The 72,089-nt window shown below is 29.0% G+C and overlaps 1 protein-coding gene and 1 long non-coding RNA gene across 2 annotated transcripts; one reads left to right on the top strand and one right to left on the bottom strand.

The window, feature by feature from the left end:
* Positions 1-33,755: 33,755 nt before the first annotated feature.
* LOC129958049 (uncharacterized) lies at positions 33,756-40,421 on the bottom strand. Its single transcript, XR_008783117.1, has 2 exons — positions 40,283-40,421; positions 33,756-35,252 (listed from the first exon to the last, which is right to left on the bottom strand). It is a non-coding gene; the product is annotated as an uncharacterized LOC129958049 (long non-coding RNA).
* Positions 40,422-45,122: 4,701 nt separating this feature from the next.
* LOC129959385 (uncharacterized) lies at positions 45,123-47,898 on the top strand. Its single transcript, XM_056072205.1, has 3 exons — positions 45,123-45,237; positions 46,334-46,442; positions 47,175-47,898. The coding sequence occupies exons 1-3, from the start codon at positions 45,123-45,125 to the stop codon at positions 47,896-47,898; spliced, it is 948 nt and encodes a 315-aa protein (XP_055928180.1).
* The last annotated feature ends 24,191 nt before the right edge of the window (positions 47,899-72,089 follow it).

The following is a 72,089-nucleotide window of genomic DNA, read 5'->3' as shown; positions in this document are numbered from 1 at the left end:
TTGAAAATAATTGACATTTTAATTTATTCCTAAATAAAAAAAGAAATATCAATACATATGTTAAGTCTTTTAAATTTTAAATGCAAGTCATACAGTTTTAATGAGAACCTGGTGCTTGAATACATTTTGAAAGATCTTCAAACCTCGGTTGAATGCTTGTCAAGGAGCACCTTATATCTATTTCAGGATTTAACTTGTTCCGGTAATTGTTTTTGATTACACACAGAGCCGAAAACCCGGCCTCACACATATATGTTGTTGAAAAGGTCAATAATACTTTTAGGGCTTCTTTAACAATTATTGGCTTTTCGGTTTTTAATTTTAACCAGAAAGCACATAAAGATTCAGTGTTTTTGTAGAAATTGTATCGAAGTGCTTGGTAACTTTGTATTTCTATTAATTGTTCTTGAAATTGATTAATATTAACAAATTCATTTGATAATGGTATCTTTTGTAATTTCTTTGAACTTTAATCTCCGCACATGATACGCGCAATGTCAATGGCAGCAGGTTTTATAAGTTTTTCAGCAATATTATGGGTTTAATTTGTCCTGCAATACGCCAAGCCACATGAAAAGAAGCAAGTGTAGCTTGTTTGGCAGAATTTATAAAACCACTACTACTTGGTGCATCCAAACGCTGTCTTTTTAAATGGGCTTCTTTTCTTTCGAAAAAAGTACGATCTTTTCCCTCAAAGGAAAAATTTTTATGTTTTGCATCAAAATGTCTTTTAAGTTTGTTCGGTTTCATCAATTCATTACTTAATTATGATAACTAATATTTTTTGATCTTGTTAATCACATTCATTTTCGATTGTTGATATTTATTCAAGTCGTCATTTCTAAAATGTCTGAAATTTGGTGTATTACTAACTTTTTTGGTTCGACTCAGCGCGACCCAAGAAATATGCTTCGCGACCCAATTTTGTGTCGCGACCCATAGGTTAAGAACCGCTGGTTTAGAGGTAATGCCATCACACTTGCCTTCTATTTCTGAGAGATCTTATATAAATAATATACGATCACATTGTTGTTTCTATCTATCTACTCGTCGTTAAACTCGAGTTTGAAATGAAACCGCCATTGAATATTTTTTGACCAGATAATTTTAATATGAAGTGTAATTAATTAAGTGCAATTAACTAAATAGAAATACTGTACAATGGAATTTATTTTATTAATTTTTTAATGAAATACAAATATCAATCTGTTATAGTTTAAATATTTTAGATTTAGGTTAAGAGTTTCAAGTAATGGCAAAGAACAATGCTATATTTATAAATGTAAGTCAATAGTTAGTTTTAATTTTTTTTTTTTTTAATATTTGGATATTTTTTATCATTGCAATCAAAAGAATGCTGATTTACGTTTATTTGATACTTTTTTTTTTTCGGAATTACAACTTTTTCTGTTCTTTAAAGATGGTTTGATGATTAAGCTTGTACAACATTTCATTCAACCAGGGCTTTCTTTATTATTTTGGCATAGATTTAGGTGAACAATTAATTAGGCAGATGTTTTTAGATGAATTTCATCCCAAATTTGATTCAAATTAATAATTTTGATATAAAGATCACATTACAAATTTCATCCTTCGAAATCGTTTCATTTTTGAATTAGCGTGCTCGGAGATAGGCAAGTGTAATTTCAAATATTCTTTTTTAGGACTTAGAAGGGTCTGAAATGTGAAGATTTGGTTAAAATATAGTGGTCCATTTACTTGAAGACCTCAGTTCGCATACGAACAAGTAAAAAGTGTATATTCCAAATATTGTTTCATCACCATTAATATTATTCTCATGCAGTTCTTTAGCCAGAAAAGTTAAATTTCATGTACCTAATTAACTTTCAGTCTCATAATATGTTAATAATTTAAAATTTTATTATGATGTTATTGGAAATCTTTTTCAAAAATATTTAACATTTGCTTAAAACATAAAACAATCAAAATATTTTTGAACTGTATATAAAAATCACATGTAAAATATTTTTATTATAAGAAAATAATTCTTAAACATAAAATCTTTTAAAAACTTAATAATTAAAATTAAGATGACTGTTAATTTCTTAGGTCGGAATTAGGGATTGCAATACCGGACCAAAATTTCAATACCGGTATTCGGTATTTTTAAAATCTTAATACCGGTATTAGAAATTTTGGGAAAAGAAAGAAAACACAGGTGTTTTTTTTTTATTTGCCAGTTTTGTTAGAGAGTGTAAATATCACAAAAAATAATTTGTAACTTATAAATTATAACTGTATATAAAAAAGTAAAGAAGCATTTTATTTATTTAAATCACAAAAAAAAAGTGTAAATATCACTATTCAGTTTGTGGTACTATTACAAATTTTTGAAATGCGATCTAAAAAAACATAATGCAACAATTGTACTATCATTAAGCCTGAAAAGTAATTTTGTGTAAAAATGACCAGCTATCGAAAACGCCCTTTCGGCATCTACGCTAGTTGGTAGTACTGTTAGCAATGCGCGATATACTTTTTCCAAGTATTTACCTCTAAATCCCTCATCTTCAAATAAATCGTTTTCTCGTCGGATGGTTTTGGATATAGCTGATTTCTGTATTGTATTTTGGTTCGTTGAAATCTTTTTATTTATCGCTAATTCTAATTTTTGTTCAAGAGACAATTCCTTTTCACTATCGACAGTAGTGACATCATAATCTTCGATAATTGAACCGAATTCTGAATGTGGATAGGTTTTTGGGAAAAAATTTTAAGAAACTTTACTCTAACTTAATCATATTTGAATTGGTTCTTTTCTTTTCTTCTTTTCATTTTTAAAATCATTAGAATTATGCAAATACCATAAGACATTTCCTATTTCGGTATGCCTTTCTTTTATGCGATTTTTGAATGTAATATATAATTCTTCAGATACTAATGTGTGCTGTTCTTTCAGTGGCTGCAACATGAAATTTATTGTTGCATTAGCTGTTAATAAATAGAATTTCTCTGACATAATGCCTCAATAGTCAGTTTTATTGGAAGTAGAGCTGATATAGTTCTGGATATTAAGTCGAATTCACTATCTGAAAAATTGATTTACAAGTTTAAGTCGATTATTGCTTTTTGGATTGGATTTCTCAGTTTCAAAAATCGTTCCATCATTAGGAGTAAACTGTTCCAACTTGTTTTAGAATCTAATATTAACATATATTCTGTTTTATTTTCAGTTTGTATATATTTTAGTAATATATCCTTTTTATAGGGGAACGTTTAAATATTTTAACAATTTTTCGAACTTCATAAATTATAGGAAGCAATTCTTGATAGGTTAATATTTCATCCTCATTAGCAATATCTTCTTCAACAATTACATTGTCATTATCTTCATTGTCAATATCAATCTCACTCCTACTCTTTTCAAAGTTGGAATCCGTAGTTTCTATATCCTCAGTATTTGGATTCTTTTGTTCTTTATATTTTTGGTATAATACATCTATTACTCCTAATTGAATTCCATGTGCATACCACAACTGCTGATTTGCACCAATCAACTTTCCAACTTTTTTCATAATTGTTGCTCCATCAGTCATTATGGATACAATATTTTCTTTCAGGGATAATCCATGTTTCGCTAATTTAGATTTAAGTAATTAATTAAGCCATTCATTAGCTAATTAATTTCGCCCGTTAGGGAGACATAAAAACAAATCGTATACTATATTGCTATGCTCGCGATACCTGAACATATAGTGGAGACCATTTTAAAAATTTCTAGTAAATACCGAAAAACCGGTATTTAAACTTGCGAATACCGGTATTACAAAATTGTACAAATGGCTCAAAATACCGGTATTCGGTATCCCGGTATTCCGGTATTGCAATCCCTAGTCGGAATCAACAGAAAAGGCTGAATTATGAATTGTTTTGAAATGAAAATGCCTCAATATTAAAGAAAAATAGTAAAATATTTATAATTTGAAAATTGATATGCGTATTAAGGTATAATCTGAGTCATGTTCTTTCGAAATTTCTGCGATTAAGGACGAAAGAAAAGTCTTTTAAAAAAACACCCATTAACAAGCGAAAACGTTTTTAATAAAAGGTCCTCAATGGATTAGCTCTGCTAGGGTGGAGTTTTCATTAAAGAAAATTAATTATGTCTTCAGAACTTTTTAGAATTTCGGAACAAAATTTGGGACATATACATATAAAAGTGTTTGCTGGATCGAATTATTGAAAAATCTCAGTTTCCGTAATGGAAAAATGTCGAGATGGTAGGTAAGTGACTACATTAATTAACTCAGTTAATCAACTTACTGGTTGGAAGAAACTTGTTCCTTCGAATCTTTTTCATCTACACTAATATTGTAAGAATGTAAAAAAAAAAAAAAAAAAAAAAAAAATAGAATTTTTTTTTTTTTTTTTTTTTTTTTAATTGAAGACTGTGCCATTAAAAAGCCCATGCCCATCATTCATGTTGCTTTAAGTGTGATTAGTAGTAGTAACATCATTGCAATTCTAATTCAAACTCATCGCATATTATTATACGAAGCAACTAAAATAAAATTTAAAAATTGTGATTGTGTTATTATAGTTCGATTTTCTCCTATTTAGACATTTTGACTTAGAAAAAAAAAAAAAAAAAAGCTTTTAGTCTTTCAAAAAATTTTCATTTTTAAAAAATATGTGATATTTTAAATATATTTCTAGGTTCTGTTTTTTAAAATTTTGTTTCTTTTTCAGGTTATTGCTTGCCAAGAAACAAAAGTATTGAACTATTCATCCCATCCATATGTGCCAATTGCATTCCATGCATAGATATGGCAACTTTTTCACTTGTTAATTTTTGCTGCTAAAGTAAGCCATGCGTTAACATTTAGTTCAAAATATTTAATATTAAAATACCTTATTCCGGAAGCTGGTTAAGATAAATTCCTTTTCGCTTAAATGTTAAGTTATATTGAATTCAGATTTTTCAATTTTGTCCTGCAACAAAAGTGATTAATGGTGAAATTAATTAATCAAACAGAAATTATAATTTAACAGTCAGAAAGCAAGTGTCATCCTGTGAACACCTCACATCACTTCTGTCCACATCTACGATGCAGTTGCTGGTTAACGGTACGCATACCATTTGGCTAGCAAGTATATACACGCCTTGAAATGAGAGATACGCCGAAAACTAGAAGAAATAAAATCCGACATTTAAACGAGTAACATTTCTTTGAATACGAAGCATACCAAAAAAGATAAATAATACATTTGTATACCAAAAAAGATAAATTATTATGCTTTATATGTTTCATTTCAGTTCCCTATTGAAACTTTTGTGAAAGTTGTGCATTCAGTTAATAAAAATGCATAAAATTTTGAATTGGTGTTAAATGATGATATTGGCTCAATTTATATACTATGCTGGCTAAACGAATAACCAAGTTGCTGAGCTATTGTTTGTGATGTTTAGAAGAAATTGAATTTTCTCACCTTAAAAAGATTTGCTTCTTTACTGAAAGGAAAGCCAATGATTCTAGGGCACAAAGAAATGTGAAACTTCCAACTTTCAAATAATATTTGTTTCATTTATTTTATTTATCTGAAAGAACCAAAAGTAATTTGATTGTATATTTGCGAATAACTCTGAAGCTACTTTAATTCCTTATTAAATACTAATGTGCATAAATATTTCAATGAAATTATCAGTTTTATTTATGTTAAAAACAATATATACATTTTTATCAATTAAATGCTATATTATGAATGTGTTAAATCTATCAAACTGGACGGTACTGAAATGACTTTACTGTGCTCGAAAGTTGTTTAGTAGTCAAGACAATATGTAGTAAAAATAATAAATGAATGGACATGCTTTAAAATTTTAAAATTATTGTCCGTTGTGATCAAGGTCATATTTTCTTTAAGATTTTGAAACCATTGCTTTTCCTTGAAATTGAAATGCGCTTTAGACTGTGAAAAAAATGTTTTTAATATCCGTATATATAATATGCTTATATATAGGCCAAAAATATGTATATGAATACAGAGTAGTAAATATAAAAAAATATATATAAAATGTATTCGTTTACGAAAATTTAAAAATAAATTATCCATATAAATTTTATAAACAAAAGTATGCGATTAATTTCTAATTTCAAGTAACAGGCTACATTCTTCTTATAAAACTATTAATTTTAAAGAAAATAGAAAAATGAATCTATCATTTAAAGTCCAAAATTTCTTCAACTATAAATGAAAACTTTAAGAAGGGTATAGCATATAAGTATTATCCGAGATTAGAAATTCAATTCAGATTGTGAATTTCATTTCTATAAGCATGAATGAATGTTAGACATTTATCTTTACAGCTTTTCAAAAAAAAATTTTTTTTTTTTTCAGTTTACTGTATGCCTTATCCATTAAATATATTTTGCTTATTCGCACATATGTATGAAGTATTTGATGCGACATTTTCATTGATAATTGTGTTTGAACATATTTTATTATCTTATATCCCTAGTTACTCAAGAACACCTTTAAGTTAAGGTTGTTTGTGTTTAATCTAGGGTAAATAAAACTGTCTCTAATTATCCATAACATTTCTTTAGTTTTGAAATTTTATGATGGTGATGACATACACATGAAACTCACTGTATATATATAAATGAGATGCATAAATGAGCATTGTCAATAGACTGACCTTCCCGATATGCAAAATATTGCATCGACAATTTTCGGTACTTTTTTTTTTTTTTTTTTTTTTTTTGCTGAATTCATTCCCTTATACTTTCCACAAACTACATATGTAATTTAGTTTCATTCCGTTTATTAATTTTAGTTCCAAATAGGGCCTTTAAAGGCATAATAACCGTATGTCTACCTCTAAAGATTTAGAAATTAGGTAATGGGTCAGGAATGCGGTGAGCACCTTGTATAAGTAACATAGACATTTTTGGAATTTAATTATCTAAAATCAGGGAGGGGCAGCAGAATCCAATAAGAGTTGTAAAAGAGATGCTGTCCATTAAACAGCAGATATATGATACTGCCTGCTTCCGGAAACGCGAGAAGGAAGAGGAATAAAAAAAGGGAAGGGGAAAAGAGGTAGCAAGAGCTCCAGCAAAGTAATCGAACAATGGATTGCGAATTTATCCCACACATTTTCTATCACTTCTATTGATAAGCGTGCTTAAAATATTGAAAACATTCTTTTTAATACCTCAAATCAAAAATTTGAATTTATGTATTTTAAATTTCTTAATAAATTAAACTTAGATTTAATCAGCCAATCTACTAATTGATCGTATTTGGCAGCTATTTTCAAATATACTATTGCTATTGGATTGCAATTTTTAACAAATCCTTTATATTTTATTATCATTCTATCTTAGATTTTATGATCAATGACTAGATGTTCATGTAATCCTATTTATGTAATTTTAAGCGTTAATTCTGTAGTTTAAATTTTGTCTATTTCATTTGACATTAGGATTCCATCGTATTTGAGATTTAAAGATAGTAATGGATTTCTACTTTTCATATTGAAAAGCATTATTTATTGAAAAATGCAAAAGAATGATATTTAATATTCATTTAAGATATTTTATTAGTTGGAATTAATATCTTATCTGTACTTCATATCTGATTTTACATTTTTCTGGAAGTAGACAAATTAAGATAGCGGAACTCAAAGAAATTAAATCATTGAATTTAAATTAAATAATGATCAACCAAGTGCCACAAAGATTGAAGTAAATAAAATTTATCTTCACTTTTTCTGTCGCAACAATAAGAGACTGCACTTTGGACTGAACCACATCTATAAATTGTTTCATTTTAGAAATTTCCAATTCAGATGCCAAAAGTGATGTCCATCAAAGCCGGTATTGAATAACGGGTTTTATGACAATTTTCCTTTTTGACGCGAATGCTTAGATTTTCAGAGCTTCACACATGAGGAATTTGTGGGTTCGTAGCATAGTAAAGAAAAGCAGTACTTATGTGTTATCAACTATATGCTATTTGGTGAACAATAATTATGAAACATTCTGTTAACACGCAGTCTTCGTCGATTAATCGCTAGGATACGGTTTAAACACGAGTACACAAAACGGGTGTATTTTGGATGCCTTTTTTCCGGCCGAATGAAATCAAAATTTGATATAGATCTAAAATTGTAATCACAAAATGACATACCGAATTTTAGTTATTACATTTTTGAATTATTGTGTTAAATGCATGAGAATGTACAATCAATCCCTTGATGGTTCTGATTTCAAATCTGACAGAGATCTATACTTTAGATGCTAGATTTCCATTTTAATCTATTAGTTCTCCATTTAGTTCTTTTCTTTGTTGTAAGTGATATTTCACTTATTTGTAAGTGACAACCGGACAGACAGATTTCCTTTGTATGGATTTCGTTTAAAATTTGGCAGAACTTTACAAAATTGGCTTAAAGACCTTATATCAACTTTCATCCGTCTAGCTCAAAATGTTTTTGATTTATCGTGTTCTTAGACAGACAGATTTGATTCCAAAATGTGTATTTTGAACTTGGAGAGGTCTGAAACATGGAATTACGTTAAATTCCGAAGTTCAAAATTTCTTGGCTATAATTCGACTTCGGATACTTCTCATATGAGAAGGTAAAAAAAAAAAAAAAAAGTGTGAGGGGGGGGAGGATATTTAAAAATACAGAAAACTTAAAGGTATTATAGTTAATAATTTTGCTGCATTTCATTCTCTTGCTATATTCCGCATATGAATAAGTAAAAATATGCTGTTAAGGGTTATGCCGCACTAATATATATATAAATCGCAGTTCTTTAATTCATCCCTGTTAATTGAAATCATATAAGACACATTAATCATGTTTTTTCTCATTTGTTATTCGACAGTTTAACTAAATTCATTTTGAATATTAATGTTATTCTTTATTTTTGCTTCAGTTCGATACTTTTATTTGTAGTGTCGTTGCTAGGTTGCATCAAGCATGCTCAATGAATTTTTGCTCACTAAAGAATCGCATTGTATTTACACTCTTAAAAATGTTAAATAATTCATCAGAATATATAGTTGATTTTGTTTGTTTGTTTTTTGTAAATAATGTTTGTAAAATGTTGTCCTTAAAACGAAAAAGTCTGATTGAATATATTGCTTACAAATCAATGACTCCCAGAAGATTCAGTAATTAATAATTGGTGATTTTACAATAAGATCAAAACTTCTAACTATCACAACAGAACATTTAAGCAAAATTCTTTGCATTACAAAGGCTGATTGTACTATTTTTTTTTTTTTTTTAGATTTTGTCCTAGCATTAGTTGCAAAAAAAGAAAAAAAGTACATTTTTTTTTTCACGTCGAAATTTTACATTTTCTTTCAAAAGTATAGTAAAAGGGTATTCGTGTTTTCAGGCTTGATGTACTGGGTGGAGTTAGTCCCTTTCCATAGGCAGGACTTGTTTTCGAAGGCGTGTCGAAAGCTGTCCATTTGGTGTTTCGCGCACGCTCAGTAATGAGAGGGGCCGGGAGTTAGATGCGAAAGTTATAAGAAGGAAAATAAGTTACTCGGACGATCAATAATCCTATTGCATAAATCAAGTTTCAAAAATTTGGGATTTTTTTTATTCTATTAAACATTTTTTAGCAAAATCGTAGCGAATCGTGAATTGGATATTTTAAGAATAAAATTAATTTATTTAAGTTGTTAATATAAATATGTTTATAAGTAGATTCCTTGTATGAAGACTAACTGGCTAATGTAATGACACGATTTCGGAAAAATTTCCAAAACCAACCTTCGTTCAAAAGTTTGAGTGCTCGAGCGCCCACACGCACGCACAAACACACACATACACATGCGTATAAAGCTTTCCCCATTTATTTTGTTAACAAAATAACTAGAGCAATTTTGTTTGGATTTAAAACGGCTAGGACTACAACTGTAGTTCCGTATCAAATTTTGATGTTAATCGGTCTGCAAAAAGGCGTCCAAAACGCATGTTATCAAGGTATATTCAGTAAAAATGCTAGATTCACACCAAAGATGTGTATTTCGAAACTATGCAACGTATTAGCCATGCAAAGTATTCGCGACCTTATCCATGATCCACTATTTTATGGAGGGAGATGGGGGGATCGATAACAAACTATGCGAAAAAGTTTTGGGTAGACCCTTCCCGCTGGTTTTTGTCGAAGGATTGAAAGGAATTTGAAAACAGTAACATAGATGTACCTTTGCCTTTCAGTAGATTCATGAGAGGAATTTTTTTAACTGATCAAATTTTTCTTCTAGATTTTCAGTTTTCGATATAAATTGGCTTTGATTTAAAACAGCAAATTGCATATTGACAGCATATTGATAAAACAGCTTATTGACGTTGTTTGCAGCTTACGTATTCATATTTTAAAATCAGAGACATTGAAATATATTTGCTTGTTTATTATCTATATCCCATTGTAAGGTAGTTGTAACCAGTACACTTATATCAATTGTAAGGTTGTTGGTACAAGTACTAGGGGCGGTGTTCTGTATCATAATGACCATGAGACATGAAATGGAAAATTCAGAGATACTGTCGGAGTATCTTTGAACGTCGCCTTAGTGAATTGAGTATTTATTACTGCATCTTCGCAGAACTGGTGTCGATAAAAATGACTTGAGGTGACATGTTTATGCAATCGAGTTAATTAACAGCATGTAACATTAAAGTATCGAAAATGTTAAAGGACTTGAAACTTCTGTTAGTATTTTCGAATATATATTGTAAAAATTTTAAATAAGTCTTATATTTAAAATTGCTTTATAAAATGTGTTTGTAAATAGGCTAGTTAAAAGCTTATGGTCCTAATAGTAGGCATGTTCTTTCATATACGATTATCTGCCCGTGAAACAAGAGAAATAAAATTATCATTAAATCCTGTCAAATTTCTTACGCGAAAAGTTGCCGATGATGACTCTTTTATTTTTAAATTTAAATGAAGATTTTATATTTTGCTATTGCTTCTCATCTATTTTTTTTTAAAGAAAAAGCTAGCGTATTCTATCAGGAAGCTGAAATGTGATATTAGAATTTATGTAAAATAGAGTTTTGATTTGGTTTTATGGCGCAAGAGCCATCTTTGGCCATACTGCGCCATATGTAAAATAGAGATATGACTCGGAATGCTTTTATCTGTATTTTCCAAATCTTGTCTTGGTGAGTGTTGGCGCATGCGCGCTCCCAACCGGTCATGTGATCACGAGTGTAAACAAGGGGAAACCCGGGGAGACGCCGACAGGATTTCGGCAATAACGGACGTGGGTAATCACTGTGCTAAAGTATGAATCGAAACCCACAATAACAAAATTTACTGTCATTTATATTAATGTTTTGTGTTGTCTTGTGTGATGTCAATAAATAATTTAGAAAAAGGCAACACTGGTCCGTCGTTATTTTATCAAATGGAATCTGGATTTTAAGCCAGACCATTTTCTGGTCCGTCGAGCCGGAGACGAACCATGGATACTATAATTAAATTAAACAAAGCAAAAACTTCCCTAAAAGGAAGTATTTCAAGAATTGAAAACTTTGCGGATAAAGTGTCAGAAGACACAAGCTTAATGGACTTAGAAGTGAAACTGAAAAAAATCGACCAGCTGCAGCAAAATGTCATCAGTATAAGAAGAAATTCATTTGAACTGGATGATGCGGATGCAACTGAATTAACAGATCTTGAAGAAGAATTGGAGCAATGTGATGTCCGCCTCGAGGATTTGGAGGTAAGAATTAAAACCTTAATTAATTCTTGTAAACCTCCTTCTGTGACTTCAAATTCCAAAAACGAAACTGAAACTTTTAATATACCGACAAAGATCCCACCGATAATACTTCCCACATTTTCGGGAAATTATGAATAGTTCAGTAATTTTAGAAATCAATTCGATGATTTAATTACGTCAAATGAACAACTAACGCAGTCGCAGAAACTGTACTATTTGAATTCTTGTCTCTCTAATGAAGTTAAAGAATTTGCATCTTCATTTGACACTTTTACCTCTTTGTATAAAGCCCTAGAATCTCGATATGACAATAAAAGATTAATAATTGACATTCATGTACAGTCAATATTAGATTTTAAGAAGATAGAGCATGAGAATCCAAAAGAAATACGCGAAATGATCGATTGTATTCAAAAAAAAATCTGCGAGCGTTAAAATTGCTAAAATATGAACAAAATGATTTATTTGATATTTTCTTAATTAACATAATGTTGAAAAAATTAGATAGAGAAACTCGAAAGAATTTTGAACTAAACCAAGATCATAAAAATGTTCCTACATTTGAACAATTCATTGCATTTTTAGAAAAAAGAGAAGCCGTACTTTTATCTGTAATTAGAAATTGTGCTGTTGAAACAAACCCATTCACCAAAAAACCTCTCAATTTTTCGACTAAAACTAAAACTCTACTTGTTAAACAAAATATTGAAAATAAAAGCTGCATAATTTGTTGTGAAAAAAATCCACATCCAATATATCTATGCCCTAAATTCCTAGAATTAACCCCAGATAAAAGATTTAATTTAGTAAGAATGCATAAACTGTGTGAACTATGTCTCCGTAAAAACCATAAGAAAAATGAATGCAATTCGAAATATCTATGCACCTGCGGTCTGAAGCATTCTAAAACGATCTGTTTCCGACAGACAAGCCAGAGACGAAAGCCATATGTTTCGGAAAGTGTAAACAACCCCACCCCTTCTTGGGGTAAGTCGGAAATAAAAAATAAAGAAACAGAACTCCTGGGGGAGAACAAAATTCCTTCTGCGCTCTGTAGTACGGTGTTAAATAGCTTGCCTCGTCAGAAAAAGAAAAGTGTTCTATTAGCTACTGGAAATATTTTCTTGCAGAATAGAGAGGGTACATTAATAAAATGTACCTGCATTTTTGATTCCGCGTCAAACATTAATATTTTGAGTAAGAAAATGAGCGAAATTCTTGGAATTAAACTAGAAAAAATCCAAACTTCAGTTTCGGGGCTTAATTCAACGAAACAAAATTTAAAAGGAAGGTTGAACACTCTAATTTCAAATAAAAATGGAAATTTTATGGAAAATGTCGAATTTCTTGTAACAGAAAAAATAACAGGACTTACTCCTAACGTTACTTTAGATATTTCAAAAATGAAAATTCCTAAATTTATGGAATTATCTGATCCTCAGTTTTTTGAGGCAAAGGAGATTCACGCTTTATTGAATGCGGATGTTTTCTTCAGAATAATGAAAGATAATGTTTACAGGGTGAATGAGGAGTTATTATTTAGAGAAACAGAAGTTGGTTGGATTGCTAGTGGACGACTAGAAGAGGCGAAAACTAACGATGTCTTAGGATCGTGTTTTCTTCTCAATGAAAATTCTAAAGAAGACACATTAAAACTATTTGTAAAGAATAGAGTTCAGGAAATCACGGGGTTGACAAATCCTAATATTTGGTTTCACTGTCCAGGAAAGGACAACCCTTCAGACTTCTTGTCTAGAGGACTCAGTGCTAAATCTCTCGTTTGTGCAAATAAGTGGTGGAATGGTCCATCATTTCTACTATCTGATGAACTTCCTGAAACTATTTGTGAGTGTCCAGAACCAGATGAAAAAGATTACTTACCTGAACTTAAATCTGAGAACTCTAATATTGCTTTGACTTTAAATTCTAACAAAACCTTTTTTGATTATCTTATAAACCGTAGCAATAGATTTCTAACTATAGTTCGCATATTAAGTTATCTTTTCAGAATTGCAGAAACCAAGAGAAGAAAAAGGGTCCACTGACATCAGAGGAACTGTCAGAAGCAGAAAATTACTTATTGAAACAGTGTCAATTGGAAGAATTCTCTGCAGAAGTGATATCATTAATGTCTCATAATGAAATTTCCAATAAGAGTAAGATTTTAAATTTATCTCCCTTTCTAGATGATAAAGGTATATTGAGGGTAGGAGGAAGATTGGAAAATTCCCAATTGCCATATTCAGGGAAACATCCCATAATATTACCCTCAAAGGGTAGATTAACTGAAATTATTGTAAGATATTATCATGAAAAATATTTTCATCTAGGACCCCAGCATTTACTTTTTCAGGTAAGACAAAAATATTGGCCTATTCATGGGAGAAATGTATGTAGAAGAATTGTGCATAATTGTGTTATTTGCTTTAAAAATAATCCTAAAGAGTATTCCCAAAAAATGAGCAATTTGCCAAAGGAAAGAATAACTCCAGATAAAGTTTTTAATTCAACGGGAATAGATTTGTGTGGTCCGTTTTTTATCAAAAATAAATATCAAAGGAAGGGCCCTGAAATTAAAGTGTATGTTTGTATATTTATTTGTTTAGTGACAAAGGCTATACACCTTGAGATAATCAGTGATCTAACATCTGAAGCTCTAATAGCTACGTTAAAAAGATTTATTTCCAGAAGGGGTAAATGTCGTAAGATTTTTTCTGATAATGGGTCTAACATGGTAGGGGCTAACAGAGCATTAAAATCTTTATATAAATTAGTTAAAGACAAAAATGAGTCTTTATATGCCTTTTTTGCAGAAGAAGATATTGAGTGGTCCTTTATTCCTCCTAGAAGTCCAAATTGGGGAGGACTGTGGGAGGCAAATATTAAAGCCTTTAAGTACCATTTCAAGCGCGTAGCAGGAAACTCAAAATTTACTTACGAAGAACTGCTAACGATGACTACCCAAATAGAGGCGATTCTAAATTCCCGCCCTATTACGCCACTTCCGACTGATGTTGATGATTTAGAAGTGCTAACTCCAGCACATTTCTTAATAGGGAGACCAATAACAGCGGTAGTTGAACCATCTCTAACAGATCTTGAGTCAAATCGCCTTAATGTTTGGCAAAGAATAACCAAGTCAGTCCAAACAATTTGGAAGAGATGGAGTCTTTCATACTTAAATAGTTTACAGCAAAGAAAAAAATGGGCAGTTAATAAAGAAAATCTAAAAATAGGAGACATGGTCTTAATCAGGGAAGAAAATCTCCCTCCCTGTAAATGGTTAATGGGACGTGTAATATCACTTTTTCCTGGAAAGGATAATAAAGTGAGAGTAGTTGATATTAAAACTAGTAAGGGTATTTACAAAAGATCCATAAACAAATTGAGTGTATTGCCTATTGAAAATTAAATATTTTATAAAATTATTACATTGTTCAGTATACTTAGCTTGTATTACTTATTACATTCAAATTGCATTTATTTACCATTTTATCATTGTGATTGATGTGCTTTGTTATTATGTTATATGCTCTCATATTTAACTAGCTTCGAATATTAACTGAAAAATATTTTAGAAATGTATAATTTCTGCGCAAAATAATTGTATATATGTATTATATATTTCTGTAGTGTTTTATTTATTTGTGTTAATTGTGTGAAAAATTGTAAGTTCTTGCATGTGAACATAGCAAGGCCGGGCGGGATGTTGGCGCATGCGCGCTCCCAACCGGTCATGTGATCACGAGTGTAAACAAGGGGAAACCCGGGGAGACGCCGACAGGATTTCGGCAATAACGGACGTGGGTAATCACTGTGCTAAAGTATGAATCGAAACCCACAATAACAAAATTTACTGTCATTTATATTAATGTTTTGTGTTGTCTTGTGTGATGTCAATAAATAATTTAGAAAAAGGCAACACTGGTCCGTCGTTATTTTATCAAATGGAATCTGGATTTTAAGCCAGACCAGTGAGAGCAAAATTGCTGAAACGTTGTTTTTGTTTAGCTTAACAAAAAAGATATTTTGTAGATAGCCCTTTTTAAAGAAAGAAAATATATTTTTTCATGACAGTCGAACGAAAGACTGTAACTGAACCATATCAGATCAATTAAAATGAAAGAAATTCATGACTGAAAAATGATGCATGCTCTGAAAAAAATGTTACATTTATGAGTTATTTTCCCATTTCTATCAGTGATTCTTCTATTTCACATATAATGCACTATGTGCATCGAAAGAATTTTTTTTCAAATTTATTTTAGTATTTTAGATATTCTTTAAATTCTTGGATGTAGAGTGTTATGGTTGTTATCTAGGAATGAAAAATTGAGCAATGAAGTTTCCTTGAAATATTAAATATGAGACTTTTTATTCTATAGTTCAAAGACAAACAAAAATTGATTATTGGTTTGTTCTTTAAAGAGTAATGAATCAAACGTCATTAATAAATGATGAATCATATTTGTATAATTATTTAAATAATAAGTTTCTATATGTATTAAGGATATGGGTTCTTATATTTTATCGGTTTTCAGTTTTTTCAATCGATAAAATATCACTTATTCCTAGAAAAATCACAAAAATCTTTTTTATAAGGTATTTTGTAGGAATTCTATAAGAAAGAAATCTATCATCAAAATCATAAAAAAAAAAAAAAAAAAAATCATTTCGAGATTTTTTTTTGAAGTAAATGATATACAAATGATTCCTATGAACTTTTATTGAAAATTTGACATGTTATTTAAGTTTTTAAAAGAAAAGGAAAGGAAAGGTTCTAAAAAATTTTTTTCACTGAACTTTGTTTTCACACACTTTTATGAATGACCCCAATGTGTATTGATTCCAATCATAATTGTAGTTTGAATACATTTTCCTTTTTATCCCTGTAAACTTTCTTACAAATTTAAAAGTTTTATAGTAAAAATAGGAAAAATAAAGTTGTCACATAAAATTAGTAAAATTTGATCCATTTAGAGATTTTAACAGGTAAATAACATACGATATTATTCTAGTTTTTATAATGGTATATTCCCCATTCTCTTTAAAGTTTTTAATAACAATCAAGGAATCGTGGCATGAAATTTATTCAACTAATAATTTTATTTTAAAATTCCTGAATTCATCAATAATCTTTGCATTTCAATACATTTTATTCTCTTGTATGCCTGTTAGTCCGGCAAAAATCTTTCTTATTCGGTATTGCGCACTGAAACTTCCGAACATGAATGGGTCATTTCAAATAAGTAAATTTATGTTTGATTTAGAAATTTTATTTTGTAAGTGACAAACAAATTATTCAAAGTGTTTTTAATTGCAAACTTTTCATTTTATTTAATGTTCTTAATTAAATCACAAGGAAATGTTTCATGAAATATATTTAGCTAAGAATAGGGTATTGCATCAGATAGAAGTGAAAGGTGTGATGTAACAACATTTGTAAGTGAATGTATTTTGCATTTTTTTACTGTTTTCCCCCAAAATTTTTTCTTATAAAGTTGTTTCTAATTAAACAAGGGAAAAGAAATTTATCATTTAATACGAATAAAATGTCTTCTGTATAGACATTTCATAAATTTAATGTCACACAAAAATAATCAAAGAATTTGAAGCTGAAAATTTTACAAGCTATTTAAAGTTTTTAATAAAATGTGAAAGAAAATGTTTCATGAGATCCTACGAGTTAAGAATTATATATTGAACTTTTTTCTCACTCATATATATGTGAAGGATGTTATGTGAATTTTTAATGATATTTATGTTTCAACATTCTTTGTATTAACATTCTTAGAGAAGTCGCAATTTTTTTTTTTTTATATATGTGGTTGCTGTATTAAAACTGCTGAGAAGAATTTAGTCATATATTCATATATTATTGGTAAAACGGCTTTTACGAAGACATTTTTTTCAATTTTTATGACTCCAAAAATTATTATTTACATTGAAAATTTGCTATGCATCTTTTATGAGTTTTCAAAAAGATTGGCATATATATGTATATATATATAATGATATTTTAAAATCTAATTTCAACCCTAATTAATTTCTGAAGTTTTATCTTAATTTAGCCCATATCAAAGTCCTTCCAAAATATTTTCTGATCCCATTCCACTTTTTCTATTTAATTAATTCCAGAGAAGCTTTGTAAAAATGCTTTTGTCAGTGGTTCTCACTCTCCGAGGGAAAGGAGAAAAATTGCTGATCTAAACAAATACTTTTTTAAAAAAGATGCCTGTGTTTCCCTTACTTGTGATTGACATGCGTCAGAAATCCTTATCGGAATCTTAAATATCACTGTGAAAAAAATATTTTCCCTATCAATATCTCATGTTATATAAGACGAGGGATAATTAATTTCTCGATCTTCCCCACTTCTTGCCTAATCTGTTGCTGTGAACGGACGTGCCTTGTTCGCACCTTCTTGTAAGTAAATCATGCCTGCCTCACGGGAGAGAATAAAACGAACTTAAAAAATTCAAAGTCTCTTCACTCTCTTCGAATCTGCCATCTGCATTCAAAAATGTGTATGTTTATATTATATATATATATATATATATATATATTGTTTGCCATTTAACCTCGGAAAATCCATTCCTACAATGTTGTCTGTATAAAAATTAGGAGAAAATTTCTCTCCATTAATATCAGTAAAAATCTTTACATTTAAATTTTTATGAACTAAGTTACATACTAAAATTTTCTAAGTATTTAAGTAGAAAGTTCAAAAAAAGTCTTTAAAGTAATTCATTAAACAATATTTCGTAAAATATGTTGTTCAAGAGTTTTTTCCCCCCTCATTTGAATTCAAATAAGACATGCATCCGTCAACCTTAGGTATGTTAATATCATATGAAATTCTTTTCTTCTGACATTTTTATATAATTTATTCCCTTTCTGTGTATATGTGTTTCTTTCACGCTCAGAATCCTATCATTCATATCGTTTGATATTTCCACCTGCTATTTAAAGGTTAAGACCCAATATTAACCATTTTGGGCAATCGAAATTTATTTGTTTTGTAAATTTATAAATAGCTTACACATCTCTAACAGCAAAATTTATTATTAGGTATTTATTATTCTCTGCGTAGTGCAGTAAATTAAGGTCCGAATACAGTGTTGTGTTACATAAAACATATATTTTACGCATCAGATCTAAAGATAAATATAATCATACATTTTTATCTCCACGGGACTTTGATTTAAATGTTTGAATAAGTAAAAATTTATATATATTTAATATACACTAAACTACTATACATTTAGTAACTCAAGGCAGAATGTCTATTCAAGGTTTAAATCATACAAATAAAGGCACTAGGTTATGATTGACTTTATGTGTATCAAGTATGTTATATATTTATATGCGTGATTTAAATTTACTTTCTGATAAAATATTTTTATATTTCCTTTTTATTTATGCTGTTTACTCTTTTGTCAGAAAATGCCAAGTTATAATGTAATTGATAGTAATATAATGAAATGATTAAATCATTTAAGTGTCTTGTTATAACCTTTTCATACACTCACACATATCTGAATGATTTGTGTGAATTTTCTGTTATTTCAATTTGAAATTATGTTGTCTTTGTGTAATCCTAATGTGTTAGCAATAATCCCTTTTATAAGGTTATTTGTACTAGAATTAGGGAAAAGTATTCTATCATTATACTTAGTAAAATTTCTGTATATTTTTTGAAATTTTATTAAAGTAATGGCATACAAATATATTGCACGTTTTTATATTGCAAAATTATCATTTCTTTGATTTTTTCAAGCAGCTTCAGAACGAAATATTACAGGGAAACATTTTTTCTAAGTCAGGCGTTATACTTTGCTTATGTTGATTCATCTCTTTGTGAAAGGTTTTAAGGGAATGTGGGAATTTGAACACATTTGTCTTGAATCCTTTTTAAGTAATCTATTCTTTATTATAAGGTTGTTTAAATGAAAAAAAGAAAAAGAAGTGAAAAAGGCGATGTAAGCTTCCATTGCGATAAAAATTTATTAACCCTTTCTTTTTCCTTCCTTTCGATCTTACTTCTTCAGATTTTTATAAGAAAATGCTAATTAATAGTGTAGTTGATAATAATAAATTAAAATGACTGAATTAGTTAAGAAGCTTGTTGTAATCTCCTCATACACTCACAGATATCTGAATGATGTGATTGAATTTTTGTTTTATTTTAGTAAAAACATATATTTTTCTTTTTACAACCCTAATCAATCGCGATAACCTTTCTGATAAGGTTAATTTTACTAACATTAGGGGAAATAATTCTGTCATTAAAATCAGTAAAATTTCTGCATCTTTTTGGAAATTTTATGAAGACAATGACACGCAAAATATTGTACGTTTTTCAATTGCAAATTCATCATTTTATTTGGATTTATCAAATAGATTCACAACAAAGTATTGCTAGAAATTCTTTCCCCTAAAACTCACAATATACTTTGCTTATGTTGATCGCTATGTGAGATGTTTCATTGGATTTTCCGTTATCGATTGTGTTAGAACAAATTTTTGTCCTGATTCCTTTTTAAGTTATCAATAATTTATTATAAGGTTACTTTAATGAAAACTGAGGAGGGAATACTGCCAATAAAAAAGAATAGAATTTCTTCTATTTTTAAGCGTTCTGAAGGAAATAACATAGTAAAGTATTCTATGTATTTCATATATTGGGTAAGAATAATTGAGGAATAATCTTGCTGACGTAATAATTTTCTTTCATTTCAAATTGTGGTATGAGAAGTTAAATAGGTTTATAATTCATTTAATGCAACACCATGTTCTAAAAATCTCATTAAGAAATGTTCGTTTAGCCAAATTTCTTTATTAATTAATAATTGTTAGTTACAGAAACGTTTATAATTAACTCTGAGACTCTGGGGTAAGTAGGAACATATGCTTTAGCATCTGAACAAAAACGGACGAATAAGAAATTAACATAATTGAAATGATTAGAAACTGTGGTAATATTGTGGTAATAACTGTGGCATATAAAATCTTATAATTATTTAAAATTTTGACTTGGAGTAATTTATATTCTATCTATCCTCAAATTTGCTGGAAAAAGTCTTGAAATGTATCTTTATAATAACAGAAATAACTAATTATTATTAAAGAAGAAAAGGAAATATCTAGGGCTTAAGAAAGCAGTCCAAGGACTAGTAGTTCAGTTTAGTAATAAAAATTAGTGCTCCAAAATCCAGTAGTAAAATCTAGAAAATAATGTGCTATAAAATAAAATAAAAAATGTTTTTTCCACTTGGAATGGTATTGCCAATAAATGTAGAAAATTAATTTCAATTAACTATAATGTAAAATTTATGATATGAATATAACGAGTTTTGTAATTCAGATAATTCTAAAATAGGCTAACTTTGCAGGATGACAGAGAAAATCTTGAAGGGATTGGTGTACAATAGTTAGTGGATATTAAACTATATTCTCTAAACTATATCTATAAATAGTTTACATATTTCTTAGAGCAGAATCTATTATTAAGTATTTATTTTTCTGTGCGTAGTGCAGTAAATTAAGATCCGAATACATCGTTATGCGTTGTGTTACTTAAAATATGTATTTTACCCATCAGGCCTAAAGATAAATATAGTCATACATTTTTATTTCCACAGGACCTTGGTTTAAATGTTTAAATTAATAAAAATATTTATGTATCTAACTAATAGTCAGTAAACTACTATATATTTAGTAACTCAAGGCAGAATGTCTATTCAAAGTTTAAATCATATATAAAGAATCTGGGTTATGATTTACTTTACTTGTATCAAGTATGTTATATATTTATATGCTTGATTTAAGTTTACTTTGTGATAAAATATGTTAATCTTTCTTCATTTTTCGTCCCATTTTTCTTTGTTTGTTTTTGAAAGAAAATGCTAAATTATAATGTACTTGATAGTAATATAATAAAATGACTAAAGCAATTACTAATATTGTTATTCTTCTCATACACCTACACATGTCTGAATGATTTGTGCGAATTTTCTGTTATTTCAATTTGAAATTATTTTGTCTTTGTGTAAACCTAATATGGTAGTAATAACCTCTCTTAAAAGGTTATTTGTATTACAATTAGGGAAAAGTATTCCTTCATTATACTCAGTAAAATTTTTGAATATTTTTTTGAAATTTTATTAAAGGAATGACATACAAGTATATTGTACGTTTTTCGGTTGTAAAATTATCATTTTATTTGAAGTTTTCGAACAGCTTCTCAGCATAATATTACAGAGAATTCTTTCTTATAAGACATACGTTATACTTTGCTTATGTTGATCTCTTTGAGAAAGGTTTTAAAGGAATGTAAGAATTTGAACACATTTGTGTTGAATCCTTTTAAGTTATGAATCCTTTATCGTAAAGTTATTGAAATGAAACAACATAAAGGAGATATGTCAATTAAAATGAATCAAATTACTTCGATTTTTATGCCTTCTGCAGGAAATAACATATAAAAAATATTTTATAAATTTATACACAATCAGTATAAATGGCAAATAATTATTTTAAATCATTTTTACGTAGCCCGTTCGTGTATTTTAATTTTTTACTTTTTTAATGATTTTTGTTAAAAATATCATCTGTTATATGATGTATTCTATATAAATCCTTATAACTATTAAAACTTTTGATTTGTAGTAATTTATAATCATTCTATCCTCAAATTTGCCGGAAAAAAGTCAAGAAATGTATCTTTATAATAATAGAAATAACGAAATAGTATTAGACACGAGAAGGAACTATAATAGGAACCAGCCTAAGTTCAGTTTATTATAGAAATTAGAGCTCCCAAATCCAGTGATAAAATTGATTCTCTGTTCAACTAATTTTTATTTGATATTTACTCTACTTGAAAGAATCTGTTTTAGGGCTAGGATCTGGTTTTGTAGTTTTTATCTGACTCTCCGAAAGGCAGTCATCCTGTAGTATCACGCCTCTGCCAGATGATGCGAAACGTGGTTAAGTCCTTATTGTTGTTTTCTTTTTTTTTTCTAAGCATAGTTTTCCGTTATTATGGATTCAAAAACAGAACAGAGACTGTCCATTTTATTTATAGTGATGACAGAAGATGTGGTAAGATATTCGAGGATTTTGAATGCATTGTTGCTCTGTTGCTTTGTTTCTTTTAGTTCTTATTAAATTTGAAGTCTTGAACTGTTAATAATGCCAAATATTTCTACGAGACGGTTTAATTCAGGACTGGATTAATTATTTAGAATTGGAATCGGAAGTTTATTCTAATCCGAAATAAGTTAACTACTAAGAAATGTAGCGTTTGTGTTCTTGAGATTGTTCTTAAAGAGACTTAAGACCATCAATGTCCTGTTTTTAAAGTAAATGAGTGCATCAGTTGAGCGCCAGATATTGGGATGAGAAATTTCAGATTAGGAATGGATTAATTGTGCAGAATTTTAAACTCAAATACATTTACTTTGAGATGCGGCATTTGTGTTCTTCAGATTATTTTTAAACAGGCTTAGGAACATCAATGCCATGTTTTAAAGTAAATAACTACACCAGATGAAAGCCAAATATTTCGACAAGAAGGATCAGATTATGACTGGATTAATTTTCATAATTTCAAGCGGAAATAAATTTACTTTGAAAGGCGGTATTTTTGGTCTAGTGATTATTTTTAAAGAGACACGAGATCAAATATGCAGTGCTTTTAAAGTAAACAAGTGCCCCAGATGAGCGCCAGATATTTGGACAAGAAGGATCAGATCAGGACTGGATTATTTGTTCCGAATTCAAGAGAAAGTTTATTCAAAGCGGAAATTAGTTTTATTCGAAATGCGGCATTTGTGTTCTCTTGATTTTCATCACAAGATTCGAAATCAGTTTCGTGTTTTCTAAGTAAATGAGTGCACTATAAGAGCATTATGATATGCCATATGATTTGGTTTCGTTTCAATACATTTGTAATTATATAATTTTGAAGCCAAAGCAGAGTTGTTTTTTTTAGAAACGGATTTGATGTGTTGTTTTAAAATATATATTCGTAAGAGATTGATTTTTGAAAATTTATATAGACTCGGATTGACTAAATCTTTGCGAATGATGACACGCAACATGACGATTAATCTTTATTGAGTTGAAATCTTAGACATCAGTTAAATAACTAAAAAAATGTGCTCGCATCATGCATCTGCGAGGCAGGAAAAGCAATGATTACAAAATTCCACAATTTCATTCACATGGACCTTTCAAAATTATAACGTGAACAAGAATCAAACGCATTAATTTTCTTTTTTATTTATTAAAAATTTCTTTACATTTTTATTAACTCTTCTCTTTATTTAGTTCGCATGAACCTTAATTGTGTAGAATAAAATGAATTTGCTTTGAAAATATCTCGGGTTGCTTAAGCATAATGCGCCAATCTACTTGTCTTTTTAAACGATTTTACTTTTTTTAAAGAAAAGAAAGCCCGATTTTATATTAAAATTCATATGCTTTGACTCTGTGATAATTTTTTTTCTCTCTCAAGACGTTTGAAAAATTATTATCATGGGAATTAGATGTTAGCGTGTTATTTTAAACTCTTTATTTTTTATTTTTTAATTGCAATTTTATTTACTTTCAGCAAAAATAAAGTGGTAAAATTACAGCTCAAACCCAGTTATACTGATTTCTTTGCATTGTAGAATGTAAGGGGCTAAGAAATGAATAATTGTATTACTCGTAAATCAAATAATAATATCTAAATAAATTTTCTTCAACAATTACTTCAATCTTTAGACACTTTCTTTATATCACCGTAATTTTAGAACTGTCATTTGCAAAGATGTTTTGCTCATCTTGTGATTTAAATAACTTTAATAAATTGTTCTTTTTGAAATCACAAATGGTACTTACAATCAGTTTTTGATTCTTTACTATTTTCAAATTTTGACATTCTATTAGTCAGAGTGCGAATACCAAAATCTTACATTTTTCTCTGAAATTCAAAGTTTTAATATGCAGTTATCTTATATATGCATTAAAGATATAAAAAAGGGGGAAGCTAAGCTCTTTCCAGAAAAGAGAAGTGGCTCCAGATGAGTTACAGTAGTTGTATTTACTACTTGATTTTCAAATTCTTGTTTATTTGCTGTATGTTAAAAAGCATTCTAGTAGTAAAATTTCCGTTGCTTGTTAACAACTTTTAGGTGTAATACAGGACATGTAAAATATTTGGTAAAGTCTAGAATTTGACTCATTAATCGGTCTCACTTGAATTCCGAGGAGCTGCAGTTCTCCCTGAGCTTTAATCGTAGTAAATATATTGTATCTAAGAGTCCATTATAAGGGTAGAAAAGCCATGTACTGGTTTAACAATTTCGGCATAGGGGAAGCTTGTGAAGATCAGGCATATCTTGAAAGGCTAAGAAAAGTAAAAGTCGAGGGAATTATTCAATGAAACGAGGATCTGCTTTCGATTTCAAAGAAGGAATTCCCGGCTATCTTCGGGCGATTCTTTAAAGTATTCAGAGATACTTGAATGCATTTCGTCATCGGCATTATCTCGATAATTGGATTCTGCAGTAAGTGAGATGCTAATTGGACTCGTGATTTCAGTTTTGTCAATAACTTTTGAAACTAGAAAAAAACGGCCCATTTCTTGATCCCATAATCACCTACTATAAGAAGGAGACAAATTATGGACACTTCAACAGGCATTGTAATGTGAGAGGACGACAATGACCACCTTACAAGCAATGATTGCAATAAGGTAATGTTTTTTGTTTATTAGGATCACCATGGAATATTATTCGATGACTTGTTTTCCAGGGAATGGGCCGTAAAACTGAAGTGTATTGTGCTATTTAAATAATGATAATTAAATTTTGTATAAAAATATATAGTGTTTATGACCTAGAAGAACATTCACTTACTCCATGACAGCACTGGGCTACATATCTGTGTAGACTGAAAGACAAAGATTCAGAAATTGGATTGGGAATTTTCGGACCACTCGCCATATTCTTTCAACCCTTCTCCCATTCATTTCTATCTATCCCTATTACTATAAAATTACTTGAATAAAATTAAACTAAAATCTTTTGAAGATGTTTGTTTGTCAAATCGGAAATTCACAATTTTTAAGAATGGATTTTTAAAAACTGTAATAGAAATATTTAAATTTGATAGATATTAGTGGGAAGTGTTTCTGAAACGATATTTCTTACATTTTTTTTTTCTGTCGCCTTTTTCAAAACAATTAATTTCTCACCTGAAATTTATTTCCACGCTCTCCACGTTACGTACTTATTGATTATAAATTATATATTCCGAATAAAATATTTTGTATTTGATAAAAGTACAAAAATACCTTATGATATACCAGGTTATTTAGAAGAAATGAACTATTATTTGTGACAAATATTTTTACTAAAAGGCCTCATCAGTAAATGATGAGTCATAAAATGAAAGTATTTTTTAAAGTAAGTATGGGTTTGGTATTAAATGCGAAAAATTAATTTCAATCAATTATAATGTTAAATTTCTAATATGAATATAACGAGTTCTTTTTGTGTTTCAGATCATTCTAAAATAGGTTTCCATTACCTGCTGTGTTCCATTACTTGAAATAAATATTGCAAGAGTATATATTACATTCTTGTTTGTTGCGAAGTGGTTGTTCTTGTTAGTTAAAATAGTCCATTAATTATTTTTTAGCAGCAAGAACACCCACTTTGCCTCATTCATACTCAACAGAAACAAGCGGGAGAGGTCTCAAGAAATCTCTCTCTCCTACTCTATTAAAGATGTTAACCCAGTAAGGTATGCAGTTCTAACACTAAGAAAACGCAAAATTTACTTGTAGATTTTGAGTTTTGCTACATTTTTTAATAAATTTTTTTCATCATATTAAAAATTTATGGGGTTTTATAGTATTATTTAGTTTTAAAGTAGTATAGAATAGTTTTGTGAAATAATATGTTCCGGAGTTAATGAATAAAATTATAAAATTTTAGTTAATTTTATTTCATTAAATATCCAATTTATTTTTTGAGAAGTCCTTTCTTAGCTCTAATTACTTAAGAAGTAACAACGTGCCAACTGGAAGAGCTAGTCAAATGGTCTGGTAACACAATTTCCCGCCTATAAACATTATTATGTTAAAATATTGTAACGAAACTTGTTCTAACTCGGCGCGGGCTGAATGGCTCAGTGGTAGAATGCTATGAACTGACAGAGATAGTTCGTATCTGACTACAGGCAAGTTGCATAAAAATTCTTTAGTCATTGTTTTACTTTCTCTTTGTTCTAGGATGTTTTTATAATTTCTGCATCTTTCTAAATCTGGAAGATTCGAGTCATTTAATCTTGTGGATAGAAACAGATGTAAGTTTTAGTTCTGAGAATAAAGTCCCGAGTTGAGATTAGCGAGTGTTACCTTCGACTTTAGTTAACATAGGTTTATGTAGGCGCCAATATTTTTGAAAATGAATATCTGTTCATACATGAAAAATAGCATATAACTTAAGAGTGGCTAGTTTGTCAAATTCACAGAGGGCTCCGCTCAAAGATATCATGATTACATAATCACGTAGACACTGTTATTATATTCCCGGAGACGGGAAAATAAATAAATTTATTCAGAAAATCAATGCCAAACAGAATAGCACAAAATGAAACAACAAATCCCTATAGCAAACTTGAAATTCGAGCACTTAATAAAGATATAGGACTATCTTTTAAAGTAGCTGATATCAACCTAAATAAGCTCCACTAAATTCTCATGATCCTTTTAATGTTACAAATTATGGACATGAAACTAAAAGCAGTAAAATTGTGACTCTAAAAATATTAGATCTTGTTTATTTTTAAAGCAACCCACCCCCTCCGCAATAAATTGTCAAAAAAAAAAAAAAAAAAAAAAACGAAAACGTCGTTAATCACTTAAGCGGAATCTTGAGGTTCTCTGTATAATTAGCCGCATTTGGCGAATAGCTAATTCACCAGGATTAATGTGAGCTAAAAATTTCAATTAAATATTTTATGTAATTTAGTAAATCATTCCGCTTTAAATTTTGATAATCATATAACTTATACTATTAAGGAAATCTTACGCCGTTCTATTCATTATATTTTGTGTCTGATTCATTATATTGTGTCAGCTTAAAATTCAAATTCAAATCTTTAAAAGTCGGTTTGAAGTGCACGTTTCCGCATTCCAAAATATATCTAGAGCAAACGGTCTGGCCCGTAGAGCGCCTGTAAACAATTTCATCCTTCATGGGAAAAAAAGTGGTAACAAATTGAATAAGAATTTATTATGAAAACATATTAGGAAAATTTTTAAATCAAATCAACAAAATGCAAACGGTTTTACTCAACCATTCCTTTGTGTGGAATAAGAGAAAATAAAAAGTTTTGAATTGTTTAGCAAAAAAACGGAAGGAAGAAAACTGGATAAATAGGGAGAAAATATAATTTAAAACAACAACAATAAAAAACTGAAAACAAAATAAAATCGTGATAAAAAATATTTTAGATATGTGAAAATTTTCAGACTTGAATCACTTTACATAAAACGTTAATACATGATTTCATCAATATTATACGATATTTTTTTATGATTTGTGCTACTTTGTAATAAATATTTCATTCCTCTTGAGAAAAATGGTAGAAAACACATCAAGAATGTGTTTTTTTAATTAGATTTTGTTAAATGATCTCCTGATGTGGTGTGGAAATTTCCAGAGGAGTGCGGCTCAATTGTCGCCCTTGACTACAGTTGAACATTTAAAGGACTATCAAAACAGACATCATGTTGGATGAGTTTCAAAATCGGATATTCATCTAATTAAACTAACTCGGTAAATGAAAATATCTCGGGTACAGGATATTACGTTTTCTTCAAAATCTAATTACATGACACCTTCTGCTTCGTACATTTGTAGCCGCATTACTTGAAATCAAAATTTGCAGAATTTCCTCCTTGAATAGCTTGACCTACTTTTCTTGTTTATAGATTCTGTCTTTTAGCATCGAATCATAACATCTATGGATGACTTGGTTTTAAAAATTTAAACATCTGCTCCTCATTGACCGTAACATTGAAGGTTAGGTGGTTAATTTATGGAATAAGATATAACCACTCAAATTTCTTATGATTTTGTTTAGGAAATACTTGTCAATTTTTTTATTGATGATTTTATTAATAATAAACATCTACTTTTTAAAAATCATTTGGCGCAGTTTGTAGCTTTTTGTGCAGCGATGAGATTTCAAAATTATTTAGTAAAATGGATATACACAGGTATTAAAAGTAAAAATAAAATCTCTTTATAAAGTAACATTGGCAAAACATTGGTAATAACATTGGCATTCATATTAACATTGGCAAAAATGCTAGAATGATATATGTAATTAAAGAGTGAATTGGTTTTAATATTTTGATATTATCACAGAAATTTTGTTTGAAAACTGTAAAAATCAGAGAAACTGACAGGGCAATCTAATTGATGTCACTATTAAATTAATTTTTCTTTCTTTTTTTAATTTTAAGATAATATAAATATATTTTTTTGGTGTGGTGATTCGTTCAAAAGTTATGGTAGAAAAACGGATTATCTTTCAACGTCTATTTCATCCCTGTAAGCTGTAAAACCCTTTTACTGTTGCAGTTAATTCTTCTAGAATTAAGGAACATATGTGCCAAAATTCATCCGAATTATTTAAGGAGTATGGAATTGAATAAGGTTCAAACAAATAAACGTTTTTCAATATTACATATATAGAAAATATGCAGGGTATCTAAAAAAATGGAATAAACTTTTATTTCCCTAAACTGGAAATCCAGGCGTATACTTTCAAATATGAAGTTTTGTTAAATAACACCGAAAATTGCATGAAAACATTTTCGCTTTTGTGGAGAGTAAAAAAAAAAAAAAAATATATGCCCCCTTTAGTGCAAAAATGTCAGTTAATAACATTTTTCTCATATTTTCATCTACACACAAAACACAACGCCTCTCATTACTGGCCATTGAACGGTTTGACGGGCATTTTAAAGGAATTTTATTAAATACCGGAATATTCTAAGAAGAAAAAACAAAAATAAATATGCACAGAACTTAATAACATGTATAAGAAATGATAATAATATGAAACCGTCTACAAAGATTTTCTACTCTGAAATATTGCAGAAAAACTATCTGGAGTAATAATATGCAGAAATATCTAATGTATTTTTTAAAAAAACATGAATTCTGTGATTATTGCACTTTTTATCATAACACAGTAGATGAGAATGCAGTTAAACAAATTTAATATAAAATAATTTGGTTTAAGGTTACAAAGAAAATCTCTATTTGAGAAATATTTATGAATGTGAAGGAACTGTGGTGCTTTCCCCTCCCCCCTTGTATATATGACATTTGATGTTGAAAGCAAGAAAGGATCTATATTTTCATTGATAATTTCAATTATCCTATGGAGTTTTTGCCAGGAGAGGAAGTTTCTGGCAACACTTTTCAGCCATTCTTGTTCAAGGCTTGGTGATGGTTTTTTTGTGTGACTATGAGAATGCATTTTGTAAGAAAGAAGTGCCGTGCCAATCCCATCACAAATGATCATTCTCGGATAGATTAGATCTTTTGACGTAGGCAGGAAAAGGGCCGTGTTCTGAGACGAACGTAATATCCACTTTGATCCAATCACTGGGATGAAGGTTAATTGAAGGCAGGGTACTAAAAAAAATTTCTATCCTCTATACACAAACTAAGTCTCATGTTTCCATCAACAAATTTTTTAGAGATAACGTTACATTTAAATTTAGAAAAACCAGTTGCAAATTTAGATGAAAACATTTATTTTAGAAATGCAAATTTATTCAGTACAGAAAAACTATCATATGTAAATAATTGCCTAGTACGTAGTAGATCCTCCAATGATCATTACTTCAAGGAAATTTTCTCGTCATATGTAATGTTCAGCTTGACAGCCGACAGTCGCAACATCAGTTTTATAAAGAAGAGAACCCGAAATTTGAGAAATTGACTTTTAAGATATAGAAGAAGTAAAATACCGAGCAAGAAAATAAGATTCTTTGTTCACATAAAATGCGTAATATTAAGATTTCCAAAAGATTAACATATTTCGGTAAGGATAGACGATTTGAAATGCTGTATGTAATCGAATGCAAGTCTATTTGTAGAAGAAACCAAACCATATTTCCTAAATACCCTGCATCTTTCTAGGAAGTGTACTTATAGAAAAGTTTATTCCTAGCAAACTACAGGATTCTTACTTTCCAAAGGAGCAGAGGGGAAGATAAAACATTCTATAAACGATATAGAAATTGACATTTTGACTTATTATTTAAATTACCCTCATGCTGGAATATGAAAAGTCGGTTCAGGGCTCAAAACCGGGAGTGTAAATGATATTTCAACTTAAATAACTGGTATCCATACAACATTCGCAGAGTCCATGGATTGTTACAATAGTTATATGGACAATTGCACAATCAATATCTAGAATTTTAAACAAACAAAAAAAAAAATTGAAAAGGTAAAAATCCTTTCTTTGTAGATTCATCCCGATTGACAATTTTCTATAAATGTTTGTTGTGGCATTTTTAAAACCTCTTTAGTTAGTACCATTTTGTATAACAATATACTGAACAATGACGTACATATTCAGATAATTAGAAAGAATTATGTTTGACTGAAGGATTTTGTCTGTAGAAATTATGTAGTTTTTACCGATAAATTCCATAAACAGGGCTTCCACGTCACCGGGAGAACAAGGAAAACCGAGAAAACACGGGGAATTCAAAAATCTTCTAGAAAAACCGAGAAAATGCAGAGAAGTTTTAATTTCATAGTTATTTTCTCCCATATAAAAAATAACTAATCTCTAAATACAGCAAAAATAAAAGATCAGTCATAGCTTCCAAAATAGGAAACAATACCGCTCGCGATTGCGTAATGCGGAAACTCACCCCCTTTCTATTCTTTTTTTTCTTTATAGATCATTCCAGTTTCGATTTGCGAGACAGTTGTTCTTTTTCCATGACATTCCTGAATTGCAGTTATTGAGAATGCGCGAGACTTTTGTAACTGCTCGAAAGAATAGAATACATTTTTCTGGCAGGAATAGCAACATTTAATCTGTGAAAGCAGTGTGGTGGTGTTTAGTCTACCGTACTTAAGTTTTATTGAATGGTTTGTTTGCTTGAGAAACTGAAATTATTCAAAGTAGGTAAATTTTGTTTAATTTATGTAGTGACGAGCGCCATCTGCTGGCCAACAGGTGTTGATGCTTGTTAGACGGAGCCAGACGAGACGGGTCTCAACGAAAGTCAAGACGTCTGAGACGAGACGGGTCTCTGAACGAAAGACGCGACGTAACATGTGAATTAATCCTGCGACGTATTCGACGAAATCTATTTAATATTCAATTCTTTTATGTTAATGTAATTGTCCGTCCTAAATGTAATTAAATGTGTGTTCTAAAATAGTAGCGATTCCCGAGTCCTACATTTATCAAATATCTTCATTAATAAAAGTAACAGTAATCAAAATATATTAAAAATTTTATATGTTTTTATTATTATAGGACGAAGTTAACTATTCATAACCATTTCCAATTTAGAAAAATGTTTTTTCAATGAACAACTACAGAAGCGCAATTTGTACATACATGATCCAGGTGCAATTTACATATGAATTTACTATATTTCATGCAAACATTTTCAAATTTATTGTCTGACATACAGATACAAGTGACCCGTTTCTCTGCTTGTGCTTACCAAGATTCAGCATTAGAATTTTAACAATCCTTGCACACTTTTCACAAATTTAATTGCAATTCCTCAATGTAGGAGCACATATTTTCTACAAATATGGTTTTGTATTAATGTCATATCTAGAACTTCTACAAAACGTTGCAAACTTCTCTCTAAAATTGGTTCCCAATTAGGAATTTGTTGTCTGGAATAGTATGTGCGCATTCACCGCTGAAATGCCATGAATATTTGAAAACCGACTAGCTACATGTTAGTTATTATTCTACAAGTATAACACAGAATCTTTTGTAGAATATTAATCAATATTGCTCGAGTTTTTTTTAGATTCCAAAGGTCAACTTTAAAAAAAAAATGTAATGTGCTTATAGTATGAATTTATTTCTTTTGGGTATGTATTTGAGAAGCATAGAATCATTCGTGAATACGAATAAACTTCCTTATTTTTAGTTTGGGACAATTCAAAGGAAATGGAGGTCTGTTTCTTCTAATTATTATAAAAATAGTTTTTTTTGTTTGTTTTTCAGTAACTTCTAAGTGTATATGAAAAAGAAAAGTTGTCACATATTATGTCACTTGCCCAATGGATTTACAAACATTACACCTGTTTTCAAGTAATTCTTTGGAACTGGATTTCAAAACTGAAACTTTCAGGTCACAAAACTGAGACCTTACCTCAGGTCACCGCAGTCCCTTTAAATGAGTTGCCTGAAGCACTTATGAGAGTGAAACCTCTATCTCTGATTCAGTGTGAAAATCTCTTAATACTATATGAATCTTTCTAATATTTTAAAATTTCATTTTTTTAAATATTATGTTTAGATGAAACCAGTAATTAATTGAGCTTGTAATCATATATCTCATTTGAAATATTAAAAAAAAATTCATAAATTCCTTCAAAATTTTAAAAACTATGGTACAAAAACTATTTAAAATTCATCAACATAATTATATCAACCCCCCTAGCAATAAAAAAATGAAGAAATATTATTTTAGAATAAAACTCATACATATAGAATTATGTTTTATTGAATTAAATTAAATCCAACTTTATCCATGCAATTTTTATTAAAATACATAAAGAAAATATTTTATCGGTTAGAAGAAGCAGACCATTTCTTCCCAAAGGATATGAGAATCATGTAGCATAATTTATGTCAAAAATCATGCAAAAAATTCTTTGCGATATACATAATTAATTTTGACCATAAAATAGTGAATGAGACAGTAAAACACAGCATTACTAAACTGATGTGAAGAACAGTGAAATTTTATAAATTCCCAGAATTAAAATATATAAATATGTACTCAAATGTTTAATTAATATATTTCATTTGTTAAAAAGCAAGTACCACAAACATTCTCTTGGACAAACCAATATTTAATACAAACTCCGATGTTGATAGAAATAATTGATTTCAGTAACACGTTTACAAAGTACTGTTACAATTTATTATCATGTGTAGGTTATGGTAGATTTAAAAGAAAGGTGAACATGGCGGCACAAAAGTGGTTTACTGAAGCATCCGCATCCACTTCTGGTCAGTAAGCGGATGATTTTCTTTTTCGGATCTATCGGTTTATCGGAATCATGTTTTCTCTTTCTAATAATTGAATTTAAAAACAATTGAATTCTGTAGTAGAAAACTGGGCACGTCTTTGCCTCTTCCTTCAAGTTATCAGGGCTTCCTTCTTTCCCAAACGTCCATACAAAGTGCCTCGTAATCAAAATCCTTCCTCGCCGCACTGTACGAGTAGATAATCTCTAGTACTGCTTTAAAAAGAAAATAATCAATAAAATTCCATAATTTTTCTACAATTTGAAGAAAGGAACTTTGCAGCGGCCAATCCAAATAGAGGAGTTTCGCAGTATCCATTTTCAATATTTGCGCTTCTTCTTTAGTTACTCTATACAGACAGAATAGGAAATCATCAGATGTAGTCTTCATTAAAGAGAAAGTACTTCTGCCTGTCTTTGGCTGTAAGAAAGGAAAGAAAACACTGAATCTTGGAATCGGAATTTCAAAAAATTGTTCAGGAAGATCAAGGTATTTTGAAACCTCATCTATCCATGGAACCAGATGTTTACGGCACATCCTTCTAACCAAAAAAAGGGAATCGGGTTCTTCAAAGGATATCGGATTCATCAAATGATAGGTTGCCATTCCAGTTGCCATCTCCATAGCTGGCCATAAACTCTGAATATTTCTTCTCTCCTAACATACTGTATACGCATAAGTCCCCGATATAGCTACCTAAATCACACATCGGTTCGCAATTAATATCATCTTCACACATATAAAAATCATTAACAGGTTGAATTATCTTAATTGTCCCATCAGTTTTAAAATCAATGGTTTTAAATACATCCTTTAATTCCACAAAAGGATTTATCAAACAATATTCCGCAACTTCCAAATCCATGCTCATAATTGTCTCTAATATTCCGAGTCTTAAATGTGCAGGAATGAGAAGTAACTTTTCCTTTGCATTGTTAACCTCGAGAATTTCAGGCCTAGCAGGAACTGCAGCATGCTTCATTTCTTTCAAGATGGTTTGCCAAATTTCAATATCAAAGCTTTTGAACAATGGTATAGCTATTTTTACCGAACAGATGTGCAAAAGTGATGGCACGCCAGGTTTTTTAAACTCCCAGTTATTAATAGGTACTTCCATTTTTTTAAAACAAATTCATAGGCGGAATGGGGTATTATTTTCAAGCAAATCTTCTGCAAAGTCTTAATGGAATCTGTAAAAAAAAAAAAAAAAAAAAAAAAAAAAAAAAAAATGTTACGGATTTTGTATGCAATACAAAATGTATATTTTATTACAAGAATCTTTTCAATCAATTACGAGAATCTGACAGCCAATTTAGATTAATGCTGCATTAAAGTGCATGACAAAAAAGCACATAGTTTACAAACTGTTGTTCTTTCACGATGTAACAATTAATTTATCAAACATATAAAATAATGCAGTGCATGCAATAAATTAGAGTAAGCATACAGACCATACTTGATGAAAGGAGGAAAAGATCCAAAAAATATCTTTAGAGATTAAATGTGAAAACCATTTGCATTCTAAATTGAGTAAATTGTGAATAAATTGTAAACAAAACCAGATTTTCTAACAAGTAATTTCGTTTGAATGTTTTGGTTCAAAATTCCTTAACGCATATAATGGGGTCACTAAAAAGATCATTTTTCTAGACTTGCGATCAAAGTTTCTGTGCATTTCTGAATATAAATTTCATTTGGAAATTAAACTATACTGAATTCACAAAATTTATGCCCAATTAATCATAACATAAATATGCAAAAATATAAAAATTTCCCTTTATTTATTTAATATCTATTAATATATATATGTAAGCATATAATTGTTGAAGCAGAATCGTGGCCGAAGACAGAGAGAAGACACTGAAATTTTTAATTTCGCTTTATTGACTCCCGGGAGGCATAATTTGTGTACAAGCAGCGGCGACGCGCACACGAACACAGAACGTAACGAGGAAAAGCTGAAAAGGAAAACATTTTTCCCTGTGCTTATATACCGCGAGATTCCGATACGAATTTCTCCACACGTGTCGACCCATGTAAGGGAAATATAGGGACCTTTTAAAAGAATATGCTTGGCTAGACAGTTTTTTTATCCCTTCAATTGGAGTGTGGGAACCGTCAACCTAAGCTTTTTTACAAAGCTTCAGTTGAATTAATTAAATAGAAAAGTGGAATGGGATCAGGAAATAAGCGAACATTTTTTTTTAAAATTAAAGTTTAAAAAAGTTTCAAATAGGTCAGAAATCAAGGTTAAAGAATGACGAATTCCCGAAATATACTCATCCTTCCGACTGTCATCCCTTAGCGAGATAGAATCATTAAAAAATGGTAGTCTCGGAATACTGAAACTAACAATTTGAATGGCTGCTGAGCATAGGACTTCTAATATACTCTCTATTAACATGGAAGCTATTGTACATATTCAGTTATGGGGTATAGAATAAATATTTATTAATATAAAATACAGGGATATTACTTTAAATAACATCCTAACACTAACAAGAACATCCTAACATGAAGCATCGAATAAAAATATTTAGATTGATGTCTACAGGAATTCACTTAACTAAAAGCCTATTAGACATTTTATTGATAAGTAATTAGCAATTTAAAAAATATATATCAACTACACCCCATAAATGCTACAGTATGTTTCTTTTTATAATAAAAAAAAATGCTTAAGATTCAAATTGCCAATACTGCAACTGCTTTTGAACATTTAATTTTTGAACACTTAGTACATTCTAAAATAGCCCCTATGCATGCAATATTTTACATAGATTCTTCTTTTTACAAAGAAATTCCAATTGCATGAATACTTTTAAAATGAATATAACTGCAATTGTCTAAAGAAAATTAATGCAACACATATAAATTTTCTCACAATATCTTAAATATGTGTGCTTTTATGATATAAGAACATGATATCGGTTTTGGAAATGGGATTTTAACGTCGGAAAAAACTGGCCAGATATAAGTATTTTTAAATTGGAACTGCAGAAAATGTAAAATATCAGAAAACATTCTAAATCCAAAATACAACTTTAATTTTGAATTACCAACATTTATTTTTAACTCTAATTCCATTACTGAAAATACTTCTACAGAATGATTATAGCAGAAAGCCCATTCATTTTAGAATAAAACATAGGTTGGTAACTTCTGAAGAAGTACCTCTGACTAGGGCTCCACTTAGTCTAATTTGGGACCCAGGGCAAAAACTTCTTTGACCCCCCCCCCTACTTCACTACTTCAGTAATGAAGAACCGTGCATAGAACTTGTCTATGGTATTTTTCGTTAATTAATTCAAAATGCTATTTAACCTTAAAACTAAAAACACTCCTAGTCTTGAAGTACCACATTTAGGCATTGAATTTAAAATGCAATCTGACAAAATGCTAAGGCAAGATTTATATTAGAATGCTTTCTACAACTATCTTAAGCATCTGTCTACAAGAGAAACTGTTAAATCTCAAACTAAATACTAGTACATTTTTAAATGAAAAATATGCAAATTTCTCAACAGTTATTTTCATATGTAGGAGTATTTAATTATTTCTTGCATTTATTACATACACACAAAATAAACTTCATTATTTAAGAAAGATAATTATTTTATCAGTCTCATTTTATTATGAACAAATATTTATTCTAACAGTCAATTATTGCATGCAAAACTTAAAAAGTGGGAGGGGAATGCCCCATACTTTTGTTATTTTTTTGTCTTTGAAAAGCAATGTTATTTTAACTAATTTATTATTTTCTTTCTATTAACTGCATTAAAGATGCATAAAACAATCAGTAATGGGATTAGAAAATAATTTTCTTTTAAAATTAAACAAAAAAAAAAAAACATTAATATTATAGTCTTCAGTAAAGTAAAAAAAATTATTTTTTTTTAAACAATTAAAACATTTCTACATCTTACTTCATAGATACATCAAAATAAAGTATTCTTTACTGTTACAGAACATTTTATGAAAAATGAGACTAAAAAGTACCATTTGTGTAAATATGTATTTGTACTTTTGATCATTTTTTCATATCATAACACTAAATACTGAATGATTTTACTTATTTTTAAATCTACAAAATTTTAAACATGTTTATTACTAACTCAGTTTTAACCAAGATTTACTATTCTCTCAAAATAATAACAATAAATAAAGAAAAACATACATAATTAGAAATTCAATGCAACAGAAAGATTATAAATAGTACAGTAATATAAATTAAATTTCGCAATTACATACAATATTGTTACGAGACAATTTTGCATGAAAAATCAATATTATGTAAAAATAGAGCTTATAATACTCACTATTTATTTATAAATTGATACTTAAACTGTATTATAATAGATTTCTTCCTATTTCTTTTTCAGTGGTTTCTTTCTAATTTTACTTTCTGTAAAACTATCAATTACATCATCATAATCAATATTTTTTTGGTTATATCAGAATTTAAACATAACATAGAAAGTTGAGACACTTTGTTGTGAAGAATACATGATCTTAAGGGACATTTTAATCTCTTCAGCAAAGAAAAAGGTCTTTCCGCAGTTCAGTTTGAAATTGATGATAAAAAAAATTTAGTGTTGTCTCAATATTAGAAAATCAAGATGATAAACTTTTTTATCATATCTAATGCAGTTAGTTGCCTGCTTATCTACTAAGGAATAGAAATGTTGCAGTTCATCAGGGAACTCATAATCTAAATCAGAAGGATAATGCCTTACCAATTCCTTCGCTTCAGTTTTTTGAAAGTTTGATTTTGTGTTTATCAAACATGAACATTTATTTCGTAATTTTACATATGGAATTTTACAATTGGTTAAGTTTAACATTAATGTATCACATAACATGTAGTAACAGATAATAACATATTGATCATGTGGCTCAAGATTTACTTCAGGTGCATTTCCATCATCTAACAACCTACTTCGAGGCATAATTTTTTTTCTTTTTACCTCAATTTCTGGCAAAATTTCTTACGCTTCAGTTTCATATTTCTCAAATTCATTTCAAACAGACTGCACAAAATCTATGAAAGTTTCAAATTATGGTGATATTATTATGAATATTGTGGGATGAATCCTGGACTAGAAAGCCATGGATTTATGAAATACAGATTTTTCTGTGTTCATACGTTAGATTAATGAAGAAGCAAACATAAAAATGACGGATTTTACACTGTACTCATATTTTGTTTTAAAAAGTTCATTAAAGAAAGAAATTTAAAATAAACTTTCTATTCGATTTGGGGGGGGGCCCTCTGATACATGGGCCTGGGTCAATTGCCCCTGCCTCAGTCAGGCTCTGCCTTTGACTACTAATGCAACATATGTCGTACGCACAAATTAAATCCATTTATTAAAAATTTATAGCCATGGGGTTAGATTGTATAATAATTAGAATTTAAATAAAGTTAATTGTACTTTTATTCATAAAATGTAGGCTTATAGTAACTAAAATCTAAAAGCAGACAACAAAACTACTCAGGAATAGTCTACAAAGTATCCCTATTAACAACAAAAATAATAATCCACCTAAATCTAATATCTTTTCTAGTTACATGTCACAACATTAATCTATAAAAGTTCAAATAAAAGAAAGCTGTTAACTATTATATTTCCTCAGCAGTTGTAATTCTAAAACTACGTCAATCGATATGGATTCCCACAATAATGTTCGAACAGGGATATGCAGCTGCACATAAATATACGAAACAATATAAAAGAAACATTTTAGGCGTAAGAACACAAATTTAATTGCACAGCAAACAAGAATACAGTATATATATATATATTCATTATACCAATACATACCATAACTAAGAGAGAAAGAAAATTAAAAACGACATGCATATTGTTAGCTTTAATACGTAATATTGTGAAAAACTATGTTTTTTTTTTAAGTGATGGAATAAAAACTTCCATGTAGAATCATGTAAAATCTCCATACTAACAAAGGAAGCACTAAATAGTTTTCAAGCATATATATTAAATTATTAACTAATAAACCTGAAAATCTTTTGCGAGGATAGGCATCAGATATAACAGAAAACAATCAATTTTTCAACACTGACGTTCAACTAGGTATGAAGTAAAAAATTACAAGACATAATTGAAATTTTGTAACCAACTAAAAAACAAAAACATAATATGTCTCCTAATATAAGAAACTAACTGTATAGTTGAAACTTATTTTTGTGACTTACCAGATCTGGACGAAAAGAGAACAGAAACATTCTCCATCTACCATTGACAAAGACGAAAGTAAGCACAATAAAAGCTAAGTTGCGCTACTCGTATTTTGTTGACGCTACCAGTAGGTGGCGTCGATTTTACCTATTTCATTCTGCCCGAACGAAATCGAAGTAAATTTTCATTGGTCTTAGTGATGTCACGTGGGCATTGCTGCATAGAAAACCCAAAAACACAGGTGAACTTTATGGTTAGTTTATCGCTCTTTATTCGCTACTCCTGTTTAGTGAATATCTGTTGTTTTCTCATTTCGTTTGGAGGATTCCTGTTCGTACGTTCTGTACATTACTGCATAAAATAGATTTTTTTATTGCTATTTTTAGTTTTTCTTCTTTTTTTTTTACTCGCTATGCTTATTTTTAGTAACAGTTTTATTTTTGTTATTATTTCTGTGAAAAATTGTTATTCCATCAATTTGTTTCATTTTTCAATGATAATGACAGGCTTATATAGTAAAAAAAAAAAAAAAAAAAAAAAAATCCATGATTGCACAATGCGTCTGTATTGGTATTTTATAGATTTAACTGTGAATAATTTTTGTAAAATCAGTTTTCAGTGAAGTGTTAAAAATCAAAGTAAAGTTTTTTTTTTTTTTCAGTAATATTTTCTTGTATATTAGGGCAAAAAATCCTCATATCTGAAACTAAAATGCTTCACCTCATTTTCCTAAAAAGAAAATAGATTTTTATAAATTAACTTTGTAAATAATTTTTAAATGAGAAGTAATGTTCGAAATAAAATTCGGAAAACCATTTTTTTTAACAACGATTCTTCTCTTCATTTTAACCCAAGATCCTTATGAGCTACATTCGACTTATCTGAGTATATATTGCTCATATATTCTTGTACCATTTTCAGAGATTAATTTAAAGTTACCCGATTTCGGCCTCTAGCTGATTCTTTCTTTAAAGTGATGTAGTAAAACAGAATCAAATAAAAACTTTCCGCATTATTAAAAAAATAATTAATATTTTAGATGACATTAGTTATTTTGCATTAAAGGAATCCAACGTACTATTCTGAAACTAAGACTACTGTCCCAAATGAAGCAACATTTTTAGGGAAAAAAAATTGTTTCATGTGAATAACTTCTATAAGTAAAGTAAAATTTTAAGGAAAAAAACCCAATTAAATACAGAAATATATTTTAAAAGACAAAGAGAAATATAGGTGTGATAAGAAAGAAAAGGGAAATTTTTTAGTTTTAGATTCATTAATTCGAACTTTGAAAATACACTATATGAATAGCTCCTTGAAAACTTTTTTTTTTTTTTTTTCAAATCCACTTGCCAATTTTTAAAGCAAATAAATGCAAGAATCAAAAGAAAGCCGTCTCCCACTTTTAAATATTTAATTTAAAATGGAAAAACTTTTTACTAAGAATATGTGGATAGCAAGAACAGCTTATATTCTATATTTCAGGATATAATTTTTTTTCTGTCATTATAATCGAATACGCATAATAATCAATTTCATAAATATACTTCAAATTCATTTGTACTTAAAATTGCATTGTTAAAAGATTTAATAAAGACGACTGTCTTAATTTTGGGGGAACTCTGGAGTTTTGAAGGATAATTAAATCAAATGAATTTCTGCAATAATTTTGTGTAAAGTACAATTATGTATTTTAGGGAAGATCATTGAACTTTCCGTTCTGTTTAGTCTGCGTTAATTTCGCACGTATAAATATACTGTATTCATCATTATCGATTTTCAGTAACATGTTTGGTACCTGCACCACCACAACATTAATTCTATCATCAAAAACTCTATCATCAAAGGATATATATATATCCCTGAGTAGCCGTCAGTTAAGAGGTGTCTTTCTATGCATATCAACTCATTAAGAATCTCATGTACACAGAAAAAAAAAAAAGGGTTTGTGTGCCTGTGTCAATGAAAGCTCCCTAGATCGAGGAAGGAAGGTTTGATTGCCAAGTTGAATAATATTCAACTAGAAAGTAGCTCCTGTGTTTATGTGATTTTATTATTTATAATATTTTGTTTTTATTTAATTACTTTATTTGTATTTTTTATTCTTTGTATATTTATTCATACAGTAAAGATTAATACTGAACATAGATGGCGCAGTATGCGCTAACCCATATGTATGTTTGGAATGTGGGGGAGGCGCACTTAAGCTTGTTTTTTTGTAAGGACTTCTCCCTGAGAGTTGGTGTGAAACTGGTGCAAGTAGGCACCGCTCGCTCTTTTGTTAGCGGCTAAAAGAAGTATTCGTTCGCTCTTTGTTAGCGGCAATTTCTACTTTAATTGTATATAATCTTATGTGTTACATTATATATGTGAAGTCATCGTCCATGTGTTGTTATATGTGTGTGTGTGCAAAATAAATAAGAAAAGAGACAAGAAGGCATCTTTCCTTGGCTTAAATACACACACCCAGCTACATATATTGGAGGCACCGGCGAGATGTCAGCATGAGAAACAGATAAGTTTCTTTCATTTTTTTCTTATTATTATTGATTATTAGTTTGACGTTTTTAAAGAGAAGAACATCTGAAGAGTTAATAAGAAGTTCTCGAATTGCGAGCGAACATAATTTTCTTTAGTTTCGGTTTCGTTTCGCAAACGATTTGTTATATAATTTCTTTTCAACATGGACGATCCGAAAAGATATAAGGAACACATAACGCAAATTAAAGTCGCAAGAGGCAAGGTTAAGGCCTCTTTAACTAGATTAGAACATTCTGCAGATGAATTAGAATCAAAAAATGAAGTAGTGATTCGTTTGCAGAGGTTAGAAGAACTTTTGAAAGAATTCGAAAAATTAGATTCAGAATTAACTATCGAGGATTCTGAAACAGAGAAATTCGAAAATAGATATTTTTCCTTGAAATTAAAGTTTCAAAATAAAATTGATGTCTTTAATACATCTCAATTTACTTCTGCTCAAACACAAAATTCTTCAGTTTAATCTATTTCGAATTTTCGTTTACCAAAACTTACTATTCCAGTGTTTTCTGGTAAATTTGAAGATTGGATGAACTTTAAAGATTTATTTGTATCCACAGTTCATTCGCAGCTTTCACTAAGCAATAGCCAAAAATTTCAATATCTAAAGGGTTTGCTGTCTGATGAACCCGCTTCTTTGATTAAGCACATACTGTTGTCCAATGATTCCTATGAAGAAGCATGGGGAAAATTAATGGACAGGTATGATAAGAAGAAGAAAATTATTAATGCATTAATCAAAACATTTTTGGAACAAAAAGGCATCTCTCAAGCCAATTCAACGAATTTGCGAAATATAGTTGACACGAGTGATGAGGTTTTGAGAGGGTTAAAATCTTTAGGAGAAGAGGCATCTAGCAGAGATCCATGGCTGATTCATTTGTTATTGCAAAAATTAGATCCTGAAACAAGAAGACTTTGGTCCGTGAAAACTTCAGAAATAGAATTTCCTACGTGGGAAGAATTCTTGGAATTTTTAAATACCAGATGTTCATCTCTTGAATTAATGGTTTATAATGAATCTGATGCTAAAATTCCTACTAAGTCTAATTTTGTTGCATGTGAAAATATTCAAAGAAATAAAAGTGATAAAAATTGTTTGAAATGTTCGGGAATGCATAAATTGTTTAAGTGTATTAAATTTAGAAATATGGATTTGAATGCTCGGAAGAATTTTGTAAAGTGAAACTATCTTTGCTTTTTATGTTTGAATTCTCATAAAATTAAGGATTGCACTAATAGCCATTTAAAGTGTACCATATGTAAAGGAAACCATAATTCACTCTTGCATGAAGATGTTAAAAGGGTAGTAAATAGTGCACGTGTTTCAGAATCCGAACCCGAACCTAACGATCAAACCCCAAAACACCCCTCCGAAGACGACATCCGCCAAGGGGGAGAAACGCAACTCAATAAATCAGCGGAACCTCAAAGGCCTGTTAGTTCTAGCACATGTCTAAACAACTCCAAATTTATAACCTTCCTTCCCACGGCAAAGGTTTTACTGTATAATAGTGGGGGTGATTCTTTCTTATTCAGAGCTTTACTAGATAGGGGTTCGGAGTCCAGTTTTGTCAGTGAAAATGTAATAAATATTTTAGGATTAAAAAGAAAGAATGCTAGAGTGACTCTAAGTGGGGTTCAAGCAGGAACCACACGTGGCTCAGTTAATTTAAAAATTGGGTCAAGATTTAGTGAAGAATGTTTGACAGTTAATGCTTTTATTTTAAATAAGGTTACTTCTCAAATCCCGGTTGAGAATATTAACATTAAAGAGTTAGATTATTTAAAGGGAATTGATTCCTCTATTAGATGAAGATTTTTCAAGGCCATCAGTATGTGATATAATTTTAGGCTCTGATTGTTTTTTCTCAATCCTTCGCAAATGGAAAAATTAGCGGGTCTGAAGGACAACCAATTGCGCAAAGCACAATATTTGGTTGGGTTGTCGCAGGTCAGATTCGAAGGGATTCTATTTCATCATCGTACACGCAATCACATCTGATTTCTGTCGAAAATGATTACAACATTAATTCTGTTTTGCAAAAATTTTGGCAAATGGAAGAGTTGCCGGATAAAAAGTTTCTTATGTCAGATGAAGAAGAATTTTGTGAAAATCATTTTAAATCAACTTACAGAATAAATGATAAGGATCGATTTGTTGTAAGATTACCTGTTTATAAGGACATTAATCAGTTAGGAAATACAAAGGGAATGGCTGTTTCTAGGCTTCTAGTTATGGAAAGGAAATTTAAGTTTGACTCAGAATTTGAAATGGAATACAAGGGTTTTATGAGAGAATATGAAGAATTGGGGCATATGTCACCTAATAAAGATTTTGATTCTTCTAAACCGGATTACTTTCTTCCTCATCATGCTGTGCAAAAGAAAGACAGTATTACAACCAAACTTCGAGCTGTGTTTGATGGATCCTGCAAATCGCCTAACTTTAATTAGTTGAATTCCGTTTTGGGGGTAGGAAAATTATTGCAACCAGATATTTTTACTGTTCTTGTCAGATTCAGACTAAATAAAGTTACTTTCACTTCCGATATAAAGCAAATGTATAGACAAATTTTAATTGATTCAGAAGATCAAAATTTGCAAAAAATAGTGTGGAGAAATTAACCTGATTCCAATATTAAGGAATATAAACTTTCTACTGTAACTTATGGAACTTCATCCGCTCCATTTTTAGCTACTAGATGTTTACATCAAATAGGCTTGGATTCTCAAATTATAAATCCTGAAATATCTAAAATAATTCAAAATTCCTTTTATATGGATGACTTGATGGCTGGAGCAAAATCTAATGAAGAAGCAATCGCGTTAATCCAAAAATTGTCGGAAATTCTAGATGTCCGGGGATTTCACTTAAGAAAGCGGCGTTCCAATTCTCCACATGTCTTAAATAATTTAGCTGAATGCCTGAGTGCTAATGAATCTAATGTGGAAATGCATCCCGAAAACTGTTCTAAAACTCTTGGACTTATTTGGAACTCTTTAACTGATTGCTTTGTTTTTAAAATTGACTTTAATTTTGAGAATGAAATCACCAAAAGATCTTTTCTGTCACAATCAGCAAGGCTATTTGATCCTTTGGATTTTCTTTCACCCTGCACAATATTAATAAAAAATTTTTATCAGCAGTTATGGTTGCTGAAACTTGATTGGGATAGTGCCTTACCGGAATATTTTACAGTTAAGTGGCGTAAATTCAAAAAGGAATTTCAGCAAATATGTCACATTTCTATTCCGAGATGGCTTCTAAGTACAGAAAAGGAAATTACTCTTCAGGGATTTTCGGATGCATATGGAATCAGCATATGCCTGTGTAATTTATGCGGTTCAACTATCTGATAATGGGGTTACTAAAGTCACTATTTTAGCAGCTAAAAGCAAGGTAGCTCCGCTAAAGCCTGTATCCATTCCACGGCTGGAGTTAAATGGAGCTCTCCTGTTAGCCCGATTATTATCTGTTCTAATTAATACTTTTCATGATTATGATATTAATATATGTGCTTAGACAGATTCTCAAGTTGTTCTTTCCTGGTTGTCTTCACCTCCTCGAAATTGGAAGCCCTTTGTTGCCAACAGGACTTCAGAGATCTTGGACCTCATCCCTCAAAACAGATGGAGGTATGTGCCGTCAAAGGAAAATCCAGCAGATATAGGATCCAGAGGTTTGTCTCCTAAGGATCTGCCAGACTGTTGTCTATGGTGGGAGGGCCCTACTTTCCTAACATCATCAGAGGCTGACTGGCCAAAGCTACCAGTATTCAAAAACAATGACTCTGTCCTTAAGGAAAAGAAAAAAACTGCATGTGTATTTGCTACAATTTTGAAAAATGACTTAATAGATTCATTAATTGAAAAATATTCGTCATATACTAAGTTAATTACTGTATTATGTTTTTGTATTAGATTTATAAATAATTGTAAAACTGGTAAAGTTAATAATTCTACAGGTATAATTGAACCTATAACTTCAAAGGAAAGAATTTTTGCTCGTAATATTATTGTAAAATATGTTCAAACTGTATTTTTTGATGCTGAAATCAATTGTATAAGGTCAAACCAACCAATGCCAAAGAAAAGCCCACTATCAGCACTTTGTCCATTCATTGATAAGGACGGGTTGCTCAGAGTGGGAGGGCGTCTTCAAAATGCATCTTTGCAGTATAATGCAAAACATCCTATCATATTACCTAACCAGCATAAATTAAGTATTCTGATTGTACAGTATTTTCATATTTTAAATTTGCATGCATGTGGTAATTTGTTAATGGGTATTTTACGCCAAACATTTTGGATATTAAATGTTAAAAGAATAGTTAAAAAATGTGTATTAAATTGTGTTGTATGCTGTAGATTTAGAAGTAATATGTCAAAACAAAAATTGGGAGATCTTCCTGAGGGACGAGTGACTCTCAACAGACCATTTTTTGTCTGTGGTATTGATTATGCAGGTCCAATTTCTATATTGAAACACCGAGGCAGAGGAGCCAAAACAACGAAAGGTTATATGGTTGTATTTGTATGCTTAGCTACGAAGGCTTTACATTTAGAATTGGTTACGGATTACACGTCCGATTCCTTTATTGCTGCATTGAAACGTTTTTGCTCAAGAAGGAGCACACCTAAACATATTCATTCGGACAATGGGACTAATTTTTTAGGAGCTAAAAGGAAGTTCAAAGATTTATACAACCATTTATCTAAAATTAATCTAGATCAAAAGGTTTCGTATTTTCTTTCTCAACAGGAAATTGAATGGCATACTATCCCTCCTTTGAGTCCGCATTTTGGTGGACTCTGGGAAGCTGGTGTAAAATCGGTAAAATTTCACTTAAAGCGAGTTTTAGGAAATTCAAACTTAACTTTTGAAGAACTTTATACTTTATTAACTCAAATAGAGACAATATTAAACTCAAGACCCCTAGTTAGTGTAGATAATGATGCTGTAGATAACTTAAATGTTCTAACACCATCTCATTTTATAATTGGAGATGTAATTAATAGTCCACCTGAGACACTGGAAGTGTCTACACTTTCATTAAGGAAGCGCTGGGATATTGTCCAAAAAATGAAATAAAATTTTTGGAAAGGATGCATATCGATTATTTGAGATCGTTACAAAATAGGAGAAAATGGAAAAATTGTTATCCAAAGATTAAAATCGGTGATATTGCAATTATTAAAGAAGACAATATTCCCCCAGCAACATGGCCTCTTGGTAAGGTTGTAGCTATACATCCTGGTAAGGATGGGGCCATAAGAGTAGTTACATTAAAAACTTTCAAAGGGCTTTTTGAAAGGCCTATAGTTAAACTGTGTATTTTACCTGTGCATCAAGAATGACTTCTTGATGGGTGGGAGTATGTTATTTGATTTTATTATTTATAATATTTTGTTTTTATTTAATTACTTTATTTGTATTTTTTATTCTTTGTATATTTATTCATACAGTAAAGATTAATACTGAACATAGATGGCGCAGTATGCGCTAACCCATATGTATGTTTGGAATGGGGAAGGCGCACTTAAGCTGTTTTTGTAAACACTTCTCCCTTAGAGTTGGTGTGAAAATGGTGCAAGTAGGCATCGCTCGCTCTTTTGTTAGCGGCAATTTCTACTTTAATTGTATATAGTATTATGTGTTACCTTATATATGTGTAGTCATCGTCCATGTGTTGTTATATGTGTGTGTGTGTGCAAAATAAATAAGAAAAGAGACAAGAAGGCATCTTTCCTTGGCTTAAATACACACAATCAGCTACACTTTCTGATAAAATATGTTAATCTTTCCTTTTTATTCATCCCGCTTGTTTTTGTTTAGATTTTTGTCAGAAAATACTAAATTATAATGCAGTTGATAGTAATATAATGCAATGGCTAAATCATTTAAGAATCTTATCATAATCTCCTCATACGCTCACACATATCTGAATGATACGTGTGAATTCTCTGTTATTTCAATTTGAAATTATTTCGTCTTTGTGTAATCCTAATGTGGTAGCAATAACCTCTCTTATAAGGAAGGTATTTATATTAGAAATAGAGAAAAGTATTCCGTCATTATATATATATATAATATCTGAAAAAATGTTTTTTATATTTTTTCTCCTCGTTTGTAAAAACAATACATTTCTCTCCAGGTGCTTGTTTCCCATAATATGAATATATAGATTATAAATTATATTCTCTATCAAAATATCCTCAATTTACTAAAATTACATAGATATCCTCTAATATACCCCGTTAGTCGGAAGAAATGAAGCAATTTTAGGTCCTCATACTTTTTCAAAAAGATCTCATCAGAAAATGAGCTGTCGTGAAATGATACTTCTCCAGTTATTATGCGATTGCTATTAAATGTGTGAAATTATTTTCAATTTATTATAAGGTTAAATTTCTTATATGAACATAATGATTTCTTTTTTGTGTTTCAGATTATTCTGAAATAGGTTTGCATTGCCTTTTTTTTCCCCCGTTGAATTGCGTAAAATTAATATTGCAGGAGGATGCATTACCGACAAATTACATTCTCGTTTGTTGCGAAGTGGTATTTCTTGCTAGTCCGTCAAATATTTTTCACTAGCAAGAGCAACCACTTTGCATCAAACACATTCATCTGAAAAAACTATGATAACATTTATATCCGACCTGGCAAGATATACGGAAACCAATCAGCTGTTTTATTAAATTCAAGGTATGTGCCTGAATAATAAAATTTATATATATTTCTCCCCTTTTCTGAAAAGGCATTTCTTACAATCTATTTCTATATTCGATTTTCAAAATAATACATTTCTCACTACATGTTTGCTTACCATATTATGTGTGTATACATCATAAATAATATTTTATAAATAAAATATTCTGAATTTACTAAAATTACATAATAATATACCCCTAATATACCCTTTTGCTTAGATGAAATGAACCATGGTTTGGTCTTCCTACTTTAGCAGAAAGGGCTCATCAGAAAACGATGTATTATGAAATGAAAGATGCTTCTCCAGTTATTATGGTATTGCTATTAAATGTGGAAAATTAATTTGAATTATATATAATGTAAAATTTCTTATATGAATATAATGAGTTCTCTTTTGTTTTTCAGATAATTCAAAATAGATGTCCATTTCTTGCTTCCTTCCATTGCCTAAATTAAATAATTCAAGCGGATCTATTATGGACGAGTTACGTTCTAGTAGTTTATCGCGATGTGGTTTTTCTGATTAGGGAAAATTTGTCCGTTAAATATTTGTTTCCTGCAAGAACAACCACTTAGCCTCAAACGAATTCAGCAGAAAAACTATTATCCATTTTAAATATGAATTTAAAGTGAAGTTCCTACATATTAAGATCTATACATACCCACATTTCCGAAAAGAGAGTCCTTAAAATTTTTCTGCCACGTTTTTGAAAACAGTAAATTTCTCACCGAATATTTGTTTCCCACTTTATGTATTGTAGATTATAAATTAAGTTGTGTAAATAAAATATTCTGAATTTACGAAAATTACATAATTATCTGCTAATATGCTCTTTTATTTAGAAGAAAGGAACTATTATTTGTGTCTCATAATTTTACTGAAAAGGCTCATCAGAAAATGATGTGTCATAAAATGAAAGATGGTTTTTTCAGTTATTATGTTATTGCTATTAAATGTGGAAAAATAATTTCAATCAATTGTAATGTAAAATTTATTATATGAATATAATGAGTTCTTTGTTGTACAGTCGCTCAAAAAAATATATGAGCACCGTACCCCTTCGAATTTCGGCCAAATCCCAAAAACCAACCGATGGGCGAGTCCTAGAGCCCTTGCAGGTCGCTCTAGAGTCTTTGAGAGGATTCTGGATGCGTTTTTACTACTAAACGTTAATTTTTTTGGCAAAACCCAAACATTTTTCCCAAATTTCGATTATTGAACAGCTTCGAATGACATTTTTTTCCAATTGAAATGAAAAAAAGGCCAAAATGCATGTTGCACGTAAAGTTGCATGCAACAAACTTGGAAATGCAACAAGCCAAAGTTGCATGCAACATGCAACTTGGATATGCAACTGGAATGATGCTAGAGTTCATATCCGGTCACACTCGGTAATTAGCGCATGCGCGCGAACGGGAAAGTCCCGGATTGAAGAACCGAGAGGAGAATTGTTGCTCCTTCTCCCGATTGATGAACCTAGCAACGGTAACATGCAACAAGTGGATGTTGCATCCATATAAGGAGAAAAATAAGGGGTATCTGTTGCGTGGTGATTATCATGCAACATGCAACTACGGGGTTCGCTCTTTGCGATCATTCTGGGCGTTGTTCTCGTTGCATGTGGATATGTTTTTAGTGCTTCAACATGGATTTAATTTCACCATGCTGCGTGTCCAAGTTGCATGCAACTTTTTTTTTCTCTTTGGTTCTTCATCATTTCGGCAGTGCCTGTTGGAAATTGAATTATTTCGAGTCAATAAAAACACATTTTTTTTAAAGAAAAAAAAAAAGAGATATTTATTCTTTCACTTGGTTACAAATTCACTTGGTTTTTAAAAAAATACATTTCCGACCTCGGTCTGGAACGGACCTAAAAAAATGGAGAGAAAAGAAATCTCGCCGCAGCAGCAAGATTTTTCTCCCCATTTTTTAGGTCTCTTTTTTTTCACATACAAAAAAGAGACAAGTCCACATCTAATCTATTGTCAAGTCGACGACTTGGATACTAGTCGAGGATTCATCATCACAGTCCCAATCGACACTCGCCTCGGGTGGGGATCGAGGCAATGTCTCTGCGTCACTGTCGTCGCAATCCGAATCTATCGTCAAGTCGACGACTGGCACACTCGCCTCGGGTGAGGATCGAGGCTCTGTCTCTGCGTCGCTGTCGAAATCGTCGATCGTCGAGTCGACGACACTTGCCTCGGAGTCCCATGCGACTCTGCTCAGGTCAATCTGACCCTCGGGCTGTCTGGAGGAGCAGGCGTCGTTTCTTCGAATCCAGAGTCACTGCTGTTGTCGTCGGGGCACGACTGCATGGAAGCCTCTTCTTCTTCTCGAAAGAAACCAGCCGCTCTCAAATTGTAAACGACTCTCATCTTGTCGTTCGGGTGGGCCGGAAAAGAGCAATCTGGGCACTCGTTCCGGATCAGGTACGGGACGTACTGCACTATGACGATCGAGTGTCCGCACGTCAGATCCACGGGCTGGCTTCCGAAGACGTGAAAAGTCCCAGTCCACCCTCTGAAATAATCGGTAGCCTGCAGGAACTGCACCGCCATTAGAGTATCTTGCGGGTGAGCAGGTCGGCGACAACATGGGCAAAAGTCGTAGTGTACAAACGTTGTCAAGTCGCGGACGTGCAAATTGTGTCCGCATCTCAGGACGACGGCTGGTATATTGTGTCCGTTTTATTAAAACCTGTTTGATTTTCAAATGTTTCAGGAGAATCACAAGCAAGAAATGTAAGATTACAAAGTTATATAAATATATCACAATTATCAAAATTTTCACCAAAAAGAAACAGTCCTGCAAATTTACAAATAATTTAATTGATGCAGAAACTTACATGAGCAGAACATTTAAGAGATAATAAAAACTGACATTAAATATTCTGTTTGGAGGAGGAGGAAAATGAAACATTGTAATAGAGAGATGCAAGAAATTAACCATAAAGTATCTAATATTTGCTCTAAACACCAAATTAATTGATTGAACGATATATTTCAATTAAACAGAATTAAATGAGAACAGAGAAGGCATGAATTTAAAACAAAGAGCTCAGAAATGTTATTGACAACAATAAGCTATTAATAAGTGAAAAGATAAATTACAGAAAAGTAACGAAATAACCTAGTTTTCAGTATTTCTAAATTAAAATACTTCCCTATTCTCATAAAGCAAATACAAAAACTGATTCATGAATGGGAAAAAGATTATGCATGTTCAAATGCTAATAAAGAGTAAATTGTCCCTAAGTTAAATGAAACAAATATATGCTTGACAGAGAAATGAAAATTACTTTACTTAAAAGGAAGAAGGACTAATGTTCATACAATACTGTAGAAAGACAATTAATTTGAAAATATGTAGAGATGTCACATATGGAAATTCATTGATTTATTTTTGATTGATATAAAACATTGAGGAAACTAAATTTTGAAAATCAGATGCAAATCTCAACTTTCTGTCATATAAGCAGTCATAAAAACAGAAAATAAATTCAGAATACTTTGCATGATTACTACCCTTTCACTCTTGATTCAAAATTTGCATCAAATGATATGAACAAATAATGCGATTACCACGAAAAAAGTTAACACCATCTTGAAGAGATTTCAGGCAGGGAAAGAAATTCAGAATACAATATAAGGCCAATTTCTTAAAATAAATTGACAAGGAAAAAAAAATTATCAAGAATCCTTAACAAAAATTATACATTTGAAATTATTATAAATTTTCTTTGATCGGTATGAGAAAACAACACAAAGAAAAAAGTGTTTTAAAAATAGGAAGTAGCAAATTTAGTGTAATTACTCCCTCTCCATTGAGATTTTGGGTGAAGGAAATTCCAGAAAAAAAATATGCCATCAAATAATCTTAATTAAATTGATTAAAAACTAAAAACCAACTTTGCTTTTGCAGGATTTTCTAAATCTCTCAGAGTGAAAAATCGCTTATAAAGAAAGGAAGTCATACATCCAATAACAAGACACAACAGAAAAAGTCATTGAAAGTGAATTTATCCCCACTTAAGGGCTAAGAAGAAAAAAGTAAAAGCATTAGAGAAGAAAGTCAATTTAAAATTCATGGAATTATTCCTGAAGTTTAATATTAAATAACAAGTTTTATTTTATTATTTTTTGATTCAATAAGACGTTTTCTCAAGGTATTGAAACAAAATTAAAGGAAAGAATCTTTTAAAAGAGGAATAAAACAAATCAGATTATTCAAGATATAAATAAAATGAGATGGTAATCATGAATAAATCATGCTTTTAAAATCCCTACAATTCACAAAATTTTTAGGAAGATACGAAGTTAATACAAAATTTAATTTCAACATAGAAAGAAAATTATTATAACAAGTCAGATCAAAATGGATTTAAAAAAAGCAGGCATATCTATTCTTACTGTCATTAAAGAAGTAATTATAGTCCAAATAAATTCCAGGGGCTTCAAATCATTAATAACTTTTTATTTCTGTTTCAAATTTTCTTAAAATCAAAATTAAAATAACCATAAACACTCTGTATGGAAAAGATTTGAAGAGAATAGAAATACAGAATAAAATATATTGCTAATTAAAAATTTAAATTTAGTTGAAAAAGTTACAAAGATTTCTTTTGTGAAAGATTTTCCCAAATGTGACAGAGTTGAAGTCATATTATCTTTGAAGGAGCACATTAATTAAATAAAATATACTTTGAATGGACATTATTCACTAAATAATAAACAATTGCAAAAAAAAAAAAAAAAAAAGTCACTTGAAGGAAAATATCCTCACTAATACAATAATGTAAAGCAATATATTACAGAAACTGAAAATGCAAGAAAAAATTGACGGGTAAAAACAGATTATCTAACTTAAAATTATGCAAATCATTTCTCAACATTTATATAGATTATATCTAAAAAGTAGCCGAATTTGAATTTTAAGAAATATCAAAACAAAACTGAAATAAACAGACCTTCTTGATGTGAGCAGGTTTTTCTTTTTCATCTCAGTAATACACAATGCCGACAGCACCTATAAAAAATTAGCAAAAATGTGTAAATAATTATTACAATATTTCTACAAAAAACACTTACTTCAATAAATAACCATTAAAAAATCAAATAAATATGCAAGCATGTCAAATTCATTCCAAAGTATATTTTTAGAAAACACTTTTTTTAACCTAATTTTTTCACTGATTCAGATATCCAAAATCTGATGGTTGCTTACATTCTTCAAAAAAGGTCAACTAACATTGAAAGTTGAATAAGCAAAAACATAAAAAGGAAAATTTTTTTTAAACACATTAAACAATTTCAAACTCTTAATGGCTCGTGAGGAAAAACATTTAAATTTCCCAACAGTTTAAGCAAATGTTGTAAAAAATATGCGAATAAAGATATAATATCACTGTTTTACGTATATTATTGAGCTTTGAGAGTTTGGTACAGCCCTTTGTATTTTTAATATACATTAGTGAAAAAAAAATTAGACAGGATACAATGATTATAAAATGCCACATGGCAATAGTTGATATATCAAGATTTTAAAAGTATATTTAAGTGGTCTGTGAGGAGTTTATAGAATTTTGTCTATGTCAGTTATTAATGGCCCTAAACATTATGTACAGTATTTAATGGTCCTTTTATGTGTGTCAAATTCTGTAAATACTGTTTGCATCTAATAAAACGATCAGCATTTTAATGCTTTAGATAGCAAATAAGAAACATTCAGTAATAAAAAAAATCTCATGTATAAATGATGTTTTTCACATATATTTTGGATGCAATTTAAAACATGTTTGATTTTCAAATGTTTCAGGAGAATCACAAGCAAGAATATATAAGATTACAAAGTTATATAAATATATCACAATTATCAAAATTTTCACCAAAAAGAAACAGTCCTGCAACCTTACAAATAATTTAATTGATGCAGAAACTTACATGAGCAGAACATTTAAGAGATAATAAAAACTGACATTAAATATTCTGTTTGGAGGAGGAGGAAAATGAAACATTCTAATAGAGAGATGCAAGAAATTAACGATAAAGTATCTAATATTTGCTCTAAACACCAAATTAATTGATTGAACGATATATTTTAGTTAAATGAGTACAGAGAAGGCATGAATTTAAAACAAAGAACTCAGAAATGTTATTGACAACAGTAAGCTATTAATAAGAGAAAAGATACATTACAGAAAAGTAACGAAATAACCTAGTTTTCAGTATTTCTAAATTAAAATACTTCCCTATTCTCATAAAGCAAATACAAAAACTGATTCAAGAATGGGAAAAAGATTATGCATGTTCAAATGCTAATAAAGAGTAAATTGTCCCTAAGTTAAATGAAACAAATATATGCTTGACAGAGAAATGAAAATTACTTTACTAAAAAGGAAGAAGGAATAATGTTTATACAATACTGTAGAAAGACAATTAATTTGAAAATATGTAGAGATGTCACATATGGAAATTCATTGATTTATTTTTGATTGATATAAAACATTGAGGAAACTAAATTTTGAAAATCAGATGCAAATCTCAACTTACTGTCATATAAGCAGTCATAAAAACAGAAAATAATTTCAGAATACTTTGCATGATTACTACCCTTTCACTCTTGATTCAAAATTTGCATCAAATGATATGAACAAATAATGCTATTACCAAGAAAAAAGTTAACACCATCTTGAAGAGATTTCAGGCAGGGAAAGAAATTCAGAATACAATATAAGGCCAATTTCTTAAAATAAATTGACAAGGAAAAAAAAAATTATCAAGAATCCTTAACAAAAATTATACATTTGAAATTATTATAAATTTTCTTTGATCGGTATGAGAAAAGAACCCAAAGAAAAAAGTGTTTTAAAAAGAGGAAGTAGCAAATTTAGTGTAATTACTCCCTCTCCATTGAGATTTCGGGTGAAGGAAATTTCAGAAAAAAAATATGCCATCAAATAATCTTAATTAAATTGATTAAAAACTAAAAACCAACTTTGCTTTTGCAGGATTTTCTAAATCTCTCAGAGTGAAAAATCGCTTATAAAGAAAGGAAGTCATACATCCAATAACAAGACACAACAGAAAAAGTCATTGAAAGTGAATTTATCCCCACTTAAGGGCTAAGAAGCCAAAAGTAAAAGCATTAGAGAAGAAAGTCAATTTAAAATTCATGGAATTATTCCTGAAGTTTAATATTAAATAACAAGTTTTATTTTATTATTTTTTGATTCAATAAGACGTTTTCTCAAGGTATTGAAACAAAATTAAAGGAAAGAATCTTTTAAAAGAGGAATAAAACAAATCAGATTATTCAAGATATAAATAAAATGAGATGGTAATCATGAATAAATCATGCTTTTAAAATCCCTACAATTCACAAAATTTTTAGGAAGATACGAAGTTAATACAAAATTTAATTTCAACATAGAAAGAAAATTATTATAACAAGTCAGATCAAAATGGATTTAAAAAAAGCAGGCATATCTATTCTTACTGTCATTAAAGAAGTAATTATAGTCCAAATAAATTCCAGGGGCTTCAAATCAGTAATAACTTTTTATTTCTGTTTCAAATTTTCTTAAAATCAAAATTAAAATAACCATAAACACTCTGTATGGAAAAGATTTGAAGAGAATAGAAATACAGAATAAAATATATTGCTAATTAAAAATTTAAATTTAGTTGAAAAAGTTACAAAGATTTCTTTTGTGAAAGATTTTCCCAAATGTGACAGAGTTGAAGTCATATTATCTTTGAAGGAGCACATTAATTAAATAAAATATACTTTGAATGGACATTATTCACTAAATAATAAACAATTGCAAAAAAAAAAAAAAAGTCACTTGAAGGAAAATATCCTCACTAATACAATAATGTAAAGCAATATATTACAGAAACTGAAAATGCAAGAAAAAATTGACGGGTAAAAACAGATTATCTAACTTAAAATTATGCAAATCATTTCTCAACATTTATATAGAATCTATCTAAAAAGTAGCCGAATTTGAATTTTAAGAAATATCAAAACAAAACTGAAATAAACAGACCTTCTTGATGTGAGCAGGTTTTTCTTTTTCATCTCAGTAATACACAATGCCGACAGCACCTATAAAAAATTAGCAAAAATGTGTAAATAATTATTACAATATTTCTACAAAAAACACTTACTTCAATAAATAACCATTAAAAAATCAAATAAATATGCAAACATGTCAAATTCATTCCAAAATATATTTTTAGAAAACACTTTTTTTAACCTAATTTTTTCACTGATTCAGATATCCAAAATCTGATGGTTGCTTACATTCTTCAAAAAACGTCAACTAATATTGAAAGTTAAATAAGCAAAAACATAAAAAGGAAAATTTTTTTAAAACACATTAAACAATTTCAAACTCTTAATGGCTCGTGAGGAAAAACATTTAAATTTCCCAACAGTTTAAGCAAATGTTGTAAAAAATATGCGAATAAAGATATAATATCACTGTTTTACGTATATTATTGAGCTTTGAGAGTTTGGTACAGCCCTTTGTATTTTTAATATTCATTAGTGAAAAAAAAATTAGACAGGATACAATGATTATAAAATGCCACATGGCAATAGTTGATATATCAAGATTTTAAAAGTATATTTAAGTGGTCTGTGAGGAGTTTATAGAATTTTGTCTATGTCAGTTATTAATGGCCCTAAACATTATGTACAGTATTTAATGGTCCTTTTATGTGTGTCAAATTCTGTAAATACTGTTTGCATCTAATAAAACGATCAGCATTTTAATGCTTTAGATAGCAAATAAGAAACATTCAGTAATAACTAAATCTCATGTATAAATGATGTTTTTCACATATATTTTGGATGCAATTTATAACATGTTTGATTTTCAAATGTTTCAGGAGAATCACAAGCAAGAAATATAAGATTACAAAGTTATATAAATATATCACAATTATCAAAATTTTCACCAAAAAGAAACAGTCCTGCAACCTTACAAATAATTTAATTGATGCAGAAACTTACATGAGCAGAACATTTAAGAGATAATAAAAACTGACATTAAATATTCTGTTTCGAGGAGGAGGAAAATGAAACATTCTAATAGAGAGATGCAAGAAATTAACGATAAAGTATCTAATATTTGCTCTAAACACCAAATTAATTGATTGAACGATATATTTTAGTTAAATGAGTACAGAGAAGGCATGAATTTAAAACATAGAGCTCAGAAATGTTATTGACAACAGTAAGCTATTAATTAGAGAAAAGATAAATTACAGAAAAGTAACGAAATAACCTAGTTTTCAGTATTTCTAAATTAAAATACTTCCCTATTCTCATAAAGCAAATACAAAAACTGATTCAAGAATGGGAAAAAGATTATGCATGTTCAAATGCTAATAAAGAGTAAATTGTCCCTAAGTTAAATGAAACAAATATATGCTTGACAGAGAAATGAAAATTACTTTACTTAAAAGGAAGAAGGACTAATGTTTATACAATACTGTAGAAAGACAATTAATTTGAAAATATGTAGAGATGTCACATATGGAAATTCATTGATTTATTTTTGATTGATATAAAACATTGAGGAAACTAAATTTTGAAAATCAGATGCAAATCTCAACTTACTGTCATATAAGCAGTCATAAAAACAGAAAATAAATTAAGAATACTTTGCATGATTACTACCCTTTCACTCTTGATTCAAAATTTGCATCAAATGATATGAACAAATAATGCTATTACCAAGAAAAAAGTTAACACCATCTTGAAGAGATTTCAGGCAGGGAAAGAAATTCAGAATACAATATAAGGCCAATTTCTTAAAATAAATTGACAAGGAAAAAAAAATTATCAAGAATCCTTAACAAAAATTATACATTTGAAATTATTATAAATTTTCTTTGATCGGTATGAGAAAACAACCCAAAGAAAAAAGTGTTTTAAAAAGAGGAAGTAGCAAATTTAGTGTAATTACTCCCTCTCCATTGAGATTTCGGGTGAAGGAAATTCCAGAAAAAAAATATGCCATCAAATAATCTTAATTAAATTTATTAAAAACTAAAAACCAACTTTGCTTTTGCAGGATTTTCTAAATCTCTCAGAGTGAAAAATCGCTTATAAAGAAAGGAAGTCATACATCCAATAACAAGACACAACAGAAAAAGTCATTGAAAGTGAATTTATCCCCACTTAAGGGCTAAGAAGCCAAAAGTAAAAGCATTAGAGAAGAAAGTCAATTTAAAATTCATGGAATTATTCCTGAAGTTTAATATTAAATAACAAGTTTTATTTTATTATTTTTTGATTCAATAAGACGTTTTCTCAAGGTATTGAAACAAAATTAAAGGAAAGAATCTTTTAAAAGAGGAATAAAACAAATCAGATTATTCAAGATATAAATAAAATGAGATGGTAATCATGAATAAATCATGCTTTTAAAATCCCCACAATTCACAAAATTTTTAGGAAGATACGAAGTTAATACAAAATTTAATTTCAACATAGAAAGAAAATTATTATAACAAGTCAGATCAAAATGGATTTAAAAAAAGCAGGCATATCTATTCTTACTGTCATTAAAGAAGTAATTATAGTCCAAATAAATTCCAGGGGCTTCAAATCATTAATAACTTTTTATTTCTGTTTCAAATTTTCTTAAAATCAAAATTAAAATAACCATAAACACTCTGTATGGAAAAGATTTGAAGAGAATAGAAATACAGAATAAAATATATTGCTAATTAAATATTTAAATTTAGTTGAAAAAGTTACAAAGATTTCTTTTGTGAAAGATTTTCCCAAATGTGACAGAGTTGAAGTCATATTATCTTTGAAGGAGCACATTAATTAAATAAAATATACTTTGAATGGACATTATTCACTAAATAATAAACAATTGCAAAAAAAAAAAAAAAAGTCACTTGAAGGAAAATATCCTCACTAATACAATAATGTAAAGCAATATATTACAGAAACTGAAAATGCAAGAAAAAATTGACGGGTAAAAACAGATTATCTAACTTAAAATTATGCAAATCATTTCTCAACATTTATATAGATTATATCTAAAAAGTAGCCGAATTTGAATTTTAAGAAATATCAAAACAAAACTGAAATAAACAGACCTTCTTGATGTGAGCAGGTTTTTCTTTTTCATCTCAGTAATACACAATGCCGACAGCACCTATAAAAAATTAGCAAAAATGTGTAAATAATTATTACAATATTTCTACAAAAAACACTTACTTCAATAAATAACCATTAAAAAATCAAATAAATATGCAAGCATGTCAAATTCATTCCAAAATATATTTTTAGAAAACACTTTTTTTAACCTAATTTTTTCACTGATTCAGATATCCAAAATCTGATGGTTGCTTACATTCTTCAAAAAAGGTCAACTAACATTGAAAGTTGAATAAGCAAAAACATAAAAAGGAAAATTTTTTTTAAACACATTAAACAATTTCAAACTCTTAATGGCTCGTGAGGAAAAACATTTAAATTTCCCAACAGTTTAAGCAAATGTTGTAAAAAATATGCGAATAAAGATATAATATCACTGTTTTACGTATATTATTGAGCTTTGAGAGTTTGGTACAGCCCTTTGTATTTTTAATATACATTAGTGAAAAAAAAATTAGACAGGATACAATGATTATAAAATGCCACATGGCAATAGTTGATATATCAAGATTTTAAAAGTATATTTAAGTGGTCTGTGAGGAGTTTATAGAATTTTGTCTATGTCAGTTATTAATGGCCCTAAACATTATGTACAGTATTTAATGGTCCTTTTATGTGTGTCAAATTCTGTAAATACTGTTTGCATCTAATAAAACGATCAGCATTTTAATGCTTTAGATAGCAAATAAGAAACATTCAGTAATAAAAAAAATCTCATGTATAAATGATGTTTTTCACATATATTTTGGATGCAATTTAAAACATGTTTGATTTTCAAATGTTTCAGGAGAATCACAAGCAAGAATATATAAGATTACAAAGTTATATAAATATATCACAATTATCAAAATTTTCACCAAAAAGAAACAGTCCTGCAACCTTACAAATAATTTAATTGATGCAGAAACTTACATGAGCAGAACATTTAAGAGATAATAAAAACTGACATTAAATATTCTGTTTTGAGGAGGAGGAAAATGAAACATTCTAATAGAGAGATGCAAGAAATTAACGATAAAGTATCTAATATTTGCTCTAAACACCAAATTAATTGATTGAACGATATATTTTAGTTAAATGAGTACAGAGAAGGCATGAATTTAAAACATAGAGCTCAGAAATGTTATTGACAACAGTAAGCTATTAATTAGAGAAAAGATAAATTACAGAAAAGTAACGAAATAACCTAGTTTTCAGTATTTCTAAATTAAAATACTTCCCTATTCTCATAAAGCAAATACAAAAACTGATTCAAGAATGGGAAAAAGATTATGCATGTTCAAATGCTAATAAAGAGTAAATTGTCCCTAAGTTAAATGAAACAAATATATGCTTGACGGAGAAATGAAAATTACTTTACTTAAAAGGAAGAAGGACTAATGTTTATACAATACTGTAGAAAGACAATTAATTTGAAAATATGTAGAGATGTCACATATGGAAATTCATTGATTTATTTTTGATTGATATAAAACATTGAGGAAACTAAATTTTGAAAATCAGATGCAAATCTCAACTTACTGTCATATAAGCAGTCATAAAAACAGAAAATAAATTAAGAATACTTTGCATGATTACTACCCTTTCACTCTTGATTCAAAATTTGCATCAAATGATATGAACAAATAATGCTATTACCAAGAAAAAAGTTAACACCATCTTGAAGAGATTTCAGGCAGGGAAAGAAATTCAGAATACAATATAAGGCCAATTTCTTAAAATAAATTGACAAGGAAAAAAAAATTATCAAGAATCCTTAACAAAAATTATACATTTGAAATTATTATAAATTTTCTTTGATCGGTATGAGAAAACAACCCAAAGAAAAAAGTGTTTTAAAAAGAGGAAGTAGCAAATTTAGTGTAATTACTCCCTCTCCATTGAGATTTCGGGTGAAGGAAATTCCAGAAAAAAAATATGCCATCAAATAATCTTAATTAAATTTATTAAAAACTAAAAACCAACTTTGCTTTTGCAGGATTTTCTAAATCTCTCAGAGTGAAAAATCGCTTATAAAGAAAGGAAGTCATACATCCAATAACAAGACACAACAGAAAAAGTCATTGAAAGTGAATTTATCCCCACTTAAGGGCTAAGAAGCCAAAAGTAAAAGCATTAGAGAAGAAAGTCAATTTAAAATTCATGGAATTATTCCTGAAGTTTAATATTAAATAACAAGTTTTATTTTATTATTTTTTGATTCAATAAGACGTTTTCTCAAGGTATTGAAACAAAATTAAAGGAAAGAATCTTTTAAAAGAGGAATAAAACAAATCAGATTATTCAAGATATAAATAAAATGAGATGGTAATCATGAATAAATCATGCTTTTAAAATCCCCACAATTCACAAAATTTTTAGGAAGATACGAAGTTAATACAAAATTTAATTTCAACATAGAAAGAAAATTATTATAACAAGTCAGATCAAAATGGATTTAAAAAAAGCAGGCATATCTATTCTTACTGTCATTAAAGAAGTAATTATAGTCCAAATAAATTCCAGGGGCTTCAAATCATTAATAACTTTTTATTTCTGTTTCAAATTTTCTTAAAATCAAAATTAAAATAACCATAAACACTCTGTATGGAAAAGATTTGAAGAGAATAGAAATACAGAATAAAATATATTGCTAATTAAATATTTAAATTTAGTTGAAAAAGTTACAAAGATTTCTTTTGTGAAAGATTTTCCCAAATGTGACAGAGTTGAAGTCATATTATCTTTGAAGGAGCACATTAATTAAATAAAATATACTTTGAATGGACATTATTCACTAAATAATAAACAATTGCAAAAAAAAAAAAAAAAAGTCACTTGAAGGAAAATATCCTCACTAATACAATAATGTAAAGCAATATATTACAGAAACTGAAAATGCAAGAAAAAATTGACGGGTAAAAACAGATTATCTAACTTAAAATTATGCAAATCATTTCTCAACATTTATATAGATTATATCTAAAAAGTAGCCGAATTTGAATTTTAAGAAATATCAAAACAAAACTGAAATAAACAGACCTTCTTGATGTGAGCAGGTTTTTCTTTTTCATCTCAGTAATACACAATGCCGACAGCACCTATAAAAAATTAGCAAAAATGTGTAAATAATTATTACAATATTTCTACAAAAAACACTTACTTCAATAAATAACCATTAAAAAATCAAATAAATATGCAAGCATGTCAAATTCATTCCAAAATATATTTTTAGAAAACACTTTTTTTAACCTAATTTTTTCACTGATTCAGATATCCAAAATCTGATGGTTGCTTACATTCTTCAAAAAAGGTCAACTAACATTGAAAGTTGAATAAGCAAAAACATAAAAAGGAAAATTTTTTTTAAACACATTAAACAATTTCAAACTCTTAATGGCTCGTGAGGAAAAACATTTAAATTTCCCAACAGTTTAAGCAAATGTTGTAAAAAATATGCGAATAAAGATATAATATCACTGTTTTACGTATATTATTGAGCTTTGAGAGTTTGGTACAGCCCTTTGTATTTTTAATATACATTAGTGAAAAAAAAATTAGACAGGATACAATGATTATAAAATGCCACATGGCAATAGTTGATATATCAAGATTTTAAAAGTATATTTAAGTGGTCTGTGAGGAGTTTATAGAATTTTGTCTATGTCAGTTATTAATGGCCCTAAACATTATGTACAGTATTTAATGGTCCTTTTATGTGTGTCAAATTCTGTAAATACTGTTTGCATCTAATAAAACGATCAGCATTTTAATGCTTTAGATAGCAAATAAGAAACATTCAGTAATAAAAAAAATCTCATGTATAAATGATGTTTTTCACATATATTTTGGATGCAATTTAAAACATGTTTGATTTTCAAATGTTTCAGGAGAATCACAAGCAAGAATATATAAGATTACAAAGTTATATAAATATATCACAATTATCAAAATTTTCACCAAAAAGAAACAGTCCTGCAACCTTACAAATAATTTAATTGATGCAGAAACTTACATGAGCAGAACATTTAAGAGATAATAAAAACTGACATTAAATATTCTGTTTGGAGGAGGAGGAAAATGAAACATTCTAATAGAGAGATGCAAGAAATTAACGATAAAGTATCTAATATTTGCTCTAAACACCAAATTAATTGATTGAACGATATATTTTAGTTAAATGAGTACAGAGAAGGCATGAATTTAAAACAAAGAACTCAGAAATGTTATTGACAACAGTAAGCTATTAATAAGAGAAAAGATACATTACAGAAAAGTAACGAAATAACCTAGTTTTCAGTATTTCTAAATTAAAATACTTCCCTATTCTCATAAAGCAAATACAAAAACTGATTCAAGAATGGGAAAAAGATTATGCATGTTCAAATGCTAATAAAGAGTAAATTGTCCCTAAGTTAAATGAAACAAATATATGCTTGACAGAGAAATGAAAATTACTTTACTAAAAAGGAAGAAGGAATAATGTTTATACAATACTGTAGAAAGACAATTAATTTGAAAATATGTAGAGATGTCACATATGGAAATTCATTGATTTATTTTTGATTGATATAAAACATTGAGGAAACTAAATTTTGAAAATCAGATGCAAATCTCAACTTACTGTCATATAAGCAGTCATAAAAACAGAAAATAATTTCAGTATACTTTGCATGATTACTACCCTTTCACTCTTGATTCAAAATTTGCATCAAATGATATGAACAAATAATGCTATTACCAAGAAAAAAGTTAACACCATCTTGAAGAGATTTCAGGCAGGGAAAGAAATTCAGAATACAATATAAGGCCAATTTCTTAAAATAAATTGACAAGGAAAAAAAAAATTATCAAGAATCCTTAACAAAAATTATACATTTGAAATTATTATAAATTTTCTTTGATCGGTATGAGAAAAGAACCCAAAGAAAAAAGTGTTTTAAAAAGAGGAAGTAGCCAATTTAGTGTAATTACTCCCTCTCCATTGAGATTTCGGGTGAAGGAAATTTCAGAAAAAAAATATGCCATCAAATAATCTTAATTAAATTGATTAAAAACTAAAAACCAACTTTGCTTTTGCAGGATTTTCTAAATCTCTCAGAGTGAAAAATCGCTTATAAAGAAAGGAAGTCATACATCCAATAACAAGACACAACAGAAAAAGTCATTGAAAGTGAATTTATCCCCACTTAAGGGCTAAGAAGCCAAAAGTAAAAGCATTAGAGAAGAAAGTCAATTTAAAATTCATGGAATTATTCCTGAAGTTTAATATTAAATAACAAGTTTTATTTTATTATTTTTTGATTCAATAAGACGTTTTCTCAAGGTATTGAAACAAAATTAAAGGAAAGAATCTTTTAAAAGAGGAATAAAACAAATCAGATTATTCAAGATATAAATAAAATGAGATGGTAATCATGAATAAATCATGCTTTTAAAATCCCTACAATTCACAAAATTTTTAGGAAGATACGAAGTTAATACAAAATTTAATTTCAACATAGAAAGAAAATTATTATAACAAGTCAGATCAAAATGGATTTAAAAAAAGCAGGCATATCTATTCTTACTGTCATTAAAGAAGTAATTATAGTCCAAATAAATTCCAGGGGCTTCAAATCAGTAATAACTTTTTATTTCTGTTTCAAATTTTCTTAAAATCAAAATTAAAATAACCATAAACACTCTGTATGGAAAAGATTTGAAGAGAATAGAAATACAGAATAAAATATATTGCTAATTAAAAATTTAAATTTAGTTGAAAAAGTTACAAAGATTTCTTTTGTGAAAGATTTTCCCAAATGTGACAGAGTTGAAGTCATATTATCTTTGAAGGAGCACATTAATTAAATAAAATATACTTTGAATGGACATTATTCACTAAATAATAAACAATTGCAAAAAAAAAAAAAAAAGTCACTTGAAGGAAAATATCCTCACTAATACAATAATGTAAAGCAATATATTACAGAAACTGAAAATGCAAGAAAAAATTGACGGGTAAAAACAGATTATCTAACTTAAAATTATGCAAATCATTTCTCAACATTTATATAGAATATATCTAAAAAGTAGCCGAATTTGAATTTTAAGAAATATCAAAACAAAACTGAAATAAACAGACCTTCTTGATGTGAGCAGGTTTTTCTTTTTTATCTCAGTAATACACAATGCCGACAGCACCTATAAAAAATTAGCAAAAATGTGTAAATAATTATTACAATATTTCTACAAAAAACACTTACTTCAATAAATAACCATTAAAAAATCAAATAAATATGCAAACATGTCAAATTCATTCCAAAATATATTTTTAGAAAACACTTTTTTTAACCTAATTTTTTCACTGATTCAGATATCCAAAATCTGATGGTTGCTTACATTCTTCAAAAAACGTCAACTAATATTGAAAGTTAAATAAGCAAAAACATAAAAAGGAAAATTTTTTTAAAACACATTAAACAATTTCAAACTCTTAATGGCTCGTGAGGAAAAACATTTAAATTTCCCAACAGTTTAAGCAAATGTTGTAAAAAATATGCGAATAAAGATATAATATCACTGTTTTACGTATATTATTGAGCTTTGAGAGTTTGGTACAGCCCTTTGTATTTTTAATATTCATTAGTGAAAAAAAATTAGACAGGATACAATGATTATAAAATGCCACATGGCAATAGTTGATATATCAAGATTTTAAAAGTATATTTAAGTGGTCTGTGAGGAGTTTATAGAATTTTGTCTATGTCAGTTATTAATGGCCCTAAACATTATGTACAGTATTTAATGGTCCTTTTATGTGTGTCAAATTCTGTAAATACTGTTTGCATCTAATAAAACGATCAGCATTTTAATGCTTTAGATAGCAAATAAGAAACATTCAGTAATAACTAAATCTCATGTATAAATAATGTTTTTCACATATATTTTGGATGCAATTTATAACATGTTTGATTTTCAAATGTTTCAGGAGAATCACAAGCAAGAAATATAAGATTACAAAGTTATATAAATATATCACAATTATCAAAATTTTCACCAAAAAGAAACAGTCCTGCAACCTTACAAATAATTTAATTGATGCAGAAACTTACATGAGCAGAACATTTAAGAGATAATAAAAACTGACATTAAATATTCTGTTTGGAGGAGGAGGAAAATGAAACATTCTAATAGAGAGATGCAAGAAATTAACAATAAAGTATCTAATATTTGCTCTAAACACCAAATTAATTGATTGAACGATATATTTTAGTTAAATGAGTACAGAGAAGGCATGAATTTAAAACATAGAGCTCAGAAATGTTATTGACAACAATAAGCTATTAATAAGAGAAAAGAAAAATTACAGAAAAGTAACGAAATAAAATAGTTTTCAGTATTCCTAAATTAAAATACTTCCCTATACTCATAAAGCAAATACAAAAACTGATTCAAGAATGGGAAAAAGAATATGCATGTTCAAATGCTAATAAAGAGTAAATTGTCCCTAAGTTAAATGAAACAAATATATGCTTGACGGAGAAATGAAAATTACTTTACTTAAAAGGAAGAAGGACTAATGTTTATACAATACTGTAGAAAGACAATTAATTTGAAAATATGTAGAGATGTCACATATGGAAATTCATTGATTTATTTTTGATTGATATAAAACATTGAGGAAACTAAATTTTGAAAATCAGATGCAAATCTCAACTTACTGTCATATAAGCAGTCATAAAAACAGAAAATAAATTAAGAATACTTTGCATGATTACTACCCTTTCACTCTTGATTCAAAATTTGCATCAAATGATATGAACAAATAATGCTATTACCAAGAAAAAAGTTAACACCATCTTGAAGAGATTTCAGGCAGGGAAAGAAATTCAGAAAACAATATAAGGCCAATTTCTTAAAATAAATTAACAAGGAAAAAAAATTATCAAGAATCCTTAACAAAAATTATACATTTGATATTATTATAAATTTTCTTTGATCGGTATGAGAAAACAACCCAAAGAAAAAAGTGTTTTAAAAAGAGGAAGTAGCAAATTTAGTGTAATTACTCCCTCTCCATTGAGATTTCGGGTGAAGGAAATTCCAGAAAAAAAATATGCCATCAAATAATCTTAATTAAATTTATTAAAAACTAAAAACCAACTTTGCTTTTGCAGGATTTTCTAAATCTCTCAGAGTGAAAAATCGCTTATAAAGAAAGGAAGTCATACATCCAATAACAAGACACAACAGAAAAAGTCATTGAAAGTGAATTTATCCCCACTTAAGGGCTAAGAAGCCAAAAGTAAAAGCATTAGAGAAGAAAGTCAATTTAAAATTCATGGAATTATTCCTGAAGTTTAATATTAAATAACAAGTTTTATTTTATTATTTTTTGATTCAATAAGACGTTTTCTCAAGGTATTGAAACAAAATTAAAGGAAAGAATCTTTTAAAAGAGGAATAAAACAAATCAGATTATTCAAGATATAAATAAAATGAGATGGTAATCATGAATAAATCATGCTTTTAAAATCCCTACAATTCACAAAATTTTTAGGAAGATACGAAGTTAATACAAAATTTAATTTCAACATAGAAAGAAAATTATTATAACAAGTCAGATCAAAATGGATTTAAAAAAAGCAGGCATATCTATTCTTACTGTCATTAAAGAAGTAATTATAGTGCAAATAAATTCCAGGGGCTTCCCATCATTAATAACTTTTTATTTCTGTTTGAAATTTTCTTAAAATCAAAATTAAAAACACTCTGTATGGAAAAGATTTCAAGAGAATAGAAATATAGAATAAAATATATTGCTAATTAAAAATTTAAATTTAGTTGAAAAAGTTACAAAGATTTCTTTTGTGAAAGATTTTCCCAAATGTGACAGAGTTGAAGTCATATTATCTTTGAAGGAGCACATTAATAAAATAAAATATACTTTGAATGGACACTATTCAGTAAATAATAAACAATTGCAAAAAAAAAAAAAGTCACTTGAAGGAAAATATCCTCACTAATACAATAATGTAAAGCAATATATTACAGAAACTGAAAATGCAAGAAAAAATTGACGGGTAAAAACAGATTATCTAACTTAAAATTATGCAAATCATTACTCAACATTTATATAGAATATATCTAAAAAGTAGCCGAATTTGAATTTTAAGAAATATCAAAAGAAAACTGAAATAAACAGACCTTCTTGATGTGAGCAGGTTTTTCTTTTTCATCTCAGTAATACACAATGCCGACAGCACCTATAAAAAATTAGCAAAAATGTGTAAATAATTATTACAATATTTCTACAAAAAACACTTACTTCAATAAATAACCATTAAAAAATCAAATCATAAATATGCAAGCATGTCAAATTCATTCCAAAATATATTTTTAGAAAACACTTTTTTTAACCTAATTTTTTCACTGATTCAGATATCCAAAATATGATGGTTGCTTACATTCTTCAAAAAAGGTCAACTAACATTGAAAGTTGAATAAGCAAAAACATAAAAAGGAAAAATTTTTTAAAACACATTAAACAATTTCAAACTCTTAATGGCTCGTGAGGAAAAACATTTAAATTTCCCAACAGTTTAAGCAAATGTTGTAAAAAATATGCGAATAAAGATATAATATCACTGTTTTGCGTATATTATTGAGCTTTGAGAGTTTGGTACAGCCCTTTGTATTTTTAATATTCATTAGTGAAAAAAAAAAAAAAATTAGACAGGATACAATGATTATAAAATGCCACATGGCAATAGTTGATATATCAAGATTTTAAAAGTATATTTAAGTGGTCTGTGAGGAGTTTATAGAATTTTGTCTATGTCAGTTATTAATGGCCCTAAACATTATGTACAGTATTTAATGGTCCTTTTATGTGTGTCAAATTCTGTAAATACTGTTTGCATCTAATAAAACGATCAGCATTTTAATGCTTTAGATAGCAAATAAGAAACATTCAGTAATAACTAAATCTCATGTATAAATGATGTTTTTCACATATATTTTGGATGCAATTTATAACATGTTTGATTTTCAAATGTTTCAGGACAATCACAAGCAAGAAATATAAGATTACAAAGTTATATAAATATATCACAATTATCAAAATTTTCACCAAAAAGAAACAGTCCTGCAACCTTACAAATAATTTAATTGATGCAGAAACTTACATGAGCAGAACATTTAAGAGATAATAAAAACTGACATTAAATATTCTGTTTGGAGGAGGAGGAAAATGAAACATTGTAATAGAGATATGCAAGAAATTAACTATATATTATCTAATATTTGCTCTAAACACCAAATTAATCATTGAACGATATTTTTAAATTAAACAGAATTAAATGAGAACAGAGAAGGCATGAATTTAAAACATGGAGCTCAGAAATGTTATTGACAACAATAAGCTATTAATAAGAGAAAAGAAAAAATACAATTTTCTCTTTTATAATAATGCATAATTTTTAATGAATTTTTTAAAAAAAAATAATTTTAAATGTTTATTTTTTAAATTGCAATGCCTTTTATTGTAAAACAAATTATGTCTTTTTTGTTTCATCAAAAACAAAAATAAAAAAGATCACAAAAATGAAAAGATATCAATAGAAAAAATTTAAATGTACTTTCAAAATATAAACAATCAATATGTGTGATCTTTTTCAATATTTTTTTAAATAACAAAGTATCAACTTTTTTCGATAGATACATAATTTTTGAAAATGTCGTCATTGTTGTAGACGCAAAGGTATGATCAAACAGTTTGTATTTGATTTTGATATAACCAACAACAAGATTCGATAAAGCTGGGATAGAAAGTGTAAATTTCCTCCTGCACTTACGTGCTACATTTAGAAATCTTAGTTGCAGTCTTATACAGCTAGCTAATCATTCCAGAATACTTACAATCATAAGACTGTCAGTCTTATGATAGTAACCATTCTGGCTTCAATTTCGTCGCAATTTTGCCAAATTGCCACGAAATTGACGATAGATCAATACCATGTTCTAAATTTGTTTTTTAAACCATTTTTTGATAGAAAACAATAGCAGTGTTTAGAAATGGGCAGGCTATAAAAAAACGTCTTATTGCTTCTAACTTCTGAATATGAAGCATTCAAATGCACTTATATTTTTAAATATTTGCATAAAAAAAATATTGAAGAACCATCTATAAAACCGAATTATATCAGTTAAGTGAGAAAAAAAATTATCTGGAAAAAGAAATACTTTTTTTTTTTCTGTTAAAAAAAGAGGTATAAAGCAAAAGATCTTCCAATTTAGAAATTTATCAAATGATTTGCTTAAAATTTTGCAGCTAAAGATCTATATTATTTATTTCCGGAACTAAAAAATGTGCTGCATATTTATCCTTTCTTTAAACATTGGGATTCGATTTATA

Source organism: Argiope bruennichi, chromosome X1 (assembly GCF_947563725.1).
Source record: "Argiope bruennichi chromosome X1, qqArgBrue1.1, whole genome shotgun sequence".
Classification (NCBI taxonomy): domain Eukaryota; kingdom Metazoa; phylum Arthropoda; class Arachnida; order Araneae; family Araneidae; genus Argiope; species Argiope bruennichi.
This window is presented reverse-complemented; position numbering and strand designations above follow the sequence as displayed.

Excerpts from the sequence above, each read along its gene's own strand:
- LOC129959385 (XM_056072205.1), top strand. The coding sequence starts at position 45,123 with ATGTCACCTAATAAAGATTTTGATTCTTCTAAACCGGATTACTTTCTT. Across the intron at positions 45,238-46,333 it reads AGCTGTGTTTGATGGATCCT|ATTCTCAAGTTGTTCTTTCC; the intron begins GCAAATCGCCTA and ends GTGCTTAGACAG. Across the intron at positions 46,443-47,174 it reads ATCCCTCAAAACAGATGGAG|ATTTAGAAGTAATATGTCAA; the intron begins GTATGTGCCGTC and ends TGTATGCTGTAG.